The sequence below is a fragment of the Phyllostomus discolor genome, chromosome 11, assembly GCF_004126475.2.
Source record: "Phyllostomus discolor isolate MPI-MPIP mPhyDis1 chromosome 11, mPhyDis1.pri.v3, whole genome shotgun sequence".
In the NCBI taxonomy this organism is placed as follows: Eukaryota; Metazoa; Chordata; class Mammalia; order Chiroptera; family Phyllostomidae; genus Phyllostomus; species Phyllostomus discolor.
This window is the reverse complement of record NC_040913.2, coordinates 38370754-38442842: the sequence shown is the minus strand read 5'-3', so window position 1 is coordinate 38442842 and position 72089 is coordinate 38370754. Positions and strand designations below refer to the sequence as shown.

The 72089-nt window shown below is 33.1% G+C and overlaps 1 pseudogene; it reads right to left on the bottom strand.

The window, feature by feature from the left end:
• Positions 1-16302: 16302 nt before the first annotated feature.
• LOC114508816 lies at positions 16303-45523 on the bottom strand (annotated as a pseudogene).
• Positions 45524-72089: the final 26566 nt, after the last annotated feature.

Below are 72089 nucleotides of genomic sequence, written 5' to 3'. Positions count from 1 at the left end.
AACATAGGCAGCAAAATTTCAGACATTGGTTGTAGCAATATTTTATCTGATATATCTCCTAAGGCAAGGGAAAGAAAAGAAAATACAAACAAATGGGACTACATCAAACAAAAATGCTTTTGCATAGCAAAGGAGAACAGTCACAAAATGTAAAGACAATCCACGGAATGGGAGAACATATTTGCCAATACATCTTGATAAAGGGTTAATATCCAACATTTATAAAGAACCTGTAAAACTCAACATCAAAAAAACCAAATGATCCAATTAAAAAATGAGCAAAAATCTTCACTAGACATTTCTCCATACAGGACATACAGATGGTCAACAGGCATATGAAAAGATGCTCAATCACTAATCATCAGAGAAATGCAAATTAAAACTGCAGTAAGATATGACCTAAGACTGGTCAGAATGGCTATTTTCAGTAAGTCAACAACAAGTGAGGATGTGAAAAAAGGAAACCCTTTTGTATTGTTGCTGGTAATGCAGATTGGTGCAGCCACTGTGGAAAGCAATATGAAGATACCTAAAAAAATTAAAGATGGAACTGCCATTTGACCCAGTGATCCCACTATTGGGAATATATCTGAAGAAACACAAAACACTAATTTGATAGAACATAAGCACCCCTATGTTCATTGCAGCCTTATATACAATCACCAAGATGTGGAAGCAGTCCAAGTGTCCATCAGTAGATGAGTGGATAAAACAACTATGGGACATTTATACAATGCTATACTACTCAGCCATAAAAAAGAAGAAAAAATTTACCCTTTGTGACAGCCTGAATGGACCTGGAGAACATTAGGTGAAGTGAAATAAGCTAGCAACAGAAGAACAAATACCACATGACTTCACTCATATGTGGAATCAATGAAGAAACTGAACTAACACACAAAACAGAGAAATTTGTAGATAGAAAGCAGGGTGAGAGCTATGTGGGTGTATGCAGAGAGGGATAGAGCAGAAAGGTAAAAGCACTCATGGACATAGACAATAATGAGGTGATTGATGGGTGGAGTGGGTATAAGGGGGAAAATGTTAATGGAAAACAGTACAATACAAATTAATACAATAAAATAAATAAAATTTGTAATTAATGTGGACAGGGAATATAGTATACTTAAAACTGTTTCTTTGTAACATTTCTAAATTTTTCATTGCAAAACTTGATTTTTTTTCTTTACAACAAACTCAAAATTGTAAGTCTAATTGTAATAGGAAAATTCCAGCACACACATCTGCACAAATATAGATGACAAATAAAATTGCTACTTAAGTCAACAAAGCCCAAATCTGAATAATAAATCAAACTATATTGTTATACTATGTTGACATTTGGCTTCCTTCTTTTACCTAAAACTCAGAAATGCTCAATTTCAGATGCACTTACTCTATAATTTACTGAACATTTGACCTCCATTATAAATATTTTGTGACATATATACCTCAATAATATTAATATTTTTGGAACAAAATAAACATTGTATAAACTAAATTAATGATTCACTATGAAATATCAAATACTAAACATTTTAGAAACATCTTATTCACATATTTCTCATTTATTGCCATAATTAAATATCAGAAATGTATAATTAGTATTACTCTTAATATACCCCTTGGTCAACATTATTAACTAAGGTTGATGAGAGTGTATCTTCTAGAAAAGTATATTTTATTACCTTAATATGACTTCTTAAATAGTAAGTAGAAATTTACAGTGAATCCTATCTTCTTTTACATTAAACTTTCTGTTATAACAGGGAATTTTCTGTAATTGTTATCCTTCAAAGTAATAGGCTTTCCCCCAATATTATTTATTTCAACAATAGGTAAGGAATTATAATGGATACAATAGAAAACATAATGTGATCTGAAAGTTTCTGAAATGCTTTTATGAAATTTATTTATTTTTGTAATTTATATACATGTATTATAGATAAGCAGTAATTAAACATTCTCTATGTGTAATTAAATTTCATCTATAAAGTATAAAATATTGTGACAGTGCTTCTAATAAACAGTACTTATGTATATAACTAAAAACTGTATATAGTAGTTATTTCCTTTTTATTTTTGCTGCAAACAAAGTGAGCTAAAGACAGTGATACACTGTAGAGTCAGGAGTCTTCACTACAAGATCAACTTTGTGTTACTTTCCCTTATTTCAGACCAAGGTTTGAATATTAAATTTTCATTCTCTCAGTGTAGAGACAGTAGTAATATTCTATTCCTTATATGATAGAGTTTGTGCACTGCATATGCATGAAGTCTTAGAAAATATCCTTTAACTTATCACTTATATTAATCACTTGAGAGATTTATACAGTGCCAGTTTCTAGACCCAATACCCTGAGTTTTCTGATTAAATATGTCTAATGAAGTATTTCTGGGGAGCACACTGCATTTTGAGAAGCAGTGATTTTTATAGCATATTGAAAAGCAAACACACAAAAGCATAAAACAAATGAATTGTGTGTAAAACTTAGTTTTTCTCTTAATCAAAATTATAATTATTGAAGAATGTAGTATATCCAAATGAAAAATATTTTATCCTTTTAACTCTTGAAGGGAAATGTCACTTAATTTTTTCTGTATAGCCAGTGAACAAATATTATTTAAATACGTTTTCTGCTACAAACACTGGAGATACACAAATTGATGTCAGTATATCCAACTTATAAGAACTTCAGCTGTAAACAAAACTGTGTATTTTTATACATGCATATCTTTACACATTGATTTCAATTATCTCTGTAACAATGTAGGACATGAAAAAGAGAAGTAGCATTTATGTATACTTCTATGTGATATTACTCTTCAGTATATGCATGCATGGGGATATGCATGTGTATGTGTACAAACTGATCTGTCTCAATCCATTGTGTGTTTCAAATATACTCTCTATTAGTAATGGAAGGAAGTGTGCATAATTAACTCTACCTGATGAAATAAGAAAACTCTGAAAAGAAGGCTATTTTGTGTAATTCTTTGTATAGCAGTACAGAATGTGGGCAGGAAGCAATGTGATATGCATATGTATTTTAATTAACATGTTAGAGGTTATTTTTCCTGAACTTTTCCTTTTGTTATCCCATTTTTATTGATTTACTGCTAGTAATTATGATAATAAAAGGTAAACAAGAACAAAAAGGAAGCCTATGTCTGAATAGAGGTATTACACCCTTAGAAATAATTGTCTATGAAAAATTAAAATTTTAACACTGGGAAACATAACATGAAATAGTCAAGATTTACTGCTTATATTTTAACAAAAGTTAATTTTTTTGCCAAAGTAAAAGAATGAAAAAAAAGTTCACTATGTAGACAGGGAAAGGGAAAACACCTAAAAGTATAATTCTTACAATTAACTGATTTCTGTAATCCTCCTACCTTGAGTGAAGATGGAAACCAATAGAACATAGCAAAGGTGATAGAATGTCACTCTGATAAATATTTTGCTTTGTGTAAGACTCCAGCATAGTGAGACTGTTGGTCTTGAAGAAGCAAGCTATTATGACTACTCTTTCTCTTTGAAAATCATATGGGAAATTAATTTAGAAGTCAGTGTGCCATCCTTTTAGGAGTCTATTACTATGATTCTAATTTTTTGGTGGTTTCTTCAGGGTTTTCTATATATTAGTATCATGTCATCTGCAATTAGTACAATTGTACTTCTTCCTCTCCAATGTAGATGCCTTTTATTTCTTCTATTTGTCTGATTGTTGTGGCTAGAACTTCCAAAACTGTATGGAATGATAGCGGTGAGAGTGAGCATCCTTGTCTGGCTCCTGATCTTAAAGGAAAAGCTTTCAGCTTTTTACTATTATGATGTTAGCTGTGCGCTTATCATATAGATTCTTTATCAAGCTGAGCTAAGTTCCTTCTAGTCCCACTTTATTGAGAGTACTGTCATAAATAAATATTGAATTTTGTCAGCTGTTTCTCTGCATCTATTGAGATAATAATATCATTTGTATTCTTGGTTTTGTTAATGTGATGAATCACATTGTTTTACGGATTTTGAACCAGCAATTGTATGTCCAATATAGATCCCATTTGATCATAATGTATAATCTTTTTAATGTACTGTTGAACTTAGTTTGCTAGTATTTTTGTGGAAAATCTTGACATCTATAATGCTCAGGAAATTTGGCCTGTAATTCTTATTTTTTGTAGTGTTTTTTTTTTTTTTTTGCTTTGGTATGAGGATAATGCTGGCCTCACAAAATGAGTCTGGGTTCATTCTTTTTTCTTCAGTTTTTTGGAATAGTTTGAGATGGATAGGTATTGATCCTTGTTTAAGGGCTTGGTTGAATCCACCTCTGAGACCATCTGGGTCTGGGATTTTGTCTGTTGAGAGTATTTTTTAAATAATTTTTTAAATTTATTTTTAGAGAGGGAAGGGAGAGAGATAGAGAGAGAGAGAGAAACATCAATGTGCGGTTGCTGGGGGTTATGGCCTGCAACCCATGCATGTACCCTGGCTGGAAATCAAACCTGGGACACTTTGGTTCCCAGCCCGCACTCCATCCACTGAGCTACGCCAGCCAGGGCTCGAGAGTATTTTTATTACTATTTCAATTTCATTACTGGTAATTGATCTGTTCAGATTTTCTGTTTCCTTGTAGTTAAGTCATGGGAGATTGTATGACTATTCAAATTTTATTTTTTCACCTCCTATTTGCCGTTATGAAATATATATGTGCATACACTACAGTATTTGACATACTTGTATTATACTACTGCAATGCTTGTATGTCATATTAGCTGTATTTATGGTTGCTAAATGTCACTGAAAGTATTTTACTCAATAATTTCATTAAGAGGGAAAAGAGTACTTATTGATTGAGAATGCAACTTTGAGTGAGTACTCTGAAATATTATTGGACATGGAAAGTGGTCCATACAAAGGGCTAGCATGCTATATTGAATTATATTGAAATGACAAGATATTTTGTTATATTTGATTTTTGTAAGTAAAATTATTAAAATACATTATTTTATTTTTTCTTACAAACATTTAGTTATATTTCTAGTTTGCTTAAATGTTTTCTATTATGGAGTTATCTTCAAAGCCAATAAAATATGTCTATAAATAAAAAGCACTGAATTATAACCATGCCCAACGTGGCTCATTTGCTTAGAGAAATGCCCCATAAACCAAAAGGTCACAGGTTCGATTCCTGGTAGAGGGCATACCTAGGTTTCAGATATAGTCCCCAGTCAGTATATGTGTGGGAGGCAATTGATCAATGTTTCTCTTATCTTTCTCCCCCTCTACTTCTTCCTCTCTCTGGATCAATATTATGTATATATACATATGTATAATATTGATTATATATATATGTGTGTGTATTGAGTTATATAAAAGCAGAAAAATGTGTTGTCAGAAAACAAATATTGTGTACATTCTTAGATATAAACAATTAGCAAATAAAATATAATTGAATTTAATTCAATTTGGTTTATGGTGATTCAGCCTTTTGTGGGTGTCTGTAATCACTTGGAAATCAAGAAGACTGAAATCTAATATACAGGAAGAAAAAATACTATTATAATATATGATATATTAAGTTTAGTTTATGGTCAAATATCTTTATTTACTGATTATGTACCTACATTGTTATTAGAAAGTTTAGATTCAGTAAAGTTAGCTTTAAGGATTATGTAATCAAAAGTCAACAATTCTACATCTTATTCTGTTACCTAATTATATAATATTAAAATAATCTATAAAACTAAATGACAGGCAGTTTTAATATATAATTCCTTACAATACTTGTTGATAGTCATACAATTAGATATAAATATTGTTTTGTAATTTAGGCAGTAAAATTGTGAATACCCTATTCCTCTGTTAAGTATTTTGATTGTTTTACTTTCAACAAATCACTAAAGTGTATTTTTAAATTCAGTAATTAAAATGTACATCAACATTCTTTTTTCCTTTTTTTATTTTAATCATTGTTCAAGTACAGTTTTCTGCCTTTTACTCCCATTCCAGCCCACTCACCCATCCCTCCCCAACTCCCTCCCATTACCACCCACCCCTAATTTTTGTCCATATGTCCTTCATATTTGTTCCTGTAAACCCTTTCCATTCTCCCCTGAAATTTCCTCTTCTCTCCCCTCTGGTCACTATTGGCCTGTCCTCCATTTCAGTGTCTTTGACTATATTTTGCTTGTTTTTTTTTTGTTTTATTGTTTAGGTTCCTGTTAAAGTTGAGATCCTATGGTATTTGTCTTTCTCTGGCTGGCTTGTTTTGCTTAGCATAATGCTCTCCACTTCCATCCATGCTCTCCCAAAGGGTAGTAGCTCCTCCTTTTCTGCTGCATAGAATTCCATTGTGTAAATGTACCATAGTTTTTTGATCCATTCATTTACTGATGGGCAATTGGGTTGCTTCCAGCACTTGACAATTGTAAATTGTGCTGCCATGAACATTGGGGTGCAAAGGTTCTTTTGGATTGGTGTTTCAGGGTTCTTAGAATATCGCCCCAGCAGTGGAATTGCTGGGTCAAAAGGCAGATCCATTTTTAGTTTTATGAGGAAGTTCCATACTGTTTTTCATAGTGGTTGTACCAGTCTGCAGTCCCACCAACAATACACTAGGGTTCCCTTTTCTCCACAACCTCTCCAATACTTGTTGTTTGTTGCTTTGTTTATGATGGCCATTCTGACAGGTGTGAAGTGGTATCTCATTGTGGTTTTAATTTGCATGTCTCTGATAGCTAGCAATATTGAACATCTTTTCATGTGTCTTTGGATCCTCTGTAATACATCAACATTCTTTATATCACTGATTGACTTCTTTGTTTTGGTTACTTCAAAATATAGCTTATTGTTCCAAATGCACTCATACATTTATGAAAGTGTTTTTATGAGTTCAGGTATGAATTTTAGCAACTATTTTTCTGTCCATGCCATGTTGAGAATGTTTTGCCAGAAATCCAGATCATAAACAAATGATGACTGACAGATTAAATTTGTCTTATGTTTTCTAATACAGGATGAAAGCTATGCATGCTTAGGTTTTATTGAACCAGTTGGATAGTAGGATGGGAACTGGCTTATAGAAATGTGGGATCCAGAGGGGCAGATATGTAGAAAGAACATACTGGTAGGCTAAAAACTCTAGGGCAACAACTGATAAATTTCCTTTTTTCTTTGGAGAAACCTGTTTTTACTCTTAGGTCTTTCAACTGATAGGATAAGGCCCACTCAGCTTTATTTTATTCAAAATCAAGGAGTTGTGAGTGCTAAACATATCTACAGAATACCTTCACAGCACCACCTATGATTTGTATTTTGTATTTAACTGAACATTGATACTAAATACCTGATGAAATTGATTAAAACTAAGCATAATAACACTTGAAAGAAAAAGGAGAAAAGCAAAATATTTTTTCTTAGTACATATAGGATAATTTGCTAATTATTTAGCTCATATTGGAAATAAATGCAGGTGCAACCACATTTATTGCTTTAAAATATAATATTAATTAGATTAATTTATGTAAAGAGTTTTACATTTTATCATTAATTGTGGAAATAATATTTTAACTTCAACTAAGTAATATGCATGAATAAATAGAAATAATCTATTTGTACTGTTCTGTTTTAGTTCTATAATATTCAAAATAAATTTTATGTTTACAATGAAATAAAGATGAAATGCCATGATGTGTTGTTTTGTGTCTATGAAGAAACAGCATAGTATATCAGGGATGCTCATAGTTATACAACACTTTTGAGATATACCAGTTAGTCATGGAATGACAAAAGCATCATTTATCTACATTGGTTGAAATATTTTTTAATGATTTGCTTTTTTTAAGTTTTTTAAAAAATATATTTACTTATTTTTTAGAGAAAGGAGATGGGAAGGAGAAATACAGGGAGAGAAACATCAATGTGTGGTTACCTCTCATGAGCCCCTCGATGGGGACCTGGCCGGCAACCCTGGCATATGCCCTGACTGGGAATCGAACCTGTGACCTTTTGGTTGGCAGGCCCACTATCAATCTACTGAGCAACACCAGCCAGAACATATTGGTTGAACTATTAAAAGCATTATTGAATCGTAGATAGATTTTTGTGTTAACTTTAAAAACGAATTAAATGTATTTTTAAAAAGATTTTTCAAATAGATTGGTCTTTGAAAACATTTCTGCTGATACAATCAAAGCACTGAAATTATAAAAAAAGCATTGAGAAATTTTACTTTTCAGGAGTCAAATCATTTATGAAATAAGTGTTGGAAAATAAGATCAATTTTAACTTTAAATTATTCAATAAAATTATTGAAAATATTTATAGATTATCTACTGGTGACTTTTTGAGCCATTTAGTTATAAGAAGACATTTCAAGTAAAGAAAAATAGTCCCAGTCCCAGCAGAAACAAACAAAATAATAATAAAAACAATTGTTATTTTTTTCACATGATACATTAATCAGATTGGGTAAGATAAGAAATATTTTAATAGGTTATTTTGATATTTATAGGATATACATGGAATATAATACTTCCAGTAACAAAATGTGTTCCAGTTACAAAGTAACTCAAATGAGGCTCTGCAGGAGAAATTAAAAAAAAAATTGAAAGGTAAAATTACCTTTAATATATTAGAGCATTTTAAGCCTATAAATTGATGTTACTTAAGATTGTTAATTTTAAAGTGTCAAGATTTTAGCACACAAAATATCATATACAGATGATGTATCATAGAAAACATATTGAGCCCTGGCTGGCATAGCTCAGTGGATTGAGTACAGGCTGCGAACCAGGCATTGCAGGTTCAATTCCTAGTCAGGGCACATGCCTAGGTTGCAGGCCACGGCCCCCAGCAACTGCGCATTGATGTTTCTCTCTCTCTCTCTCTTCCCTCTCTAAAAAAATAAATGAATAAAATCTTTTAAAAAAGAAAACATATTGAAAACTATTAATATGTAATTTAAAAAAATTTAATAAATTTATTGGACTGACATTGGTTAATCAAATTATATAGACTTCATTTCAGGTGTATAATTCTATCATACATCATCTGTATATTTTATTGTGTGCTTACCACCCCAAGTCAAGCCTCCTTCCATTACCACTTATCTCTTCTTTTCCTTCTACCTTCCCTCAGCCCCCTTCCCTCTGGTAATCACCATACTGTTTGTTATCTGTGTCCATGAGTCTGTTTTTCTTTGCTTAATACTAGTCCTACAGTTATTCATTTACCTCAAACAGTTCATTCTGTTTCTTTAGTTTTTAATTTACATATTTGATTGCTCACCACAATTATGTATTTTTAACTTTATCAAACATTTTAAAGATGTAAAGTATACTCATTCCAAAGTATTGAACTTTTTAAGGAATACAACATATACAAATACAACTTTTAAGAAATACAGTATATATGAATATATAAATGATTAAAAATTAAAATATGTTTCACACTAACTGGAAGTTAGATACAGTTTTCACTATTGCATGAGTTTTGTTTTTATTATTTTTTTTTCCTTAAGGGAAACAAAGTAATTACTCCATCACTCCACACTTTTCTCCCCAATGATGAGCCAAGATTCGTATGTCACACTCTTTTTGTTGAACTTAAAATGATATTACAGTGTGATTTTTGCAATCATAGTGGCTTCATCCTTTTAATTTGATATAAATAACTCTTCACTTATAATAAAACCAAATTTCAACATGATATTCCAAATATCTAAAAGTTTTTTTTTTGAGAATTAAAGACATTTTTAAATAAAATTAATGGGGTGACATTAGTTAATAAAATTATATAGGTTTCTTTTTACAGCTGAGTAGTACTCCATTACCATTTATGGCAGCATGGATGAACCTGGAGGGTGTTATGTATGCTAAGAGAAATAAGCCAGTCAGAGAAAGACAAATGCCATATGATTTCACTTGGATGTGGAATCTAATAAACAAAAAAGCTAACAAACCAAATAGAAACAGACACACACACACAGAACAGACTGTAGCTGTCAGAAGGGGAAGCATTAGAAGCTGGGGGAGAAGGGTAAAGGTATTAATATAAGAAAATACTAATTTTTACAAATAGAATAAAATTTACAAGAAATTTTACAAGAATTTCTTGTAAAATTAGTATTTTACAAGAAAATACTAATTTTTACATAAATTTTTAAAAATAGAATGCTTAATAATGTTAATTCTATTATTATTTACATTTTGCTATATATTTAAGTATATAAAATTTCATGTCAAGTTACACATCTATTTGGTAAATATTGGTTTTTATTTCTCTGGGAGAGCTGAGGTAGAAAAGTCTATGAGTCAATGAGTCATATGAATAAAACAACTGAGATTTTGAAGTAGCAGTCATAGTAGAATAAACCCATAGTTTGTTGTTTCTATTATGCCATCTCTTTACTGTGGTATTATTCTATTAGAAGTTGAATGGTTCAGAGTACTTTAGAGTACTTTAAATGGGGAATTATATATATATAATATATATATAAATATATATATATATATATATATAATTTATTTATTTCTAGAGATAGGGGAAGGGAGGGAGAAACAGAGGGAGAGAAACATCAATGTATGGTTGCCTCTCACACGCCCGCCACCAGGAACCCAGCCCATAACTCAGGTGTGTGCTATGACTGGGAACTGAACCTGTGATACTTTAGTTTGCAGGCTGGTACTCAATCCATTGAGCCACAACAGCCAGGGGAAACAGGGAATGAATGTATCAATAATTGAGATAATTTTGATCAATGACCAAAGCAGAATATTAAAGATTCCAGACTTGCTTTTATGCCTTAATAAAGTAATACACTTTATATAGCATTTTGTATACATTCATTTACAATTGTCTGGTCAAGAAAATAGGTTTCAATATTTCAGATGACAATGTAAAATTAAAATATAGTAAGTAATCATTTACTAATGGTGAAGGAATAGAAATTAGGGATGTATCTCTGGTAAGTTCCTTCAGGGGAGATGGTTTTTTCCATTTCTGGAACTATGGGCATAAATATGCATTCTAATAGTTTCATTACTGCAGTACATAATTTAATCTAAAACACTAGCTTGAAATTTTATTTTAAAGGAAGTTTTGTTTCCATTTATGAAACAACTAATAATGAAAATTTACACAATCTATTCATTTACCCCAAGGAAAAAATAACATGGAATAAACTTAATATTCATTGAAGATAGCATAGTTTTAAGAAATTTTTTAAAAGATTTTATTCATTTATTTTTAGGGAGGGAAGGGAGGGAGATAGAGAGAGAGGGAGAAACATCAATGTGCGGTTGCTGGGCGTTATGGCCTGCAACCCAGGAATGTACCCTGGCTGGGAATCGAACCTGGGATACTTTGGTTCCCAGCCCGTGCTCAATCCACTGAGCTATGCCAGCCAGGGCTAAGGAAATTTTATATGGCTTCAGTCCTTCCCCTTGTGACAACTACACAGTGTAATCATAAATTACAATCACTCATTTCTCCATTGCATAAGTAAAAAGGTATGAGAATGTTCATTCATTTGGGAAATCAAATTGACTTTATAAGACCACTGTGAAATACTGGGAAACGCTACATAATTGCTATTTTGAAAATATAAATTTAAATTTATGTATGCATTTTGGGAAATAATCATCTCATATTTCTTCATGTGTAATAAAAGCAATTTATTTCAAAATAAATAATTCTGATATCCTAAGGAAATAGTTCAAATTTAGTGGATAATCTAATATAGTGAAATGAGGCTGGTGAAATTAACATGTGAGTTCAGTTTTTTCTTATTTAAATATTTTTATTGTTGTTGAAGTACAGTTGTCTCCATTTGCTGCCACCACTTTCCCCCATCTCACACACCCCCACCTGCCATGCTCAGTCCTACTACCCTTTGTCATTGTCCATGGGTCCTTTATAAATGTTCCTTGATGACCCTTTCACTTCCATCCTCTGTTATTCCCCTTCAGCCTCCCCTCTGCTTACTGTCAGTTTGTTCTTTATTTCCACATCTCTGCTTCTACTTTGCTCTGTTTTGTTTTGCTGATTAGGTTCCAGTTATAGATGAGATCATGTGGTATTTGTCTTTCATTGACTGGCTTATTTTACTTCGTATAATGCTCTCTAGTTCCATCTGTGCTTTGTGAAGCATAGGAGCTCCTTTCTTTCTGCTGTGTAGAATTCCACTGTGTAAATGTACCATAGCTTTTTGATCCACTCATTTCCTAATGGGCATTTAGGTTGCTTCTGGCACTTGGCTGTTGGAAATTGTGCAGCTATGTACATTGGGGTGCATAAGTTGTTTTGAACTGGTGTTTTAGGATTCTTGGGGTATAATTCCAGCAGTAGAATTGCTGGGTCAAAATGCAGTTTCGATTTTAGTTTTTGAAGAAATTCCATATTGTTTTCCACAGTGGCTGTACCAGTCTGCATTCCCACCAACAATGTACTGGGGTTCCCTTTTCTCCACAAGCTTGCCAGCACTTGTTTTTTGTTGATTTGTCTGTGATGGCCACTCTGACCAGTGTGAAGCAGTATCTCATTGTGGTTTTAATTTGCATCTTTCTGATGGTTAGTGATGCTGAGCACCCTTTCATATGTCTCTGGGCCCTCTGTATGTCCTCCTTGGAGAAGCATATGTTCAGGCCCTTTGCACATTTTTAAGTTGGTTTGTTTGTCTTTCTGCAGTGGAGGTAAGTGAGTTATTCATATATTTTGGAGATCAGATCCTTATCCAAGGTATCATTGACAAATATATTTACCCATATGGTTAGTTCCCTAAATCCTTTTCATTTAAGGAACCAACCATATGTTTTGGTTCTGTGAGGAAAACCAGATATTTTTTGTTGTTGTTGTGAGGGGCTTTTTATTTTGATGAAGTCACATTTGTTTATTCTTTCATTTGTGTCCCTTGTTCTAGGGGACATGTCAGTGAAAATACTGCTGGGTGGAATATCTGAGATTTTCCTGCCTATGTTCTCCTCTAGGACTTAGTGATGTCATGACTTATATTTAAGTCTTTTATTCACTTTGCATTTATATTTGTGCATGGTGTATGCTGGTGGTCGACTTTCAATTTTTTTCAATGTAGCTGTCCAGATCTCCCAACACCATTTGTTGAAGAGGCTATTTTTACAACATTTTATGCTTCTGCCCCCTTTGTCAAATATTAATTGACCAGAAAAACATAGGTTTATTTCTGGGCTCTCTATTCTGTTCCATTGATCTATGTGTCTGTTTTTATGCTAGTGCCAGACTTTTTTGATTACAGTGGCCTTGTAATAGAGTTTTATATCAGGTATTATAATCCCTCTTATTTTGTTCTTCTTGCTAAAAATTGTTGCAGCTATTTGGGTTCATTTATGGTTCCATATAAATTTTTGAATTGTTTGTTCTGTATATGTGAAATATTTCACTGGTATTTTAACAGGGATAAAATGTTCAATTTATAAATTGTTTTGGGTAGTATAAACATTTTGATGATATTAATCATTCTAATTCATGAACATGATATGTGTTTCCATTTATTTGTGTCTTACTCAATTGCTTTCTTCACTGTTTTGTAGTTTTCTGAGTACAGGTCTTTTACCTTCTTGTTTAGGTTTATTCCTAGGTACTTTATTTTTCCTGTTGCTATACCAAATGGGACTTTTCATCATTCTAATCTTGATATTTTGTTGTTAGTATGCAAAAATGCCTTTGATTTCTGGATATTGACTTTGTATCCTGCTACTTTGTCTAATTCACTTATAGGTTCAGTAGTTTTTTGGTGGAGTCCATAGGGTTTTCTACATATGCTATCATGTCATCTGTGAACAGTAACGGTTTTACTTCCTACTTTCCAATTTGGATGTCTTTATTTCTTTTTCTTGTCTGGTTGCTATGGCTAAGACTTCCAATACTATATTGAATAGAAGTGGTGAAAGTGGATGTCCTTGTCTTGTTCCTGATCTTAGGAAAAAAGATTTTTGTTTTTGCCCATTGAGTATGATGTTGGCTGCAGGTTTCTCATATCTGGCCTTTATTATGTTGAAGTATTCTGCCTCTACTCCTCCTTTGCTGAGTGTTTTCATCATAAATGAATCCTGTACTTTACTAAATGTTTTTTCCACATCTATTGATACAATCATGTGATTTTTTTCATTCCTTTTGCTTACGTGGTATATTATATTTATTGATTTGTGAATATTGTATAATCCTGGCATCCCTGGAATGAATCTCTCTTGATCAAGTTGTATGATCTTTTTAATGTATTTCTGGAAAGCTGCCAATATCTTATTGAGGATCTTAGCATCTATGTATATCAGCATTATTGGCCTGCAGTTCTCTTTTTTTGTTCTGTCTTTATCTGGTTTTGGAATTAGGATAAATACTGGCCTTAGAAAAATAGTTTGGTAATATTCTCTCCTCTTGAATTTTTTGAATAGTTTGAGAAGAATAGGAGTTAGTTATCTTTAAATGTTTGATAAAATTTGAGTGTGAGTCCATCTGGCCAAAGCCTTTTGTGGGCATCAAGCTTTTTGATTCATATTTGAAAGATTGTATGTTTCTAGAAATTTTTCCATTTCCCAGGGTTTCCAATTTCTTGACATATAATTGTTCCTAGTAATTTCTTTCAAACCTTTGGTATCTGTGGTATTGTTTGTAACTTCATTTTCACTTCTGATTTTATTTATTTGGATCCTCTGTCTTTTTTTTCCTTGATGAATCTGGTTAAAGGTTTGTCAATTTTGTTTATCTTTTCAAAGAAGCAGCTACTGAATTTATTGATCCTTTGAACTGATATTTAAGGCTCTATATCATTTAATTCTGCTATGATCTTCATTACTTCCTTTCTTTTTCTTGCTCTTAGCTTTGTTTCTCTACTTCTTCTAGATGTACAGTTAGGTTGTTTATTCAAGATTTTTCTATCTTATTTAGGTAGGCCTGTATTTTTATGAATTTCCTTCTCAGGCTTACTTTTGCTGTGTCCCATAAATTTGGGGTTATTGTGTGTTTATTTTAATCTGTTTCAAGATATTTTTTGGTTTCTTCCTTGATCTCATTGTTTCCCCATTCATTATTTAATAACTTGTTATTCAGTCTCCATGCACTTGAATGTTTTTGAGTTTTTTCCTTGAGGCTGGTTTCTAGTTTCAAGCCGTCATCTAAGAATATACTTGATATGATTTCAATTTTCTTGAATTTGTTGAGACTTGTTTTATGGCCTACAATGTGGTCTATCTTTGAAAATGCTCCATGTGCATTTAAAAATAATGCGTATTTTGTTTTTTGGGGGGTAAAATGTTCTGTATATATCAATTAAACTCATTCGATCTAGAGTACAGTTTGTTGCCACAATATTTTTTTTGATTCTTTGTTGTGAAGATTTATTCATTGCTCCCATTCCCTTGCAGTGACTGTGTTGCTATCAATATTTTTCTTGAAGTCCCCCAATTTTCCTTATATATTTAGGTGCTCCTATGTTGGGTGCATATATGTTTACAATGGTTATATCCTCTTGTTGGATTACCTGCTTAAATATTATGTTGTGACCTTGTTTATCTCTTGTTACAGTTTTTGTTTTGAAGTCTCTTTCACCTAATATATGAATTGCTATCCAAGCTTTTCCTCATGTCCATTTATTTGGAATATATTTTTGAATCCAGCACTTTCAGCCTCTGTAGATCTTTTGCTCTGAGGTTGGTCTTTTGAGGACAGCATATATGCACATTATGATTTTTATCCATTGAGCTGCCCTATGTCTTTTGTTTGGAACATTTAATCTATTTACATTTAAGGTTATCATTAGTAAGTACTTATTCATTGACATTTTTTCTTTGTATCCATGTTCCTTTCTCTCTCTTTCTTTTTCTTCATCTTCTTAATTTAGTCCCTTTAGCATGTTTTACAATGCTGATTTGGTGGAGATGTACTTTTTTAGCCTTTTTTGGGGGTCTGGGAAGCTTCTTATTTCACTTTCCACTTTAACTGAGAGTCTTGCTGGGTACAGTAATCTTGGTTGCAAGTCTTTGCTTACATTACTTAGCTTTTACTACTTGGAATATTTCATGCCATTCCCTTCTGGCTTGCAGTATTTCTGTTGATAAATCAGATGATAATTTTATCATTGCTCCCTGTCATGTTTCTAGCTATTTCTGCCTGTTGCCTTTAAGATTCTCTCTTTGTCCTTAAATTTTGCCCTTTTAATTATGATTTGTCTTGGAGTGGACCTCTTTGGGTTCATCTTGACTGGGACACTCTGTTCTTCCAGAACTGTGTGACTTTGTCCTTCCCCATATTAAGGAAACTTTCTGTCATTAATTTTCAAACAGGTTTTCTATCCCTTGCTCCTCTTCATCTCCTTCTAGTATCTCTGTGATATGAATATTATTATGTTTCATGTTGTCCTGCAGAACTTTATGTGATGTCTAATGGAAAGAAAAGTGATTTTAAGAACAGAGAGGAAGAAAAAAGATAAAAGAAAAAAAGGAATGAAAACCAGGCTAAGAGAGGAAGAAAGAAAATTTCAAAACAAAAAAGTGGGGGAAGGAGAAAGGCAAAATGGGGTAGGAGAGGGGAACATAAAAATTTGAGATTTGAAATACAAAAATAGTGAACATCTATGAATAACATTGAGAAAATGCAACAACAACCACCACATCAATAAGCAAAGAGCAAAGATTAATAAAAGTAGAGAGAGAATAAGGATATTATAACAATGGGAAAGCTAACGGGAGATGACTAATGACAAGAAAAATGGTTTTGAGAGGCTAAGGGGAGGAGAACAGGAAGAGTGCAGAATAAAAAGAAGTGCCAAAAAGAGAAAAATTAAAATTTAAAACAAAATAAGTAGAGGAAAGAAGAAGGAAAAAATGGAATAAGGGAAGAAAGGAGTAAAATGTGAGATTTGAAGTTAACTAGATTAGAAAATAGTGAAATAATAAGAACAAATTTGAAGAAAAAGAAAAAAAAGCAATGCAGAAGAAAAAATATGCTAATAATGAAACCATGGTAGAATTTATCTCAGCAGAGTCTAGTGTTTACCACTGTGTTATCTTTATGGATCTTCCTCTGGCAATATCAGATGGTATCCCAGCCTAGCCTTGGGTAGCCTGTTCAAGACTACAAGATATCCACAGTCTTTAGCTGTCTCTTTCAGGCTTGGTTGTTCATCATTGTCCTGTCCTACTGACTTTCCATCAGCAAAAGGCCCAAGAGTGGTTCATCTAATGTCTGAATGCACTCCAAGTACCACCTTCACCTGCCTCCAGAAGGATCTATGGTACAACTGGGAGGGTGGAATACCTGGGTGATCTGTTCAGTATTCGGTGAAAATGGTGGAGTATTTTCCCACCCCTTTATCTTTGTCTGTCACAAATTATTTCCAATAGTGTATGGTTTCTGGTGAATTAGCTGTTCGTTTCCTGTGAGAAGCCAACTTGTGTAAAAGGGGCAGCTCTTTCCTGCTTGGTGCTGATGGCAACTCTGCCTAAGAGCCAAGGCTGGATAGAGCCCTAAACAACCCTTGCTGGATCTGTCTCTAATCTCTCTGCTCTGCTGGCTTCAGTGGACCAGGTTCTGAGGAACAAACAGCTAGCAATGTCTGATAGAAGTTCAGAAAAGAATCTTCTTTTCTGAGAAGACAGAGCTTCTCTGTCTTTTCCCTCATGATCTGTACCCAGCTGGTGGTTCCTGAGCCTGGTCTCACTGATCTGCACAACCTGCAATCCTGCATGTGGGGGCTGGGCACACATACCTATGAGGCGACCTGCCTGGCTGCAATGAGTCTCAGACTTTCAGCTCCTAGCTGTCAAGTCCCCATCCTGTTGCTTTAGCAGGAGACTCAGGCCTGAACTCAGCACTCTGCACAGTTCACTGTTCATCAGGTATGCTGGGTCAGGTCTCACAGTCCTTCAGGCAGAAACACTTCCTGTTTTTCCTGCACAGCTGTACTTAGTGGGACCTAACTTGCTTTCACTCTCCTTCTTTGTTGGCAGAGCCACTGTGTCAGTGCATGCAAACACAGGATCTCTGCCCAGTCTCAAGTCTTGCCTCATTTCCTCTTTTAAAAGAGTCTCTATGTGTCCCCCTCACCAAGCCCTGGGCCAGTTCTCTGTGTGTTCCACCTCCCCAAAATGCACAACATCTCTCTTGGCCAGGACTGATCACCGCTTGCCAGTGCCTCCAGCAGCTGTATATAGAGTTTCTCTCTGGAACTCTCTTGAATGGCAGTGCATCTATGGATGTGATGCTTGCTGTGTGTGTGTATCGTTAGTCTACCAGACTAAGAAAGACTAAGTCCTTTCAAGTATCCCCAAAGGATTGGTGGTTTCCCTGTGCAGGACCAAGGCCTTGCTCTGGGAGGAGAGTGAGCCACTAAGCTATGTTTTCTGATTGATCTCTCCTCTGTTACATATGCCTTGCACAGAGAATTTTCCTCTCAACTTATACAATCTCTTACCAGATCATTCAAAGCATCCTCTGTATTCCTTGGCTTCAAAAATTCCTATCAGCTAAGATTGCTTTGATTGTTCAGGTCACTTGTCAGAAGATCAACTGAAAATCTATGCTGAAGGCACAAGAAAATGGGCTCAGCTTCCACCCACTGGGCTGCCCTCTTCTGTTCCTTTTCAAGTTTATATCATTTAAAATACTTATTAATTTCATAACAAGTATACATTAACTAACATGGTGCTACATTGCTAATGTAGATTCCAAATTTGATTTCCATGTGAATGTGGTTTGAAAACATGAGATTTGAAACATTTTCTACTGTAGCTTTATTTTTAGAAGCCAAGGGGAAACTTCTTATTCTGAGAAAAAGCAATGTTTTCATGTTTTGCCTAAAGTTTGCAGGATAAATATTCCCAACTCTTTCCATCAAAAACGTGATCACTGATGCTAAGTCTGCTGGCAAAACACAGATGCACAATACAGTTGATGTAGACGTAGAGGTGAAGAAGGGAGAGGAGTGTTCAAGTATGTTATGCCTGGTTGCATAAAGGGAAATTAGGAAAACATAATATTTAGAGTGTTATGGTATGCATATAAGCATGTGTTATTGGTAACATCACAAAGTAGGCAAAGCAAATTCCTCAAAGTTGGACTACCAGCAACATAGAAAATGCTTATTTTTTTCTTTCCATCAATTACAAAAATGTGAAAATGATACCTGAAGGCTGCCTTTAGTCTGGTGAGAAATTGGAAGTATATGGTTTTCACTTTCCTTAATTCTTAGGAAATTTATTGTTTAATTCCAATAGAATTAAAAAAAAAAACAAATTCAAAGACTAGAGGCTGGACTGTTAGGTATATTGCATAAGGAGTGCAAAATTTATCTTACATGCCGGCTGTGGCTGTGATTTTAAACATGACCCTAGGAAGTACAGTGCTGTATTTTTAAACATGAATCATCACAAGGACATTGTGCTTCTAATACATTTTGAGTTCCTAGTTGAAAAGTTATGATTGTTGTTGTTTATTTTGAACTGATTTGATCCTACAGCTTTTAAATTTGATTGCACCATATTTATATTATTGTTAATATGACAAATTATCTTTAGAAGTAAAACATTTGTTTCTCCTTCTAAGGAAAAATTTTATAGCTAAACTGACACATTATATGAATATGTCCCTAAAACTCCTTGTTTAGATTATATTATATTGTTTTAAATATAACATGTTTAAATCAAAATAAACAAGATACATTTTATTGGATATATTCAATTTTTTGCTTTTGAAAAATAATATTCATTTTAATAAGCTAGTATCTGACTAGGGATAAATGCTAAGCATTTGAAAGCCTGCTTATTTTGCTTTAATTTTGAAAGTCTCTCGTACATTTATATCTGTTTGTAGTCTTCTAAGTATCCAGGGACCTGAACAATCATTCTTTGAAGCAAGATGGATGTTTACCCTGCCTGGGATGCACTTATCATGGCAGCAGCCCCGACAGTGTAAGTGACTTCTCTCTGGGTGGAAGGCTCGAGTGTATACATAGATTAATGTACTTCTCCAGTGAATGATCACTGGGCAGATTCTTATTAGTCAATTTATTTACTTGATTAAAGATGACTAATTATATTGTATTTTGAAGAACTCTCTTAGTTATTAATTTGAGCCAAAGGAAACAGGGAAGTTTATTCACCTTAGCTACTGAAATTGTGTGCCAAGAATTGGACATTTCACATTGCCATGCAAATACGCTGGTTAAGTGTGGAGAGGGAATATAAAGTTTCAGCTGTTGTGTTCTGTCTAGGTGCAAGTGCAGATAAGCCTTTGATCTTTAAGGCTTATGGAATCTGTAATTAACTGATGGAAAATTTACCCTCATCCAGAAGTGTATTTTACAAAAAGATTGTAAATGTGCTTGATAATGAGAAACAGATTTAATAGATAGTTGAGGTTGTGTTGACTTCAGAAACATTGTTTATTAAACAGAAACTTATTCTAGCAGAATTACATTTTTTTTAATTGGCGGATGTGTTTGCCAATTTGGGAATTTTTTAAAAGATTTTATTTATTTATTTTTAGAGAGGGAAGGAGATAGAGAGAGAGAGAAACATCAATGTGTGGTTGCGGACCACTTTTCATAATGCTTCAAATTTATTACTTGAGGACCATGATTTTACTAGTAAAGTTTAATACTGGATGACATCTCTGATATGTCCGAGACTAATTTGACAAGCCAATAAATTATAGTATCTCAATCTCCTTGGCCAGTACTTAGTCACATATAAATATAAGTTAGGCTAAGTTATATTTTCATTCTGAGAGACCATGTTCCAGTTGAATATTAGGAATTCTTGTTTTACCTTTAAAAAGAGTGTGGTTAATGTTAGAGGACAACTAGAAATCTCTTTACTTCACTTCTAAATATCTATCCTAAAGTATCATAATTATGCACTGTGTATGAAAATATTCACACACTGGAATGAATAAACATTTTGAGAATACTTAATAGTAGTGAAATGGTTGCCTTTGTTCCTTTGTCTTTTCATCTGCAAATTCCCATCACCTGCAAATTCCGAATGGCAGCAGCTACCAGGGCAGAGAAAACAAAACCTGGTTGCGGCCTGTGGTTACTGGCACTGGAGGCATCAGCAGGTCCTTCACTTGGGCCAGAATTGTTCACTTATTTTTAGGGGCCAAAATATCTCCAGGAAATGCTGTCTTATTCTTGCTTCAGTGGTGGGTCACTAGGTTTGGTCCTCTGGTGCCACCTGTCTCCTAGTCTACAGCAGAGCCTATGATTTTGCTCACATCAGCAAGATACATCTAAAGATGCTGGGACTCAGGCTAGCAGTAGACAAAGGGCAACAGACAGGCATTCAATATATTGATTTTGCATTCCATGAATGCACCATCCTCTCTGTTCATCATTTCTAAAAGTAAATATAACATATATTATTTGATTCTGTTTTCATAAAGCATTTATGTTATTCTGCTTAAATAAATATGTAAAAATATACATTAATTAATGCAATCTATTATTATTTCTGAGAGTTAGAATTAGGACATATTTTTAAATATTATTTTCTTTTTTATGTTAACTTTTATTTTATTCTTAAAAAAATTTTAAACATTTTTTACTATTGTTCAAGTACAGTTGCCTTTTGCTCCTACCCCTCCCCACCTCCCTTCCCTGTTTCCACCTAAATATAATTTTCTTAATTTTCTACACTTCCTTAATTATGTAAATGATTACATAATTTAGAAATAGAATTCTTTTTTTCTGAATATCTAAGAAGTAAAACAATGTGTACCTTCTGAACATAAATTTAAGACAAATTCCCTGCAGATAATGGTCTTACCCCAATTCTGACAAGATATTCTGGAGATATAATGGTGTAGCTAATAACTTCTTTAAAATTTGACAGAATTAAACATTATTTTTGAAGATTTTTATGTTAAAAAATATTTATCTTTTCTATATCTTGGCTTCCTGTGAAAATGGCTTATCAAAAAAGAACTGTATTTCAAATTAAGTATGTGACATTCATTGAACATTTCTTTTAAAAATAAAATACTTTTGTATAAATCAATATTAATCAATATATTCATGAGAAAACATAATGTTAAAATGTAATTCTGCGAGCCCTGGCTGGCATAGCTCAGTGGATTGAGTTTCGATTCCCAGCCAGGGTACATGTCTGGGTTGTAGGCATGTGGCCTCCCAGGATGATTCTCATTGTATCAGACTTGCTCTATCCCAGTTTAAATGTGAGTTATTGAAAGATGTATTTATCTACAGTTCTTATACAGAAGCTAGTCATTTCAGTTATGAAATGTTTTTATTTTGTATTCAGATAGTGAAAGAACTTCAGTGATATTTTCCAGAGAGCCATTTTCCATAAATCCCTAGATTTTGTGTTTGTATCTTATAAACAATCCTAGACAATTTTCTGAATATTTCCTGTTAAATATGTCCCATATATACAGATTCTTGATAGCAAATATCATTAGTTTACTTGCCAGGAATCCTGATTAACATGTGTAAAAGAACATTAAAGCAGGTCACCTGCTTTTTTTCCCCTTTAATGCAGTTTGTATTCTTAACTCTTTCCTTCCAAGACATATAAGCAGAAACAGGTCTCTAAATTCCTGTCAATATCTTTAACATTAGAGAGCATTCTTCTTCTTTCCTCATTCCAAGTAAGTTCTGGATGTAGGGGATAGAAATCCACCATCCATTATGGGCTTTGATATGACCCAGAGAATGGAAACTTTGTGAAGTAGAGAAGCAAGAGCAAAGGCCTGAGTTCTTGTTCTTTTGGAGTGACGTACCAGTCCCAGTATGCCTACTTTCAGCCTTTTTCCATATCAGAGAAAAGTAAATTTCTAGCTTGTTTAAATTCATGTTAGTTTAGAAGTTTTGAAACTCTCAGGTGACTCTAGTGATAACCAAAAAAAAAAAAAAAAAGGAATCTAAAAGTAGAGTACTGTACATGAGAGAAACAAATTATATGACATCGAAATAATAGGAATAGATAGATGGCAATCTGAAAATGCTTGTTATATATTGGAAGCTGTGTCATTGCCTTATTGTATAGAATCAAAAACAGTGTTAGGGTGAGGAGTAAACTTAAAAATGTTGGCCTTGGTTGTTCATTTTTGTCACTTTTATTAAGTCCTTTAATTAGAGAAGTGCTCAGCTAGAATCAGACAGTCCTCTAGTAGAAATACAAAGGAATGGAAATTTGCTAAAGATGCTTGGTGGCTAAATATCATGTGATTTGGATCCTTGATGTTTGAGGAAATGGCTTCTCTTTCCCAAACCACATCATTATAAATATTGATTATCAATCAGAAGCCATAGGAGATATTAAGATTAAACATTTCTGACTTACTTATAACTAGGTGTGCCATGTTACTAAATTTTACCAAATAAATGTAATTTGATGTAGTATATGCAATTCCTGGAAACTGACCATAAGCAAAAAAAGTCATTAAATTTTTTTCTTATTTTCTACTAGTTGAATGTATATACAACTGTCAGATCTCCAAAAGTTTTGGAACCTAACAGAGAATTAGGGCTGGAGCCAAATATGGCAGAGCAACATGACTGAATAAGCTTGGAACTCTGATCAATAGAAAATCATAGCAGTCTTGATTCCCCACTTTTTGGAAAAGAGAAATTATTAAATTCTAATAAGAAGAGTTTATTATATAAATTGATCCTAATATCATAATAAAATAAAATCCAACTCTTTTTTTTTAAAGATTTTATTTATTCTTAGAGAGGGAAGGGAGAGAGAGAGAGAGAAACATCAATGTGCGGTTGCTGGGGGTTATGGCCTGCAACCCAGGCATGTACCCTGGCTGGGAATCGAACCTGGGACACTAAAATCCAACTCTTAAATATTGATGAAAACTAAAGTACTAAAGAAATATTACATAAATAAGACCATCAAAATATTAAGAGAATACAAACACATATAACATAGAAATATGTATTGCATTTACATACATGAAAGTTTTGTGTTGGAAACATTAAGGATAAAATAAGGTAAAGTTATATACTGATAAAAGACAGTTTTTCCCCATAAGATCAAAAGTCATAAAAACAGTTAAATATTTAATGTCAAAATTGTTGGACATATACCTCCATTTCTATCAGTATTTTTAATATATTTTAATCCTCACCTGAGGATATTTTTTCCTGAGGTTTTAGAGAGAAAGCAAGGTAAGGAGGAAGAGAGAGAGACATATCAATGTGAGAGAGAAATATCTATGGATTGACTTCCATAAGTGTGCTGAACAGGGACTGAAATCACAGCCTAAGTATGTTCCCTGATCAGGTACCAAATATGCAACCTTTTGGTTATTGGGCTACACTCAACCACTTGACTCACACTAGCCAGGGCTCTATCAGTATTTTTGATTAGCTAATCTGAAAAAAATTAAAAATCCAAGAATCTGAGCAATAACTAACATTGTAAGAGATTAAAAACAAAGTGAAATCTGAAATTTTGGTTAGGGTTCGTTTTTACTCTTACAGTGTCTGCTGAACCCTGGGTGTGTTAAGTTTATATTTTCATGGCCACACCAGGTGAAGAAGGTAAGAGAAAAAGTTTAAAGCTCACCCAAGTTGGGAATCTAACTGAAACTAATCAGAATTTAAGATTCAATGAGGTATGCCCTTTGTAAAGAAGGTAAATAAAAATTAAATTCACTACACAAGGATAGAAAGAAAACTTATACTGGACAGTGCATCATACAGGACTATTTATATCAAGTGAGTCCTCAGGTGAGCTTATGTCTGAAATCATATTACCTCATGTCAAAACACTTCATGTATAGAATTTAATTGAAAAGATTCCTGGGTTAGAAATGCCCCAAGTGACTGGTATAACTGAATGTGTATTCTGTCCAGAGAAGACAACTTCAGCTCACTGTCAAAATCACCAAAACAACATGGAAATAAGGACAGCATCTCTACAATAAAGTTAGGATATATATCAGACAGAAAAATGAGTTTCATAGATTTTATCTATTGGATGATTTTATCAATTGTACTATTCGATAATTATTAGTCATCCAATAAGGATTATAATTTAAGCACGTTCCATTTTTTCAATGAAAGAGTATCTTAAAAATGGAACAAAAGATAATGATAATGAAAAATGCATTTAACACAATCATTTAAAACTTTTAAGAAAAACTCATAATAATTGAAATACAAAACTCAGTGTAAGAGTTAGAGGGCAGATAAAAGTCAGCAGAAGATAGAATTAGAGCATTGAAAATAGATTCAAGGAAATTATCCAGAGTACATTACAGCAATGGTCCCCAACTTTTTTGGCACCAGGGACCGATTTTGTGGAAGACAATTTTTCCATGGACCAGGGGTTGGGGGGATGGTTTAGGGATGATTCAAAGGCATAACAGTCAAGCTCACCTCCTGCTGTGAGGCTAGTCCAGCACATTACCAGTCTACTGCCTGGAAGGTGGGACCCCTGCATTACAGTGAAACAAAGACATAGGAAACAAGAAATAAGACATTGAGTCACCCATGAGAAATTGGAAACATTATATTGACATCTCATTAATTAGAGGTAACAAATAATGAAAAGAAAAAATCATTCTGTGCTTCTACCAATGAAGTTCAGTAAGTAACCTCACACAGAATCACAAAATATGTTAAAAGAACCAAACAAGATTTTATGTATTATATAATTATATGTATTATACACATATAAAACCAAACAAGATATTTTGTGTGTGTGTGTGTGTGTGTGTGTGTGTAAATTGAGAGAAAGAGAACAAAGACAATCAGTAAGAAAAAATCACAGAGTGGTGATTGTCATGGCAGAGGGAGGTGATAAGTGGAGGTGAAAGAGGGTATGGGGGATAAATGGTAATGGAAAATATACAATACAATTTTAAAAAGAAAGCAAAAAAATCACACACAGAAAGAAGACAATCAGACCCATGAGTAACTTCTAAGTATCAACCAAGTTATAAAAACACAGTGAAAAAATATTGTCAATTTCCCAAGAGACAATAACTACCAGTTCAATATATTCTGTTTATTTTCTTCTATTTTAATTTTATTTTGATATTTTAGGAATTTCTATTGGATTTTATTCATTTGATTGGTTTATGAATCATATTAATGAATTTCTAAAATTTTATTCTTTTTTGATATTTTAAGATTAATTTTGCTAAAATTTAATTAGGTATTTCCATAAGTTATATGATCTATGGTTGCCTTTCGGTTATTTTCTTCTTCTCTATCAAGTTTTGAAATGAAGGTAAAGTTGATGTTATAAGTGTATTGAAATTTTCTTCTTTTGTTCAAGGCCTGGATGGATATGATAATGCATATACATACTTCAATAAGCAGATACTTTTTCTACTATTTAGCTAATTACAATGAAATGATCATTTCTCTAACATATTTTTGCCTACTTTGCTCCTTATACTACATATATTCTCTACTCCAAATACCCCAAATTATTTTACCATAAGTCCGTGCCTAGGATTCTTGTGATATTTTTACTACTAATAATGTCTTTATTGTGAAGAATCACCCAAAGTCCATCTCCTTAATAGTAATTTTCTTTAAGACTGCATCCACACACATATGTGCCACTCCTAGAGCAATTCAAATATCCTCCCATTAGTTTACCCTATTAGAGTTCTTGGTTTACAATGTCTGTCCAATCATCTGAGCATTAGTGATACTACTGGATCCTCATTGAGTTTTGGATTAAAAATACCACTGGGTAAATAGATGATAACAGCTTCAGACACAAGGAGAGCTAATGTATTTCTTTTAGCACTGTACTTCTCAGTTTATGAAAACACAGGTACAGAGAATTCAGAAGCATATTTCTAAAAAACAAAAGCTAGCTCCTTTTACAGAATTAATATTTTTATTGTCCATGTCAAGAAATACAACACTTAACAATGTCATGTTTACAGTTTTGTCTATACAAAAATAAATATAGAGTTTGCACACAAAATTTAAAATAAAAATGATACATATTAATTAGGGAATTGTTGCTATAAGGACAGAAAAAACTTCCTGTATTCTTTATTCAAGTTTCTTATATTCATTTTTGAAAAACACAGTCATTTAAGAACATTTGAAATAAAAACCTAATCTTAACTACTAAGTAGGTAAAATGAGGGTTGTTTTCTGTTTTCTAAAAGGTTGGGATTCTTGAGATTCTTAAGTGATGAATACTGAAAACAATTACAGATAAAATTTATTTGTATGTTATTACATTTGTCTAAGGTCAACTTTGAGAAGGTTGATGTTGTAGTTATTGTCAAATATTTATACATATATATTTACATACATATTTAATATATTTAAATATATTAATATATCAAATATATTTATAATATATACAAATATAGATTTGGTCTGTCCAGAAATTATCCAGCCACACAATATGAAAAATAGAGACATTTTTCATGCAAGAAACATTGTACCTAGGACAATGAGGCCTCAGTCCCCTTCAAAGTAGGCACCTTGGGATCTCACGCAGTTCTCCCAATTGCCATCAGCTGCCCCGTTGTATTTTCATGAATCTCATTGATGGTCTGAAATTTCTTCCCTTATCAATGAGATTCAAATGAGATTGTAGTCTTGGGAAAAGCCTGAAGTTGCAGGGTGACAAATCTGGGCTTTAAGGGACAGAATCACTTGGGTGATTTGGTGTTTTGCCAAAAAACTCTGCATGAGCCTTGATGCATGAGCAGGCACATTGTTTTGATGAAGCTGCCAATCGCCAGTTGCCATAATTTTATTTGCACTTCACTCATTACCTTGTCCCAAAAGCCTTCTGAATCATCCTAATAGTTTCTACAAGGGAATGTTCAAGTGTAACACAAATTTGATGCAGATGCATCAATCTAATTGTTCAATTATTTTGACTGTGATGACCACATAGTACACATTCTCACTCAATGACATCTACCACCCCCACTGACTAGTGCAGTGAAGTCATCATTGTTCCCACATGTGCATTCCAGTCCACTCTCCTTGGTTGCCAGGTTACATCGATGTTGCACAGGCTGTTTTCTTTATATCAACAATGACTAGAAGATCGGTGGCAAACACAAGGCCTGTGAGCTGAATCCAGCCTTCCACCTTGTATTATCTGGCAGCAGCACTGGGCTCTTAACTGTTAAAGACTAGTTACACTTATGCAGTCCTAAAATTACATTTGGCCCTTTGAAGGCAACCATGAGGCTGATGTGGCTCTCAGTGAAAATGAGTTTGACACCCCTGGGCTAGACTTTTCCCTGACAGGTCTCATATATATATTCACTGAAGCTTTGATATTTTACTATGAATCAGGAGCCGGAGATCAATCTAGGTATTGATAAAATAGGTTTAAATGAATCTATCTCAGTACTGTCTTGTCAATGAATAATGCTTGTTATTTTTACTTTTGTTTATATTTGAATTTGAAATTATGTTCACTTCATACCACAGTTGTCAAAACTGGATGCTGCCTGAGCATGTCATAGTCCCAATATAATGTGTTCAGTTCTGTTAACTGATGTCAAAATGCCTTGAAAATTTTATTTCCATTTTCTTTGAGTCTGAAGCGAATTCCCTTACAAATGCATCTTATCTCACTCTTAAAATGTGTTCAGATATTATCTATTTTATTTTCATATATGGTATGTACAGCATATTGTGTTTCCTAGCCAGACCACCACATTGACTGTGCTCATTATTTGTGAGTTGTGGACGCCTTTTACTAAAAACAGGAAGGTATGGAGGAATTTAAATCTGGAGCTTTTCTGACACTCTTAGGTAATTGTGCTGAATGAGGATTGTTTAATTCAACGAGAGCCAGATGTCTAGGAGTAAAGAATTAGATACCAATAACAGGAAATAAAGCAGTGCATTATCTCAATAAGTGAGCCACACAGTAATGATGAATATGGGAGAGTGAATATGCTATAACATGAAATTAATATCAGAGTTCTTCTAAACATCTGGGTTTTACAGTTTTATTGTTTACTTCCTTGTTTGTTTTGATAGTTGATACTAGTTGCATTTATGAATTATCTTAAATTTCTGAGATTTCTTTTGAATATACAGACTTTTGACTTCTTAAACTTCATACACATCTACATTTCTGGATTCAAATGATGATTCCCTTGAAACTGATATCTGAAAATACTAACAAAAGACTCTTGATGATGTTGATCAGAGCTAGATAGACTATTATAGAATCCAAGTAGTTATAGAATTACTTGAATTTTAAACAATAGTTTATATTTATCCAGTAACTTTGGGACAGTGGTAGGATAGGGATTATTTTATAGAAACAATGTAACAATTCCAGTTAAGGTAAATTAATTGTGGATAGATGAATTGTTTGACAATAAAACAATTGAAGTGAACCTAGTGTAACCACAAGATACTGAGGACCTGGATCACATCTGGAGAAAAGGCAAAATATATTGGACAGATAGCATTTTATGCCAGAAAAGACCCAAGTAAATTACTTACAAGCTGTGAATGAACTAAAATAGGTAAAACTGCAGGTAGTAAGTATAATTGTATAATTATTTATACTTTACAGCTACTCCCTATATTTGCAAAGTCCATTTCTCATTTCCCTGCCATCCTTTCACTTGAGTTATCAGACTATTTTTCTCAGATCATCTAATTTCTAATTCTAATATGTTTTTAAATAACTTGCTTATCTACATATTATAGTTAAATTTTGTTTCCTATTACTCAGTATTCATTTGTTTCAGTATTTTCATAATAAACTATCTTTTAAATGAGAGTTATAAGTGAGGCATATAGAAAAAAGAAACAAAGAGAAAATCCAGGTAGAGATTAGAAGAAAAAATATAAAAAATACTTGGCATTCAAACATTGGTAGCAGTTATTTAAAGGCATTGATGGAATGGGTTTTAATAAATACTTTTGATTCATTTAAAGTATCAGAGTGGGAGACATATTAACAGCTTCAATTTTTAGACATATGCTAATGATTTACCTAATCACTCTCTCTTTGTGAAGCTGAGTTAATTTAAAATAATGAGATCACCATGTCCATTTTCTGCTTTGAGCCTTTCTAGATTAAGAATTGAAATGGCAAATGAAATCTAAAAATGATGGAATCTCAGCTCTTTAAAAAAAATTATACAACCAAGCATGTAAATCCACCATCACTTCATGTAGTAGCAATCTAGACTAAAATGAAGATGAAACAGCTTTCCTGACTGGAGTAAAGATAACAACTGCATTAAATTGGATTTTTTGGTACTTAAATGAAAGGCCGCTTTTCCAGTATCTGAATTACTTGCCTCAAATCAGTTCATAAATTGGACTAAATAGTATTGAATTTGGGGGTTATTTTCTACTCTCTTTGGCTGACACAAAGTTCACATTTCTTATTTAACTATGGGAGGAGCTGTAATAACAGAGACTATCAGTAATGTAGAAATGAAATATTTCAAATTGCATTTGATTTCCCAATGTCCACTTGAGGCTTGTCTCTCCCAAAAACACATATTTCAAAGTAGTTTTAAAGGACTCTTCTTTTAAATAAATAATTTATTTCATTAGATACATATTTTGTCTTTTGAAAATAAGATAAATATAATTATTCTTTGTTCACTTTTCAGTATAATTGTCTAAAGGATGTAGGTACTTACACTGATAATCTCACTTTCTAGTATTAAAATATGTGTATGTATATATATGTGTGTGTGTATATAAATTTACCACAAATATATACACTCTTACCTTTAACCTTCTATTGTAATGATAATAGCTCTCTAAATTCAAGTTTATTGATGTGGACATAAGGTAGAGAATTATAAAGAAATTTCTACTCAAAATCCTCCCATTATATCATTATATGTACACAGAAGAACACTTATAAGTATTCCTGCAATTCACAGATAAATAGTTCTATAAAAATGAACTAGTTAATGAACATACATGAATGACCCATGGACATGGCCAACAGGGTTGGGATTGACTGGAGGAGAAGGGGGTAGGCTGGGTGGAGGAGAGCAAAATGGGAAAAAAAATGGGACAACTGTAATATAACAATAAAATAATAAATAAATTAAAAAATTCATACAGGTCAAGTGCAGAGAATTTCTAAGACAGTGAAATCATTGTGTGAAACTTTAATGGTGGATATGATATTTTGCATTTGTCCAAACTCATGGAACCATATAACATGAATAGTGAATCCAAATGTAAACTATGGACTTGAGCTAATAATAATGTATTGAATTTGGTCCATCAACTGTGACAAATTTACAGCACTAATTGAAGATATTAATAGGGGGTTATAGTGGGGGGATATATGTATGGGAATTGTTTATACTTTGTGTAATTTTCCTATAAACCTAAAACTGTCCTGAAAATAGTATTTTAAAAAATAGATCATATCCTAATATAAAAATAATATATCCCTAAAAAATGAGAATATAATGGCAAATAGTAAAGTAGTAATTAAATATTTATATTATCCACTAAACAATATAGGAAAATTAAATGATTAAAAATATATTTTGAATAACAACATGAATTTTATCATTTCATTATTAATGTAGAATTAAATTAATTTTAATCTTTTAGTAAAAATTTAAAGGGAGATTGAGTGAGATCTCTTTTTTCGGGGAGCTAATCTTATGTAATAGGAACTAAAATACTGTTTTATTCATGTAAACCCTGTTTGTTCAGAGCCTACTAATCTGCTTGGAAAACACAAGCAGCAGTTTCTTAATGAATACCTACTGAGTTGAATTTACAGCAAAAAGGATGTTAGTGAAATTAAATAATTACTATAAAATTGTACTTTTTTTCCATGCAATGCTGATACTAACTTTACAATTCCATAAATTATAACTGATTATTTTTAAATATATTTGTTTCTGTTTAATATAAGATTAACTCTAGATTTTTAAAATTAAAATATAGTTAACATGCAATATTAATTTCAGATGTACAGCATAGTTATTCAACATTTAAATACCTAATGAAATAATTACCATGATAAGTCTAGTAAGCACATGTTGGGTTTTTAAGGATTTAATAGCTTGATTTTAAGCCAGATGTATTTTCCCTTACCTTAGAATTTTGTAAGGTAAGATCAAGATACCTGAACATCCAACTTATTAGATTAAAGTAGTACTTAAATCAATAACATTCTGACTCAAAAGAGGCTACTTGACTTTCAAATCATTTAATTAAAGTTACATTTCATTAATTAAAATAATCTGAACTTGGCTTCATCAATGAATCATTTTGATGATTTATCAGATCATTTCTTTCCGAAGATTGTTGATTTAGCTTTTTTTATATAGATTACACTTTACTCACAGGAAATCAAGCAATTAAAGATTGCATATGTAATTATAAACCAAATAAATAAAAACCTACCTAGTTTCACTAATAGATACATGTAAATGCACACATATACACACAGAATATTGTCTAAAGTCGTAAATGTTGTTAATCCTTAAGATCTCATCTTGAACCTTGTGTTTTCTCATAACAGAGACTGTCCCTTGATTTTCCAATAATGAAAATGGCAGTGATAGCCATTACTATTTATAAAATGATGGTGTTGTGCCAGACACTGCTTACAATTCTTAAGATTGAGTAATACATTGAAATTGTGATTAGCCATTATGTATTGTTAATATTTAAGATAAAAATAATGCATATCTGTGGGTTAATACTTAGAATAGACATGTTAGCAATAACAAACAAATAAAATATCACCATCTGGAAGAAGCCAAGGTAAGTTGTTTGGTTTGTTTGTTTTTTGTTTTTAAGCATGTAGTGTGTGTATGTGTGTGTGTGTGTGTGTGTCTGTGGGTGTCTTTTTACTATCACATGGGTCAATTTATCTTCACTATGTTGTCTTTTTTCTTAGGTTATTATTATTTATCTAGTTCTTTGCCAATCAAGAGAGAAAAATAGAAACTTGTTAGGTTGTTCTTTGAATATTTTAAAGAAATATCTTTTATATGTAGATTATTGCTCATTTGGATTACTTTTCTTCAAGTTTTTATCCCTCTGTCCTACCAGTTATGTTGCCAGATCATGACTACATATGTTTGGATTTCACAATAATATTTATATTGTGAAAATATTGCCTTAGTGTGTTGAAAAATTAAAACAAATTGCACCTTAATTTAACAATTTGTAATTAAACAGGTACTTATTGAATGGTACTTATGTATCAGACATTATTAAAAAACAAGAGGATAAAAGAGCAAACATCATAAATATGGTCTTTTCAAATATGGGGCTCACATACCAGTAGGGGAAGTGAAATCACATATTTAGAAATGGCAACGATTATAGTAAAGGAGTAGCCACAAAACTAGAAATCATACTAATACCAAGAAAACAACACTACAAAGTATTTGATGATTTTCTTTGTTCAATCTTAAGAAGTTCTCCATAGTAAAATTTCCAGAACACATTTATAATTGCTGATATATTTATGTTAATAAATTTGGCCTTTCTAGTGAGGAAAAATATGTTCACATTTTAATGAACTATAAATTACACACCTGCTCTCCTTCCTCGTCACCCTCCTACTCAAGTTTATATTTAAAAGAAGACAAAGGAATAAGTACACATCCCTGATATAGCAATTTAGAGAACTTGGCATAAAACTTTATCAGTCTCTTAATATTTCAAACCAAGATTAAATTTATTTATTAGTTTCCTAGGGCTTCCATAACAAATTACCACAATCTGGATAGCTTAAAACAACAGAAATTTATTCTCTCAAGGGTACTGGATGCTAGTAATCTAAAATCAAGGTGTCAGCAGAGCTATGCACTTTGAAGTCTATATAGAAGAATCCCTTCCCAGCTATGGTGATGACCAGCAAGAGTCGGCATTTCTCGAGTATAGCGGCCTCAGTCCAATTTCTGCCTGATCTTCACACTTTTATTGAACAATCAATAACATTATTTATCGTAATAAAATTAACATTATGTACTATCTAATAGAATTTATTTAAACAAAATATTTAATGTGTGAGCTTTAGCTATCTCTGAAACAGAATGATCATTTCATAAGTCATAACTTTCATTTTCATCACTTTCCATACAATAACCACAATGAGCTGGAACTAGTGAACAACCACTTGAGTGGGCTTGGAAGCAGATCCACCCTCAGTCTAACCTTAAAACCTTTTCAGTCTTGGCACTTGCCTCGATTACACTCTGTGAGACAGGAAGAGAATCCAGGTAAACCCTGTACAGATTCTCAACCCACAGAAACTGTGACACAATATCGTTTGTTTAAACACCAAGAATTATAACACTTTATCATGAAGCAATTGCTAACTCATACAAAGGATGTAATAGCCCTGGCTGGTGTGGCTCAATGGATTGAGCACCAGCCTGCAAACCAAAGGGTTTGATTGAGTCAGGATTCATCCCTGGGTTGCAGGTTGGGCCCCCAGTTGGGGTCATGTGAGAGGCATCCACACATTGATGTTTCTTTCCCTCCTTTCCTGTCTCTCTAAAACTAAATAAATAAAATCTTTAAAAAAAGAATTTAAGAATGGGTGGTTTGTTGGATTCAGCAATTATAATATAGGATAACCCAATATACATAAATTAATGGAAAAGGCAGGAGGAAAGACCAAATAAAAGAATGAATGGGTAGTTAGGAAGTAGATAAAAGAGTAGGAGAATGTTCTGTTGGTGGCTATGAATTCTAGGGGAATGACAGCAGTGGCACAAGAGAGCATCAAAGTTTAGACAAAAGTAAGTAAAGCAGTCAATAACTAAGAGAAAAAATCTTACTAGAATTGTGTCCCGTTGACTTCCAAGAAAATAGATATTCTAAAAATATTTTGTCAAATAAAGTATACAGAAATCCAAAGTTTTAGGATTTTTGAGAGTTTTAGATCTAAATCTTTTAAGTGTTCCCTGAACAACTATAATTAATTGAATGTCCCCAAAGCATCTTAAATTTAATACCATCTGAAGATGGTGGCATAGGCAGAGAGGGCCTGCCTTCTAGTACAGCCACATCAAAATTACAACTAACATATAGACAACCATTACTCAGACCCATCAGAAATTAAGTTGAATAGAAGTCTGACGACCGTGAATTAAAGAAACCACATCCATTCAGATTGGTAGGAGGGGCGCAGTTATGGAATGCTCTGGTCTCACATCCACGTGTGGTGGATAAAAATTCAGGAGGGCTATCTCAGAAGTGAGGAGTCTTCACTCCACACCGGCCCCCAAGCTGAGGGTTCCCATGCCAGGAAGATAAGTCCCCACAAGTTCTGGTTGTGAAAAACATCAAGGATTGAGTCAGTGGGAGAAATTGTTGGAGTCTGCAGTAGTTTCTCTTAAAAAAATCCACACATGGACTTACTCAGACTCACTTCCTATGAGCTCCAGCATGGGGGTAGCAGCTTGAAAGGCATCAGTGGCATATAGGGAGAAACTGAAGTGTCTGGCATCAAGATGAGCAGATGTCATTGTCCCTTTTCTGAACTATCTCCCCACCCCCACCAGAGTCACAGAGCAGGTGGGCTAGTGTCATATCTGAGAATCTCCATCAATCTGGCTAACCTGTTTGCCCTGCCCTGGAGGCCCCCAGAGACTCCATCCCACCCAACCTATGGGTCCACCCAACCTGCTTTTCCATAGGAATGGATGGCCTTGGCCCATATTTCACAGCCTCATAAATACTCTCAATACTCTCAACGCCAGCTTCAGTGAAAATACACCCATCATGCCTCTCACTAACTGGCAGCAGCCAGCCTAGATGGACATCTTGTCTTCACCTGGGAATCTCTAAAACCAACACAAGAAATAGTCATCTCTGTTTTATAGCTCAGGCAGGGTGGCACCAGGCAAAATGCAGGGTTGACCTGAGCCTGTACCATCTGGGAAACCCCAGAGCCTGTATACCCAGTGGACAGCTACAGACCACCCTGCCCCTACACAGCTGATCCTCTACAGAGGGCAGAGGCTGATGGTTAGTTGTCACAGCTAGTACTTAGAGTCTTGTCTTAAAATAGCAGTCTGTGTGTTCCTGTCAAGAGGTTAAGCCAGGTATGTTATTACTCTTTAAAACCTTCCATGGGCTTACTGTTACACAAAATCAAGTACAAGATAATGCAGCTTTTTAGCCCAAAACTTAGAGCAAAATTTTTCCATTATCAGGCCTTCTTTTACCAATCTGATCTTCTGTTTTAAATTTCTTTCTTTCTCATTCGGTTACAGGAATTTTGGTCACCTTTTAAAATTAATCTGTTTCCAAATTCTCATTTGTTCCCTGATAGTTAGAAGGAAGAAAGTTATTGTCCACCTTCCACTCTAAATGTTTTTTTTTTACCTACTAAAAACTAGGGAAAAATAGTTAGTGTAAAGGATTAGGTATTTTTTTCCATTTTAACTCAATATGTTTTGCTACATGTATATCTCTGTCTACTTTAAATATAAAAAATACATACATATAGGTTAAAAGTAAATAGATGGAGAAAAATATAGCATGCTAACATTAATCAAAATAAAGCAACAGTAGCTAGATTAATTTCACACAGAGGAGACTTCAAAGCAAGGAAAGTTATAAGGGATAAAGAAAGGCATTGCATAATGATAAACATGTCAATTCTCCAAGAAGACATAACAATCCTTAATATGTGTGTGCATAACTACACAATGCCAAGTTATGTGAAGCAAAAATTAATAGAACTTCAAGGTGAGATAGATGAGTCAACTATCAAAGTTGGAGACTTCAGCACCTCTCTATCAGATATGGCCAGAACCAGCATGTAGAAAATCAATAAGAACATAGCTGAACTCAACAATATTGTTAGTTCTTCCTAACCTGATCTATAGCTTTGATGCAATATACCAGTATATCTCTTCTCTGAATTTTACCAAAGTCTCTAACTAAGGGCAAGGTGAAATAGTTCATGAAAGATCTTAGTAAAAATGTGACCATATTATAGAGAATAAAATGTTGGAAATAGGTTGGCCTTTGGAGAATATTTAGAAATTAGATAAGAAGTGAAAAAATTGAATCTTTTCCAAAAACATAAACTTGAAAATGACTAAGTGCAAATATTTTTTAATTCTAAATGAATCTCAGAATTATTTTTTCAATATGCTACCAAAATAGTGTTTGATGATTATGGTAGATTATATTGATTGCCTCACTGTTTTAATCATCTATATATCTACAGTCTTTGTTATTTGACTTTAGAATCTATACTATTTAAAATGTTGAATATGTTTTTGTATTCCATATTGTTTATGTGGTGTATCGTATTTATTGATTTGAATATACTGTACCATCCTTGCATCCCTGCAGTAAATCCCACTTGATCATGATGTATTATCATTTTAATGTATTGCTGGATCTGGTTTGCCAATATTTTGTTGAGGGCTTTAGCATCTATGTTCATCGGTAATATTGGCCTGTAGTTTTCTTTCTTTGTTTTGTCTTTATCTGGTTTGGAATTAGTATAATACTGGCTTCATAAAGAGTTTGGTAGTATTGGATTTTCTTGAATAGATTCCTTGGATATTCTGGAATAGTTTGAGGAGAATCAGTGTTAGCTCTTCTCTAAATGTTTGGTAAAATTGTCCTGTGAAGTTGTCTGGTCTGGGGCTTTGTATGCTGGGAGTTTTTAAATTATTGCTTCAATTTCACTAGTTGATATCAGTCTATTCAGGCTTTCTACTTCTTCTTGACTCAGTTTTGGAGGATTAGATGATTCTAGAAATGTGTCCATTTCACCCATGTTTTCAAATTTCTTGGCATATAGTTGTTCATAGTAATTTCTGACAATCCTTTGCATTTTTTGTGGTATAGGTTGTAACTTCTTTTTCACTTCTGATTTTATTTATTTGGGTCCTCTATTTTCTTCTTGATGAGTCTGCTTAAAGGCTTGTCAATTTTGTTTATCTTTTCAAAGAACTAGCTCCTGGATTTATTGATCCTTTGGATTGTTCTTTTAGCCTCTATGCCGTTTAATTCTACTCTGATCTTGAATCTTTCCTTCCTTCTACTAGCTCTGAGCTTTGTTTGCTGTTGATCCTCTAATTTTTGTAGATGTCGAGTTAGGTTGTTTATTTGAAATTTTTCTATCTTCTTTAGGGAGGCCTGTATTACTATAAACTCTCCTCTCAGGACTATTTTCTCTGTGTCCCATAGTTTTGGATTGTTGTATGTTCATTTTCATTTGTTTCCAGAAACTCCTTGAGTTCTCTCTTAATCGCATTGTTTACCCTTTCAGTGTTCAATAACATATTATTCAGTCTCAATGTATTTGACTGTCTTTGAGTTTTTTTTCTATGAGGTTGGTTTCTAGTTTCAAGCCATTGTGATCTGAGAAAATGCTTTATATGATTTCAATTTTCTTGAATTTATTGAGGCTTGTTTTGTGTCCTATCATGTATCTATCTTTGAAAATGTTCCATATGCATTTGAAAATAATGTATACTGTACTTCTTTGGGGTTAAAGATTCTGTAATATCAGTTAATCCCATTTGGTTTAGCATGTCATTCAGTGCCAGGGTGTCCTTTTTGATTCTTTGTTTGGAAGATCTGTCTATTGTAGACATTGGGGTGTTAAAATCCACTACTATGAGAGTGTGATGCTCTCTATATCTTTCATGATATCCTTCAAGATTTTCCTTATATATTTGGGTGCTCCTATGTTGAGTGTATATATATGTTTACAAGGTTTATAGTTTCCATACAGAGGGCCCATAGACACATGAAAAAAATACTCAACATCACTAGACATTAGAGAGATGCAAACTAAAACTCAATTAGATACTACCTCTACCTCACACCAGTCAGAATGGCCAATATTAATAAACCAATGAGCAACAAGTGCTAGAGAGGATATAAAGGAAAGTGAACCTTAGCACACTGTTTGTGGGAATGCAGACTGCTGTAGCCACTATGGAGAACAGTATGGAATTTCCTCAGAAAACTAAAGATGGAATTAGCCTTTTGAGTCAGTGATCCCGCTGCTGGGACTATACCCTAAGAATCCTGAAACACCAATTCAAAAGAACTTGTGCACCCCAATGTTCATAGCAGCATTAATTATAATAGCAAAGTGCTATAAACAGCCTAAGTGCCCATCAGTGAATAAGTGGATCAAAAGAATGGTGGTACATTATGCAATGAAATACTATGAAGCAGAAAGAAAGAAGGAACTCCTACCCTTCACAATAGCATAGATGGAACTGCAGAGCATTATGCTAAGTGAAATAAGCCCAGAGGTGAAAGGCAAATACCATATAATGTTACCTGTAGGTGGAACCTAATTAATAAAACAAACAATTGAGCAAAATAGAACCCGAGACTTAGAAATAAAGATCAAACTGACAGGGACTGGAAAGGAAAGATAGGAGGAAGAGGGATAATGGGGGACAGAAAAGGTAGTAAAGGTACACAAATAGAGGATTTGTGGGCATGGACAATTGTTGGGAGCTGCCCTGCCTGTTTTCAGGAGCTGTAACCCACTCATGGCTAAGGCTGAGTGAGCGACCTTTGGACCATAAGCCACTAAGGAGAGACAAAGCTTATCTTTCTGGCAGGAGTACCGCTTCTGCTCCTTTTTCCATAAGTAACCCCCAATGCTTGATCAGTTAGCCAATGATGGGTAAGACTCCCCAAGGGGGAACAATCTAAGACAGGCATGGTCACGTGGAGGCCCCAGGGAAGGACTTGAGGGATTATGGAGAAAGGGGGTGATGCACCATTGCCCCTCAGCTTTGACAAAGCCTGAGAGAAGTATCTTAATTTCTTGGCTATCTTGCCTCCTCTGCCTGACTTAAGCCTGAAACAATGACAGAGGGCTGTGCAGCCCTGTGCTGGAAAGTCCGGGTTTCCCCAGGTGATCAGGCCTGAGAAAGAATACATAAACTCCTGTGAAACCTGCTTCGCTAAGAATGCTCTCAATTAAATGATAAAGGTCCATGCAGGAAATGAGTTTGTTTCCCAAAGTTTTGTAGCCCTTTTTCTAACAGACCCTGACTCAGAATAAGCCCTCCTAATTCTTTGTATGCTATCTATTATTTGATCCTTACTACCTGACAATGATTAATGAACTTTACCTGTATTCCTGTGCAACTTAAAAGCCAATAAAAATCTGTGAATGAATGGATTGGTGTGCTCTCCCCTAGAGAGAGCGGCCAGGCCACTCTGAGGCACCCTTCCCTTGAGAGAGTAGCTGTGCTGTCCCTTTTCCTCCACAGGACTTAGTAGTCCATGTGAATTTATCTCATATCTCATCCATAATGCCTTGGACACTGCTGGCCAGTATCCACAGCAGACAATGGGAGTGATTGACTGTGGGAGTGGGAGGAGGGAAGAGCAATGGGGAAAAGGGCAGGGCAACAGTAACTGAAAACTCATAAATAAATAAATAAATAAATAAATAAATAAATAAATAAATAAATGTATGTTAAGTGTATATAATATTTTTACCCCTTGATTTTGACTTTGCCAATGACTGACTTTAGCCAACTGAGTGTTAGTAAGTATAAGTTGACCAATGACTAGAAAAGTGCTTACACAGTTGGGATTTCCATCCTGTGCTTAAGTCAATTCCATGAGAAGACAATTCTTACTCAAAACTATTAGTACCCAAAGAAGGATGAAACATATGTGGAACATATCTGAGACTATTCAAAACCCCATAAAAATGCCAAAAACTGATTGTGTGCTCAACCAAATGATACTAAATCATTTTTTTCTTAAACACAATGACAGTTGTGTTTATATCCAGATTTTGTAACTATAGAGAAGGTGGTCATGGCATAAAGTAATTTTCCATCTTTTGACATTTGTTATAATATAAAATGGAAGAAGATGAAATTCAAAGGCCATGCTGTAGTCTTCAGAAAAAATAATTCTAAAGAAAAGCTTAATGACATTTCCACAACAGAGGCCATAAAATGAATAAGAGCTTAGTGACAACCAAGGATGATATAGGGAAAACTCCAGAGGTCATTCTTTGGGGGTGTGATTAGAAAGAAAAGAAGGAGGGTTATTAGAGAGTCAAGTGAAGAGATATTCTCAGAAAGACAAACAAGATCTATTCATATAACTACTCACTTTTCCTTTCTCTTTATATCCAAATATCAGTGCATTCCTATATTCCAAATCTTGGTGTATATGATTCATTTTTCTCCATAACCTCTGTCCTGTACTTATTAATCCAGATTTAGCTTAGACCGTAGGAGTCACCAAAAGGAGCCCTTTTGATGGTGCTGGGTGAGAGATAATGTGGGTCAATGATTAAGGAGCCTAAAGAATTTTGAATCAATAATCTCTCTTGCTTTACTTATAAATATGCCTTGTTGTAGAAACAAATTCATTCTCATTTATATTTTGAGTCACTCAATATGTTACTATTGCTCAAGTTCATTATTGAAAAAATAGAGTTTGTTGGGTAAAACAAGAAAATTTCAACCTTGTGCATAGCATTGTTAATGTGAGATAATGTGTTCCATACATAGTTGCAACTTTCACATTTTGAGTTTCTTTAGAATCTCACTTATTCTTGAGGACTTCCCATGTATATTAAAATAATGTTTTAAAATCTTATCTTGAATAATGGGTTACATGAATTAAAATAATTAATAATTAAGTTCTGTGGATTGAATTGAAGGAAATAATTTAAGAGCTTTTCTATTATTTAATATTTTGTTCTGCATATTTTAAAACACTGAATTTGAAGAAGCAAAATACATAGATAAGTGAACCCCAAAAATACATGAATTATACTCTATACAATGTTTGTAGCCATCAATTGGAAATGGAGAATTATATGATAGTACTTTATTACAGTCAATAAGCATCAAAATTAAGAGGCAAATAAAAATTATGCAGTTTTAGTGCCAACACAGAAAATACCTGAGCAACTATTTACATTTAAATGTCTTTATTCATTTTAAGTAAACATAATTTGATTTGAATATTATTTGCATTTTTATATCTCATGAAATATTCATATCTTTAAAACCATTATTTGGCTAGACATACTGAAAAGGTTTGCCACACATAATATAACTGAAAGTATGGATTTGAAAAAGAGAGACATCAGTTTTGATTATTTTAATATTTTTTTAAGATGACAAACTTAAACATAAGAAGGGACTAGTAGGAAGTGACTAAACAAAAAATATTTTTAAATGGAATCTGAAATAAGAAAAAATCTGTAGAGACTTTTAGATTTGAATAAATAGCTGTCAAAATTAGAATTTCAGTCATGAATGAAGTAAGGACTATAGAAAGTCACTAATGTGAGCCTTTGTAATACAGTTCACTAAAACAATTTACTGAAATTTATGTCTTATACAAGTCATCACTAGGAAATACAAATATAAAACTACTATCTGTGAGACATGTTTTCTGACACTATGTAACAGAGAGGAAAAATATTCACTTTTATAAGGTATGCCACCTTTCCTTGTGAAAACTTAATTCACTGAGAAAGGAATTTAGACACTTCTGAAGTTTCCATTTCAGGTCTAAATCTTTGAATATCTTAAGAGCTCCATTAAGATTTACTGGTATACTCAAATGAAATTTCTCCTTTAGTTTATTTACATTTGTTTTCTTTTTCCAAAAATAATCTAGACTTTTAAAATTTTAGCCTATTAGAAATCTACCTACCTATCTTAAAGCCTATGCCATGCAATATAAATGGTGCATTATTTAAATAAATAAAGCAGCTCTGCCTTCAAAAATCTTGACATAAATAGATGTCATTATTAGATAATAGATCTGTTTAAAGGCTCAAGTAAAATATAAAACAACAAATAAGAAAAGTCACAAATGTTTTAATGAATGAGAAAGTTGACTAATTCTTCTTTACCTTACATCTCCAGAACTTTGTAATAGAATCACCTCTAAATACTCATTAATTTATTTATTTTATTTACCCAGACACATCTAGTGGCTCCTTCTAAAACACACTCATATTCCAGTCAGTGTTTATGGTAAGTCAGTCTTCACCCAACAGCTACTCTGTACTTCTAAAGTTCAGAGATGGTTTTACCTCTTCCTCAGGGACTTCCATGATTAGTCTTCTTTTCTTTAATTTTGAATTTCTATAAAATAATTATCTAATTACTTTAATTATCTTTCTCCTAATTATCTTTCTTGAGGAGAACATTATAGTATTAAATGTTTGGTGAACATGCTTTTTACTTTTTGAATTACTATCACACACCTGGATACTAAATTCATTACTAATATTTCATTTGTATTTCTCTCAGTACCCAGAACAAAATATGTTGAAAAGCATTTTTAAAATGTAGGTTTTAAATAAATAAATAAATAATGAAATACAAATAAATAAATAAATAAAGCTAAACACTTATTTTTACACAGGATGAAATTGTCTACATATATATGTGTGTCCTTGTGTTTAAGCAAAATACTGGGTGATTTTGTGATATTTACTTCAACCAAGAACCTTTAAGGTTTTTGAAGTTATTACTTTTGGTCTTTAGTTTTAATTAGTATCTCTTCATACTCATTAGGATCATATATTTAAATAGTTCATATAATACAAAATAAATAAAATTGAATTTGGGCATTTTAAATGAAATGTAAAAGTACAATAAAAGTTGCATTTGATCAACTTTTTCAGACTTTTAATAATGCTAGAATTTATATGCATAAACTTAACATTTATATTCTTTTTAGATGACTTTGTATCTTCTACATAGGGTAAGTCCCCTATAATAATAATTTCTTCATCTTCCATAGCTGAATCAATATACTATTTTTTCATATTCTAGAATATCTCCTAATATATCCTTGATGGCCTCTGTGTCCTCACCTCCATTTGTGAGGCACTAAACATTTGTATCTGTAGGGCTTGAAGGGGACTAAGATGATGTTGATGAAGAATCTTCCACTTAGTGCTATAGGTTAGGAGAAAGACTTTCTCCATTGTCAGTCAGGGTCTGAGCAATCTGGATGTTTTTCCTGAATGGTCTAAGGGAAGCTTTGGCTGTTATTGCCTCAAAGCCCATCCATGTACACCAATAGCTCAATATTTTCCAGAGAAGGAATTTCTTGCTTTTCGTTGACCTGAAGATCTGAATCATTCAACCACCACATCTGAGGATTACTGAGAATAATCTTTAGAGTTTTGTCTAGGTTCCCATTGGCTTGCTGAGGGCCTTGCTTGGCCATGTGTGTGGGTTAGCCCATTCTTTTAAAAAAGTTTGTTCTCTATGCAGAATCCCCCCTCACTCTCTTTCTCTCTCACTCACTCTCTCTCTCACTCTCTCTCCCCTGTCTCTCCCTCTTTCCTTATTTGGGTCAATTCTTCTGTGCAGTTGGTAATATGATAACTATCTGATCCATGTTCTTGTTATATGCCCTTAGGAGAAGCCAGGCATCCAGGATAGTAAATTCCAAGTGGAACAAATTGTAAACTTTTGATAGATCAGTATATAGCTCTTTAAAGTGTTAACATGCTTTGTTGAGATACAAGCTCCTTCATCAATTCCACTGTAATAATTTCAGATACCTTCAAGCAATTTTTCAACAACTTCCTTTTATTTGAACCAGTCTCCGATGATTTTCTCCACAATAATTTTAAAACTTTTCTGGGCCAGCTTTAATTTCCTTTTTGGCTTTGTCAAGGCAACCCAGTTGTTCCAGGCAGCAATAAAAGTGCACTATATCCAGCTGTAACACTGTATAGTTATCTACTGAACCCAGTGGTTCTCTGCAACACCCAAGAGAAATATTTGTCACACTCCAATAGGCATGGCAAGGCTATTCCATATTATTTTCTGAAGTCAGATGTGCTACCATTACGCTACGAGGTCATAGCATATTATTTTCTTTTCAAGAAAATTCTGCCCTCCTCATGATATCCCATAGCTAACATAGGCTAACGTAGGACTTTTCTTTGTGCTGGAGGAATTCTGATTGATATGCCTGTCTGGTTAGCTACATGGAGTTTTTTGGTTCACCAACATCTAAGCTCTATCTGCTGTATCTCTAGGCCTTTCTTAGTCCTCTGATTTTTTTTTCTTTTACTTAGGCTTCATTTTGCTCTTCTTCAGCCTGACAGTTTTTGCTCACTTCATTTCAGACTTATTTGAAGCACTATAGCTTTTACATTGCTCTTCAAGTGTTTACTCTAGTTAAATTGTTTCTTATGTATGACAATTTTGATATAATTTTCTTGAAATCCAAATGTTTAAGAAACTTTAGAACTTAGTTATTAGCTGATATGCAACTGGGTCTCCAACAAGTTTTTTCTACCTTTTGTTAGTCTTGGAGGTAAAAAAAATACTTTCAATTATAGAAATTTCTATTGTTTTATAATTATACTTTCCTACTTCACACTCAATTGTTTTGCAACATGGTTTTTTTCTATTATATTTTCTACTTCATTTCACAACATTCTAGCTTCTCAGGGTACTTGCAAGGTCCTTCACTGCTAAACCATTTTCTTTACTTTCATCTGTATATGGAGGTTGAATTCAGTTTTCCCTTAGAAACTGGGGCAATTTTACCTGAAGACATGTTTTTTTTGCATGTCATCCTGTGTCATCAGGGCATCTGGCAGTATCCAACGATTATTACCTGAATACAACAGAGGAGGTCACAGTTTGTTTTCATTCTGGGAGAGGCTGACTGCACTTCCACCCATAGTCAATGTACTTTGAATACATATCTGTGACTGTAACAAATGCTCCACTGAATTTCTGCATTCTGTTTCATTACACACACATAGAATAATATTAATAATTTTAGTTATTTGGTTAATGAGATTCCTGACATTTATGAAGATAACAATAAAGTTATAAATCTAGGACTGAGGATGTTCACACATGCTTTTATTCGTTCTACCATTAAGATCTTTGACTTTTTACTGTGGTCATTGTTTTCATATTTCAGCACTATCTTGTTTTCTTTGAGCAATAGGAAGACAGCAGAAGGGAAAAAGCTTTTGTCATTTAACTTACACCTAATTGTGATTCAATCATGCAGGACAATCTGGGCCCAAAGAAAAGTGACCCAGCTGCAAATGTTTTTATTAAAGTACCACCTTGCAGTTGAGCTGTGTGTGGTCAAGAAGTTAACTGTTAAGATATACTTGCCTTTAGCAATTGATCGCAATTGTTCCTTGTTACTAGGGGTCATATCTTATTTGATTTTTTATCATCAGATTTCATAGTGTTTGTTGATGAGTTAACACTCAATAATATGGATTGATAACCTACTTGTCCACATAAACAATATCCAGTCTGTAAACTTAGATATGAGAACAAGCTGTGGTCATGAAAAAGAAAGAATTAATGACAGCACTGGTAAGAGCTTCAGATTAGGTCTAAAAAACTGCAAGGGGAAGTAAGGGACTGGGGAGAGAGTAGGGATAAAAGCAGACACTTAATCCTAGAAATACTTAGCCAAAATGTGGATAACACAATTTGATAAGGTGAAATTTGAGCTTATAACAGTGAGTGAAATAATTTTCTCTAGGTTCACTAAACCTAGAGTGTCTCAACACGTGAGGTGACTCATGGACGTGCAAGCTCAGAAACTCTGATAGATTTACTCTTACAAGTGTCTCAGGTTAAATAATAAATTATATACTGGTTTTATTGAAAGTTTATTTTACTTATATTTGCTTTACTTATAAGTGTTAATCTGTCTTATCTACTAGAAAATAATTTAAATTTCTGGAAAAGAACTAGGCATCTTCCATGAAAAAAGATTTTTATAGTTGATTTTATTGGACTTTCTGTGAAATCCTGATTCCAATCACTATGGGAGTTAGTATAAATTGTTTAAACTTTAGTTCTCTCATCTATAAAGTGGAAATACTTATAGTGCCTATTAGGTGAGACAAATAAATGAATATATGCAGCAGGTTAATCATTATGCTTGGAATATATGTCACTTAGTGTCTTATACATTTTAGTTATTATAACACAAATTAATATAACACATTTCAGCAGGTGTTATGAGTTCAGGGAAAAATTATAGCTTCAGAGAAAGGGGTTCGATTGGGTCAACAAAAATTCATGGGTAAAGGAGACACTCAGTACTTGAATATATAGATATAGTGGAATCATGAAAGTGAAGGAAATGTGGAAAACATAAAAGAGCTATATATTTAATATAGAAAGTTATAGGTAATTCATTTGGTAGCATTTCAGAATAAGTGAAAATTGTAAAAGAGTGATAAATCTTAATATGTCAGCAAAAGAAGTTCTTGGTTTTTCAACTGTGAATAGAAATTTTGCCTAAATTTGAATTTTGCTTTCTTCACAAACTAGATAGATATTTTGAGTAGCTTACTAAGACTTTATATGCATTAATTATTTTATCTATAAAATTAGGTGTAATTATTTCCAATTTATAAAGTTGTTTTATGATAAGATGAACATATATTCATTTATAAAGCACACATATATGCACACATATGTGTATAGTATTACTTAGAATAATTTTGGTGCGGGCTGGGAACCAAAGTGTCCCAGGTTCGATTCCCAGCCAGGGTACATGCCTCGGTTGCAGGCCATAACCCCCAGCAACCGCACATTGATGTCTCTCTCTCTCTCTCTCTCTCTCTCATCTCCCTCCCTTCCCTCTCTAAAAAAAAATAAATAAAATCTTTAAAAAAAAAAAAAAAGAAGAATTTTGACATATACAGTCATTCACTGAATGAGAGAGACATTCAATATCAGAATTATTAATCATATAAACAAAGATATTATCAAGAAATTGATGGAATAGTTTCATTAAAAACCTATGTCTTGAAAACTTATAAGAAAGCTTGTAACTACATTAATTGACAGACATAAGAGATAGTAGGAATATAGGCTGAAAAGATGAAACATACAATTCTAATGGTTTTACATTTAAGATGCTTGTGGGACATGCAGTTACAGTTGTTCATGTGACACTTAAAAGTTTTAGAGCTAAAAGCTTTTAGAAGTGACCAAATATGTAACTATCAAGTGCTTTAGTGAAGGCTAAGAGGCATGAGGATTGAAAATAGAAGGCACACACCTCATGGACAAAACAGTTTGCCTATGGCCACTGCTCTCATAAGCGGCAAAACTGGGATTCCGGGATTAGTTTAATGAGTGCAGTTGGCTTCACTTATTTGTACCTCAATTATCTGTAGAGAGATAGAGTTAAAGAATCCTTATTTTCCCCCCTCATGAAGAGTCTGTTGATTTTTTCAGAACTTCTCAAACTAATTTTGAGTATGAACAGTTGATTTGAGCACAACTGATCTTTTAACACAAATAGAAAGAAAAAATATTAGGTTCTGAGGGCTTTATACCACTTTAAAATGATTTTCATGAACAGTTATTTTTTTATGTAATTTTTTAAAAGATTTTTTATTTATTCACTTTTAGAGAGGGAAGGGAGGGAGACAGAGAGAGAGAGAGAAACATCAATGTGCGGTTGCTGGGGGTTATGGCCTGCAACCCAAGCATGTACCCTGGCTGGGAATCAAACCTGCGACACTTTTCTTCGCAGCCCACGCTCAATCTACTGAGCTACGCCAGCCAGGTGAGCAGTTATTTAAAAAAAAAATGATTGTATTATCAATTTTTCTAAATTGAGTCCTTTTTACAAAAATTTATTCCTATTTTTCAAAAATGTTTGTCAGGGAAAAATGAAGATATGAAAGGAAAATATATATGACACTAAGACTGGTGTTGCACTTTGTGTAGCGTTGTAGATTTCTGTGATCTACTACATATGTAGGATACATAAACAAATGTTTATGAGCTCTTTCTTTTATACTGATTAAAATTTTCACATTTATAAAAATCATCATTTTTTCATTTTTAATGTTTAATTAAATTTGTTGTGGTAACAGTGGTTAATAACATTGTGTATATTTAAAGTGTACAATTCTATGATACATCAACAATGTATCATATTGTGTGCCCACCACTAAAGTCAAGTCTTCCATCACCATATATTTGACCCCTTGACCATTTACTACCTTCCCACCTTCTTCCCCTCTGGTAACCACCATACTGATGTCTGTGTCTATGAGTGTTCATTACTTTTACTTTTTTTTTTTACTTATTGTTTTCAGTTGTATAACACATATATGAGTGAAGTCATATTTTCTTAATGATAAATTATTTTCTTAAAATTTTATTAAATGTCCACCCTCTAATATTAAAGTATAAATGCTGAAAATATTGTCCAATTGTCCTATTGCAAAAGTAACAAAATTATATTTTTCATTATGTAAAAGACTTGAATAGTAACTATTCTTTTTTTAGAATTAAATAGTTTGAAAATTTGTATTCATTTCCCTGAAGGTATCTATCATAGGCACACAAACATTCATATGTATATAGTAGCCTTCTTTAAATTTTCTTTTTAATTTCTCCCCTTGCTATCTTAATCCTACCTTACAGGAAGACATACCACTACATTATTTAAGAAATATGAGACAAGTTAGAGACTTAGGATGATGAGATATAACTTTAAATTTGTATGGGATTAATTTTTTTGAAATATATTTTATTGATTATGTTATTCAGGTTCCCAATTTCTCCCCTTTGATTCCCTCTGCCCAGAGCCCCCACTCACTCTGGCAATTGCCACACCATGTTCATGTCCATGTGTCATGCATATAGGTTCTTTGGCTTCTCCATTTCCTATACTATACTTTACATCCCCATGGCTCTTCTGTAACTACCTATTTGTACTTGTTAATCCCCTCACCTCTTCATTCATTCCCCCACACTTCTTCAATCCTGTTTTTTTAGATTTAATTGTTGATAATATGTATTTATTACAATTTTATTGTTCATGGTTTTGATCTTTTTTTTCTTAAGTTCTTTTAACACCTCATATAATAATGGTTTGGTGATGATGAACCCCTTCAGTTTTCTCTTGTCTGGGAAGCTCTTTATCTGACCTTTAATTATAAGTGGTAGTTTTGCTGGGTAGAGAAATCTTGGCTGTAGGTCCCTGCTTTCTTTTTAATACCATATTTTGCCATGTATAATGCACACCCAAGTTTTTGGCCCAAACTTTCAGGAAAAAATCTTTCATTTTAACTTATCAATTCAATTTTATTTATATTTAGATACTTATTTCTATATTGTAAATGAATTTTAGAACTTATTTTTGAACACATGGTTATTGTTATTGCTTTCTAGAGTTCATTACACTTTTAACACCTAAGCATAAATAGGAATTAAAAATATTTATATAGATATGGAATTAGTACTATCCATGTGTAATGTGCATTCTTATTTTTCCCTCAAAAATTTAGGCAAAGGGTGTGCATTATACATGACAATATATGGTATTTCTTGCTAATCCCTTCTAGCCTGCAAAGTTTCTTTCGAGAAATCAGCTAACAGTCTTATGGGAATCCCCCAGTAAGTAACTAACTGCTTTTCTCTTGCTGCTTTTAAGATCCTCTCTTTATCTTTAACCTTTGACATTTTAATTATGATGTGTTTTAGAGTGGGCCTCTTTATATCATCTTTTTTAGGACTTTCTGTGCTTTCTGGACTTACCTGTCTAGTTCTTTCACCAAACTGGGGAATTTCTTTCACTATTTTTTTCCAAATAGATTTCCAATTTCTTGTTCTTTCTCTTCCCCTTCTGGAACCCTTATCATGCAAATGTTGGACCTCTTGAAGTTGTCCCACAGGCTTCTTACACTATCCTCATTTATTTTTTTTCTTCTTGTTGCTCTGATTAGTTGTTTTTGGCTTCCTTGTGTTCCAAATCATTGATTTGATTCTCAACTTTATCCATTTGACTCTTGTTTCCCTGTACATTGTTCTTTATTTCAATTAGTGTGTCCTTCATTTCTGACTGTATCTTTTTTTTTTAAAGATTTTATTTATTTATTTTTAGAGAGGGAAGCGGGGGGAGAGAGAGAGAGAGAGAGAGAGAGAGAGAGAGAGAGGGAGAGAGAAAGAAACATCAATGTGCGGTTGCTGGGGGTTATGGCCTGCAACCCAGGAATGTACCCTGGCTGGGAATCGAACCTGGGACACTTTGGTTCCCAGCCTGCGCTCAATCCACTGAGCTACGCCAGCCAGGGCTGACTGTATCTTTTTTATGCTGTTGAGGTCTTCACTAAATTCTTTGAGCATCCTTATAGCCAGTGTTTTGAACTCTGTATCTGGTAGATTGCTTATCTCCCTTTTAGTTAGTTTTTTTTTAATGGAGTTTTGATCTGTTCTTTCATTTGAACTATGTTTCTTTGTCTCCTCATTTTGGCAGCCTCCCTGTGTTTGTTTTTATGTGTTATTTGTAGAGCTGTTATGAGTCCCTGTGCTGGTAGCTTGGCCTAATGTAGTAGGTGGCCTATTGGGTCCAATGGCACAGTGCCCCTATCACCAAAGCTGGGTACACGAGCTACACCCTTTGTGTGGGTTGAGTACACATTCCTCTTGTAGTTCAGCATTGATTGCCATTGGTAAGTTAATAGGAGGGATTTACCCAGTCCAGTCAACTAGGGTGATCTATCATTGAGGCAATGACAAATCACTAAAACAATGACCAATCTAAAAGAATAGTATGGAATCTTGTATTTATCTCAAAAATTTTTGATGGTAGAATAGGCTTGGCTTTGGAAGAATGGCGAGGCAGACTTTATTCAAGGAGGGTTGCTACCATGGGGTCTTGTAATAGGGGTGATAAATTGGGCTCAACTCTGAATAAAACAAGGAAAACAAGTGAGAATTTATAGGCAAAGAGTAAGGTGGATAGGGAATTACTAAGAGTACATATCAAGGCTAATGGAAAATTATGGCTAAGTCAACCAAAGAGAATTCTTGCTGAGGTAGGCCATGGTGATTAGACATTACCTAAGGGATAGTAGGGAATGAGCAACAAAATCATATATAAGACATGATAGCATATTTATGATTAGAGATTGTGGTTAAACTGACTTAGCAAGATCCTCGTTAGAACTGGGTGGTTGAGACACATGAGACTATGTCCCTCTAAAGATTGGAACCTAGTAGAGTTCAGAAGAGACTTGCTAGATTTTGGTTAGGGAGAGAATCTTTGTCTTGGGCAACAAAGGAGGCAGTAAGAAATAATATGATTCTGGGTATATTTCAAAGCTGGATTCCATGGGATTATTTTAAAAATGAATCACAGGGAATGAAAAATAGGAACCATATTCCCAAGATTTTTGATCCAAGTAATTAGAAGTATACGGTTGCCATTTACTGTGAGCTTGGCTACTTCAGCATAAGATGATGATGTTGATGATAATGGTGATGATATAGTGACATCCTGTATTTGGAAAACACATTTGAAAAATCAAAAATATTTAATGATATTTAAAATAATGGGGAGAAAAAGGGAAAGGGTCCTCAATGAACATGTATAAAGGACCATGGACAAAACCAAAGGAGGGTAGGATTGAGGGTGAGAGGTGGGGTGGGGGGTGGAGGAAAATGGTGATGGGAAAATGAAGACAACTGTACTTGAACATTAGTTAAAAAAATAAAATAATAAATAAATAAAGTGTCAGTAAGATGTTTTAAATGTTGAAATAATGTAAAGAAGTTGTTATATCCTCATTCATACATCTGATCTCAAGACTACAGATGGTATTTTCAACTGCCTTTGTCCTTTATTTTGTTTGCTGTGCTTTCAGGAAGTACCACAGAATACTATGTCTAGTAGGCTATTCCACATCTTCATTACGGAGTTTTCTGTTTCTGCCTGTGTGAGATAGCTGTTATATTCCATTACAAGGTACTATTGAATATTGCCATACTAGATGGTCCCAGGGATTCTTATGGCTTTATCCCTATTCCTTCCTATTTGTTTAGGGGCTCTATTTTTTCCTTTATAATGAGGGTTAGTTATTACTCAGTGATTAATTTTTGTTGTTTTTATCTACAGAAAGTGTTGCTTAAAATGACTCCTAGTACTGAGAAAACCTGGTTATATTACCTCATGTATGACATTTTAAATAGATTGTATAATCTTTCTTTCATATAAAAGCCAGGAATAAGCAGAGTCTTGGATCCTAAGAAGTATACCATACATTCTCAAGTAGATCATATATGTGACAGTAAGATTTACACTTTGCATTTCTATCCCTCTTGATCTATATAGTCTGGTTAGGAGGAAAAATTATACTCCATATTAGTAAATTGCTATTTTTTAGGATAAGAAATAAAGTTTGCAAATTGTGGTCACCTGGTTGGAATTTTAAATATAATTTTAATATTAATTCCAATATGTTCTATGGCAGCTGCTTCAGAAAAATGAAGTACACATTAAGATCAGTGAGTTCCATAAGCAATAGCATACAACTTTATATTTTTAACTATAAAATCATTTTTTGTCATAAGTATTATCATGAGTCAGATCATGATATCAAATAACACATTTGGTAAGTTGGCTTAAAGTCATGCTAACTAAAATATGGTAAGTTACATATGACGATCATTAAAAATAAATAATGGCTCTTTGCCATGATGAAAAGTATTTAATATAAACATATATTGCCACCATACTAACTGCTTGCCTTAAAGGGTATGGTGACACATAGGATTGGTTCATGTCACTGGAAAATTATACATCTACTAGTGTTGTTAATCAGGACAGTATTAATAAGGTGAAGTCAATGTTGGGTTATGTATAATGTTTGTTCTTGCCACCACTGTAACTTGGAACATGTGCCTCTTGGGTGGGAATTAAATTCAACAGGGTCAAAGACTAATTGACATCTACAGGCTTCACCACAGCTGAAGCTTTGTTGAGCATTCACACAGGACACATTTTTCACACTACTGGACATATGAAGCACACCATTTACTTAACTGTTTCCCAAAGCTCATTATTAGAACTACAATATTATTCTTGCCAACTCACTTAAAATATATTCAAATCATTAGTCCTAAATGGTAGAGAAACTTACCTGTAGACATCTTTTCTTTCTAATAAATGTAGCAGTGATATAAATCATTAATATATTCAGCCTAGGAGTATTTCTCTTCTTTATTCTCATTTCATTTTAGCTTTAATATCAAAATAATTCATTCCTTGATGGTGATAGAAAATGTAATAGGTCTGTTTTTAAAATAAACTTAATAATGTTTTCTGCATAAGTTGTATATATTTAATGCTCATGAAGCTGATAGTATAAATTTGGGGAAGATTAGTAGGGCAGGTAGTTTAGGCTAATAAGCTGTATGTTCATGCAGTGTACCTGTGCCTTCAGAGCTTGTTTGAACCTGGTCCATCTCTAAAGCTTAATAATGAATATTGCTGGGTATGCCTGTCTTTAAGGATCAGATAATAACAAGTTACATTAGACATTCGAGTGGATATGATTGATTATCTGGAGTTTCAGAGTAAAGCACTCAATTTCTATCAATGCCTAGAAAAGCTAAGAATGACTTTTTAAAAAGATCTACATCCTGAAGCCCTGCAACAGGTCATTAGCTCTAAATCTCTAAATAAATCTACTTTGGAGTTCCTATAAGAGTTTCTTACAGACTTAAAGAGACTTCTACTCTTCCATATTATATGTAATCGTGAATGTTGGGCTTTTCCTAATTCCAGGACACCATTTATATTTTAATTGGCTTTGAATGGTGTCCTTGGAGTTGTACAGTGAATGGAACTGTGTAGCATGAATATTGTGTCTGTTGTTTCAAAACGGTCAAGTACTAGAGATGAGAATGCCATAGTCTGGAACAAATTGAAAACCTTCACTTTTTCTAGATCACACATAAAGTTAAGTACCTTATAGGTTTCCCAATATACAATTCCAGGTGGTGCACTCAGATGGCATATATGTTGTCTCTGAATTCCTAAAATATGCAATCGGTGTTGTGTATATTTTGCAATAATAAAGGATGTTGAGGGTAGCAGTTGGTACTTTACCTTGGAGAACTTATTACAATATATCCAAAGATCATTAGACCTCTAATACTATTTTCAAATTGGGCAGCTTATCTTTTTTTGTTTGTTTTATTAACTCACAACTTATAATATTTTATATCATGTAGAATGCCTATTGATTCCAGGTTTCAAAGTATGTCAAAAAGTAGGGATGTATTTGCTATGATATCCTGTGGTATGATATCCTACCAGTGTTATATCCTATGGTATGGTAAAATGGTCACAGTCCCTGTGCACTAATCAGGGAGTTAACATACTGTGCTGAGTATATACTTATGCCACAGACATGTGAACCAATAGTGTGTGCTTATGAGGGCAGATATAAAAGGACATTCAAGACCAATATTTACATACCAGTCAAGAGTTGTATAAATTTTCACAGTAAAAGTAGATATTTAAATTAATGGGTAAAATTGAATTGAATTCATTATCCTTACAATAAGCATAATATATTTCTAAAAACATATCTCATCTGTGTTTGTTTAGCCAAACACAGGGATTTCAGGGGGATAATATAGGAATCACTATCTTTTTTGTTTGTTTGTTTTGTTTTCTAAAACTCAGCAACAATGATGTTTATGATAACCCCAGGAATACATCATTGCTTTTGGCTTACTATTTTGAAAAGAGAGTGCAGTTCCAGGATGTTTCACTAGTTTCTTTCTAATACAAATGCTATTATTTGTGGGTAATTATTTCAACCATAAATTCAGAAACTGGAGATTAATAGCCCACCATGCCAATTTATGCATCAGGTAAAAATTCCTATAATTTTTCTGTCACCATTAGAACAGAGTTGTCCAGAACCATGAAAAATGAATATTAACTTAGACCAGTCTTCAATCCAAGCAGTTTTCCAAATTTTGGCTATTTCTCTACCAGCAATGATTAATGATCTTGATGAATGATTGCAGGTGAATTTCAGCTGTAATAGAAAAAATATTTATAGTACATATTTGAATATTATTTGTTGATAACCCTCCATTATTTTAATTACAGTCATTCTTCTATTGTTGTTCAAGTACAGTCATCTCCATTTTCACCCCATAATGGCCCCATATACCACCTATTCCTACTGTCCACCCTTGAACCTACTCCCTTTGGCTTTGTCCATGTGTCCTTTATACATGTTCCTTGATGGACCTTCCCCTATTATCCCCCATTATCCCTATCCTTCCTCCCCTATAATTACTGTCAATTTGTTCTTTATTTCAATCTTTTGATTATATTTTGCTTGTAATTATAATCACTTTTAAGTTTATTAAGTAACTCAGGTATAATAACTGAAAGTGGGTACAGGAGCAATTCTTAAATACTCCAGTGCTTTGTTAAATCTAGTATATTTTTCAGTTATTAGTAAAAAGGAGGGAACTATTTGGAAAAATATTAACTACAGCCTTATGGATTCCATGGTAAAGTTGCCACTTTCAAAACATTTTTGTGTATAAAATTAATCTGATTACTTCATTGGTCCCATTTCTGTAATATTCACTTTATATCTGGGAATACATTTCAAATGTTGCACCAGCCTCTATCAACAAGCTCATCTCCAGGATGCCACTCTAGGAATTTTTGCAGATGTATGTGCTCTCCTCATAAAGTTATTCCCCATATTTTGGTGAAGTCAGTGTTTTTTAAGCCTTCGTTTGGAGAATAAGATATTGCAGATAGCAAATACATCCCTAATTCCTTCTTTTTTCTTCTCTAAATATTCAAAGAAATTTTTGTTTTCCACTTAGGTTACCTTGAATGATCTTTGAATCAGGATTTTAGTAACTATCCAAACAAATTATTGTGTCTATGCAAGCTGGCACGATAGACTCAGAATAACTATCGGAACATCCAAATTATAAATTAAACTTTACCTAAAATTTTGTTATAGTCTTTTCTTTGTACTATACACTTAAAATACATTATCTCATATATTTTTTTCTAATTTTGTATATACATCTGCAAATATATATATATATAATCCATATATGAGATCTGGAAAAAGCCCAGCTGTTATATAAATATAATAAGAATGGTCTGTGCAACATTGATGTAACCTGGAAGCCAAGGAGAGTGGACTGGAATGCACATGCATAAACAATGATAACTTTGTTGCATTAATCAATGGGAGTGGTAGATGCCATTAAGTAAATATGTGTACTGTGTGGCCTTAAACATTTAATATGACTGAGAAAATAGAGCTATGGATATGCATCAAATTTTGCATTAAGCATGAACATTCCTCTGTGGAAACTATTCAGACGATTCAGAAGGTCACAGCTTCTGATTGGCACCTTCATTATGACAATGTACCCACTCATACATCATATCTTGTGTAGTTTTATTGTGAAACATCAAATCACCCTGGTGACTCAGACCTTCTACAGCCCAGATTGACACCCTGTGACATCTGGCTTTTCCCAAAACTAAAATCACCTTTGAAAGGGAAGAGATTTCAGACTGTTGATGTGATTCAGGAAAATATGATGGGGCAGCTGACAGTGATTGGGAGAACTATATGAAATCCCAAGGTGCCTGCCTACTTTGAAGGGGACCGAGGCCGCATTGTCCTGTGTACAATGTTTCTTGTATCTTGTTCTATAAATGACTCTATTTTTCATATTACATACCTGGATACCTTCTGTACAGATGATAGATGCCATATTTTCAGACTATAAAATGCACCTAGGTTTTAGAGGAGGAAAATAGGAAAAAAATTTTTGAAGCAAAAATGTGGTAAAATATTCAATAACATAAATAACATAATATTTCACCAATGTAGGTATAAACAGAACTGAAAAGCAGCATTAACAACCATATTCCTCCCAGATTTGGGGGAAAATGTGCATCTTATAGTCCAAAAAGTATGGTTTGTGTGTGTGTGTACATATATATGTACAATCTGTATAAAATCCTATGTACTTTTCTGATTATAAGCTTTTTTCCTCCTGCTTATGTATGTAACTTTATACATCTTCTGGAGTATGAGTTTAGTAATAGGTCTTTAATAGACAGGGGGAGGTTAAGAATAGAAAATAGAGAAGCCAGAGCACTTATATGTACAACCCATGAACATGAACTAAGGGGGAGGAATACTAGTGGGGAGGGGGGAGCAGGGTGGAGGAGAATAAAGGAGGGGAAATGGGAAACTGTAATAGCATAATCAATAAAATATACTTAAAAGTAAAAAGACATAATATCAATTTTCCTCAAAATCTTCCAAAAAATTGAAGAGGAAGAAATTCTTCCAAACTTGTTTTATAAGACCAACGTTCTTCTGATAGAAGAAGAGCCAAAGATACCACAAGAAATCTAGGAACCAATATTCTTGATGAATATGTATGAAAAAACACCTCCAAAATACTAGCAAACCAAATTCATATGCACAATAAAAAGATCATACATCACCGATAAGTGGATAAGTGGGACCCATTCCTAGGTTTTGAGGATTGTTTTGCACATGCAAATCAAACCACATTAATGTAACAAAGGATAAAATCCTATGATTATTTCAATAGTTGCAGGAAAAGCATTTGACAAGCTTGAACACCCTTTTATGATAAAAATACTTATCAGATTAGGAAAAGAAGGACATTCCCTCAATATGAAAGGCCATTATTTAAAAGCCCATGCCTAACACTATACTCAACAATGAAAAACCAAAGCTTTTCTGATTATGTTCAGAAAGATGTCCACTCCTCCCACTTTTATTTAACATCATACTAGAAATCTGAGCTAGAGCAATTAAGAGAGAAAGAGAAATAAAATGTACCCAAATGGGAAAAGAAGAAGTGAAATTATGTCTGTTTACAGATGACATAATTCTATATATATAATTATATGTTTAAACATAAGGATTCCATAAAAAATACTGATGAAATTATTAAGTGAATTCAGCACCATTTGTAGGATATGGAATCAATACAAGAATGAGTTACATTTCTAGATACTAATAATGAGTGATGATAAAAGGAAATTAAGGAAACAATCCCATTTGCAATAGTATCATTAAAATATTCCCATTTACAATAATGTGAGAAACAATAAAATATTTAACCAAGGAGTCATGGAGACTTGTGTACTGACCTGTTTAAATTCATTCAGTTCTCTCATCTCATCGATAGAAATAGTTGACCTTGCATTTTCTGCTAAGGTCTATACTGATGACCTTTCTAGTTTCACATAAAATATATATTATTAATACATTGATCTCAGAAGCAGAAACCTGTATGTGTATGTGACTGTGACTATTTGGGTATCTGAGGTCTGTGGGGACAGTTATACCCACATGTGTATTAATTTTGCTACCATTGATTCAGATATTTTTTAAAGGCTTTACTTATTTATTTTTAGAGAGAGGAAGGGAAAGAGAAAGAGAAGGACAGAAACAGCAATGTGTGGATGCCTCTCATGCACCCCAGGCATGTACCCTGACTGAGAATCAAATTGGTGATCCTTTGGTTCTCAGACCAGTACTCAGTCCACTGAGCCACATCAGACAGGGCTGATTCAGATACTTTAACTGATGGTTGCTTTTTGTTTCAGTCAAGGGTAGTACTTCCATTCATATTCAATTTCTTTCTAATTTCTGCATTCCTATTTAGTGGTATTTTTAAATAAGATTTCTATTTCTGGGACATTCTCCACCTTGCCCCTTTCACAGTGAAGCCAACTTGGACTGGGAATGGCCCTTCAAGTCACCTTAAAATGCCCACTGGGAGCCCTGGCTGGTATGGTTCAGCTGGTTGGAGTGTTGTCCCATAAAATCAAAAGGTCATAAGTTCAGTTCCTACTCAGAGCAAATGCCTCAGTTGTGAGCTTGGTCCCTAGTTGAGGCGCTTAACTGATTGATGTTTCTCTCTCATATGGATGTTTCTCTCCCTCTCTCTACCCTCCTTCTCCTCTCTTTATAAGTGTTAAAATGCCATCCACTGAGGATTAAAAAACAAAAGCCCACCTGGGGCAGTGAGCTAGAAACCTGATAGTTTGTAAAATGAACCTCCTGGCTTGTTCCTTTGTTGTCCATTCCCCAACTACAAAGATCCCCACCTGGACATTCTCTTCCCCCATGTTCCCTACTCTTCCTGTTTCAAAAGCAGACTGAGTCCAGTATGTATTAGCTAAATATTGCTTGTTACCACCACAGCTCAATTCAGTTCATGGTGTTTGTGAAGTTTTCTCTAATGAATTGAAGTGTCGACTTGACATTCTAAAGCAGGACTGGCCTTTTCTTTTTCTTCTTCTCTGTTGTTCACACAGGCCCTTCTTACTGTATTTTAAATATTTTGAGATTTGTTTTAAAATAAATATTCAACTTACCATATGTTTCAAAGTGGCTAAAATTAATTTTGTGCCCCGGCTGGTGTGGCTCAGTGGATTGAGCACCAGCCTGTGAGCCTAAAGGTCACTGATTTGATTCCCAGTCAGGACACATGCCTGGGTTATGGGCCAGGACCTCAGTAGGGGGCATGGAGAGGCAACCACATACTGATGGTTCTCTCCTTCTCTTTCTCCCTCCCTTCCCCTCTCACTAAAAAGAAATAAATTAAAATCTAAAAGAATTAATTTTGTAAATATTTATAAAATTACTCTGTGTTTTTAGTCTTCTAAGAGCAGGTCTCATGCCCTTTTGTGTGGTATCCTACAATCACCACAGTCAGAGGGCAGAGTGGAGACTCAGGGCAGGGTGAGTCAGGATGATTTCCCTTTCTATGAAATTGATGGAGAGCCACTCACTATCTTTCCTACAATAAATATTTATACACCAAATTCGGTTTACACTTACAGTGTTAGTGAGGATATGGAGGAGCTCTTCTGCTCCCACCAACTCTCATAACAGTGATGATACAGGGACCTTAAGAAGTTTCATATCTATAGCCCTGGTCTTTGACACTTGCTGAGAATGAACCTTGCATTACAAACTTCCTAAGCATCATTTCAGAAAGAAAATAATTTGGAATTCCCAAACCCCTCCATCTCAATCCTCTCCAATTAACCTGTTTATAGGACTCATCAGCAAAAGATTTACTGCAATCTTTTGGCACTAAAGATCCTCAGGTATATTCACATACCTCACTTATCAGGCTGACATCTTAAATACTCAGCTGAACCGAAGCTCTAACAAAACTGAAGACCCCTTAAACTCTTCACGTGAATTACTGACCTTTGAATTTTTCCCTCTGAGCATGCAAAACAGGAGCAGCACAAGAGTTTGAATATAAAATAGCTCCCTTATTAATTAATAAAATAATCTATTTTACTCATAGTGTTTATTATATACATAATATTTTAGGAACTTATATACAGTGAGTTTTCCTTTAGAAGGAGGTATTCAGCTCTTGAGCCCATTACAATTTGGCTGTATCTTGAGGTCACTGTGAATTTGCTGATATTCATCCAACTTAGCTGAGTGATTTAAAAGTTTTCTAACTCTCATATGGCTCTTGTATTAGCATACATGTACATGGTTACATGTAGATGTACAATGTATATATACAGCTAAATCTCAACCAACTTTATTACTAAGGCCAATCCATTCCAGGGGATTTATCTTTTATATTCTTCCTTTTCACATTTTGGATATTTCAGTGCCTACCCCACTCAGAGTTCTAGCTTTGCTGTTTCCCATATCCAGATTATTCATGCGGCACTGCTGTACTATTTTTAACCGGTAGTATTGTAATACCATATAATATACAGTTTACAAAAGCAAGGATAACTAACTTGTGCAGGAGGAAAAGTACAGTATATATATGCTCATGCAAATACTGTATTCATAGATAAGAATAAGAAATGCCATGGCCATGATATCTTGGTGTGTATCTTACTGTATGAAGCTGCTGTGATTGATATAATTGAATATGTGTTAATTTAAATACTGATGTTTTGCATTTAATTTATATCAAGAGTGGAAAGTTTGAGAGGTGTTTTTTTAAAAAAAATATCTTCCATTATTAAAAAATCAGTGGTTTTCTATTTATAAACAATAAGAAGAAGATGTGATAGCATAAATAATAGAGTTTATAATTATATATAAAATATATGTGGAATAATAAATTTAAAATATATGTTCAATTACTCTCAGAAATTCATAAAATAAATAAATTACAAAAGACACAAATCATGGAAGGCTATATCACATTTATAGATCAGATATTTTAAAATATAACCTCCATATTCATCTATACATTCAATGAGATTTTAATTTACAAATTTTAGCAAGTTGTTTGAAAAGATGTAATTATTTATAATCAGATAAATGCACTTTAAAACTGAAATGTGATCAGACTGCATACCTACAGCATGTTTAACACTGTTATTTAATTGACAATACAAAGTTTTTGTGAGGTGTGGAATTAAGGGAAATTTTATTCAATGCTAGTAAGAATGTGAATTTCTACAACTATCTTTGAAACTGTTTGCACTTATCTATTAAATCTGAGCACTGATAATTTTCTATTGGCTATCAATTTGGCTTCATATTCTGGAGTAGAACTGTGCCTCAGGTTATTGTTCCCTAAGGAGTTAAATCTCATTTCAAACCTGAATCTAAGAATATACCACTTCAAAAGGAAGCACACTTAAGCATATGTCTACTAGCCTATTTCTATATAATAATATGCACATTATAATACATATATTTTATAATAGTTATGTACATGCAATGTACATATATAACCTCTACTTCAAAGTGTGATTATTCAATGTTCCATAATTTACAAAGGTGATTGCTCTTTGAAGAATTATGATGGATTTGTGAGAGAAGTGGAGGAGAACATTGAACCATTTATCCTCAAGTGTTGCAGCTCATAACATTAATTCCTCAATGAAGGATATTTCCCTACTATTTGTTCAATTCCAGTAGCCACTCTACAAAAACATCTACAGTTATGTGCTGATTTGTTAGTGACCCGTGGTTACAGGTCTATAGTACATATTTTACTATTTTTATACCACAAAAATTGACTCATAAAACTATATTTGTACAGTCTTTTACGTTACAATGCATGGTTCATTGCTATTTGAGTGAGTACATGCACACATTTCTGGATTGCTCTCTGCCTGTATTATCACCTTGCTGGTGAGTGCCATCTTGTTTATTCATAAGTAGAATTGAGCTTCCCTCTCCAAAATATTTGATTATTCTCTTTTCTAATATTTGTTTCACAAATGTGCACATGGCTATTTGATTTTCCACTAGGTTATTTTTGTTAGAAATTGGTTCCTTATTTCAAATCACATATCACTCAGGGTATTTCATTTGTAAGAGCCTACATTTAATTGTCCTAATTTGTAAGGGAATCTGATGTCATGAAAACCTAATAGTAACCAACCAGAAGCTGATTGTTTTATTTATGTGAATATGTATATATTATTGATGGATGGTGATACAAAATTATTTCTAAGAATGTGAAGAAATATAAAACTTTGTAAACACCATCCTAAAAAACAGTAAAAATATGTACACATAATAAGTTGAAGGGCTCTCTACCAGATATCCAAAGTCAATAATAATGCATGGGAATAAAAACAAAGTAAAAAATTTCATTTTCACACCTTGTAGTTCAGTCTTTCACATAGGTGAAAAAGGTACCCAAAATGAATTTTAAGAGGATCACTGCATGATTGCAATTGATGCTTACCACAGTGATGTGTGCATGTGTGTGTGTGAGTATGTGTATGGATAAATGAGAGTATGTGTGCTCATGATCAATTAATAGTGAGCAAATTGTTAATTTTGTTTAAACTCCTTAAAAAGATCATTGTATACTTTTTTGTATTTTTCTGTGGAATGATGACTGCAAATCTCTATAACATCTTCTTTTCTACTTTTACTCCTCAAAAGTGGATTCGTAAGATCTTTTTTCCTTTTAGTCTTTCAAGTTATGGTGTATGGGTCATTGCTATCAGTGAGTACACGAAGACATTTCTGACTACATTTAAAAAGCACTATCATAACAGAACATGTTTAAGAATAATGACTAAAGAAATGGTGGAAATTTTATACTAAAATTTATATTTAACTGTTATGTATAATTTGGAAGGCTTGAAACCTGGGATATTTTCCTCTACCTTTTTCCAAACATTTGGGGTGACATTTTAGATGGCAGCAATGGTCAGTTTACTTCTGGATACGTAAACTTCACAGTATAAAAATCTGAGCACATTTAAAAAAAAAACAGTGACAAATACTTGTGACAGGTAATAAGCATGATATATTTAAGACCCCTAGTAAATCATACTTAGGAAATTTAAATAGAAAGACCCAAAGTACATTATAAGTAAATATTGATTTTTCAATAAAAAGTAGGTTCATATGAAACAGTTATCTCATTGCTTAGGTTTATAGCGATGTTAAGGAAGACTTAACTATCTCTAGTGTCATGAACAGGGTTCTCTAATAGCATATCATTTCTAATCACAGAGTGCTTTTAAGTATAAATAACTTTCAGGTGTGAAATGTAAATGACCACAATCCTAGAGGATGATAAAAATGTATGCTTTGTGTAGTTGAATAACAATACATTTTTATAATAATTTGACAGCTTATAATATAGCATACCTCAATTAAGATTCTATTACTTCAGGTGCTGGAGGATTCATACCTATTTAGAAAGAAAGAGTTCATACTCTCTTACTTCTGGGGAATAAACTTAAATTGAAATGAAAATGCTTTCCGCAATCATCAGTCACAAGGACTGAGCACTTCAAAATTTCTCCTATTGAATGTCAACAGAACATTTAAAAAGGTTCTGGAGATATGTTAATATCAAATTTATCAAGGAAAGTCTATAACAGAGTGTATTTTGGGTGCAAATATCCTTTTATTTTAATAATTGTTTTGCTTTTAAAAGCAATTTGACAAATTTACCCTGCCTGTTACTATTATGACTAAATACCAAGGGTGAACACATGTAATAGAGTGGTTACTCTGTTTTTGTTACTTAGTAGATATAAAGATATACCTTATTATTATTTAAAATCCCTTATTAAAAATGTTCTAGGGGCAGGCCAAGAGGGGATCCTACCCTTTTCAGTATTAGTTTATACCTCATTTGATTTGCTTTCAGGGCTTTATATTTTTACCTGGGTTCTCATTTTATTTATTGAAAGGTAAATAAAATGACAACAAACAAAATATTATTTAGTTTATTTTATGAATGGTCACAGAAATTGGTTCAAATATGGAGTATTTTTCATTGAACAATAAAGGAAAGGCCTACTTAACATAGCAAGCAAATTTAGTAATTAAAAAGTAATTTATATTATTCAATCAACAACTTTTTTCTTTTGTTTTGAAATGATTAGTTGGCTTGTATATTATCATAGTGAAGTAATTTTTGTTTTGTTTTGTTTTTGATTTTTTTAATTCTCACCTGAGGACCTGCTTATTGATACTAGAAAGAAGGGAAGGAAGGAAGAGAAAGTTAGAGACAAATATCGATGTGAGAAAGAAACATGATCTCTTGCACAAGCCCTGATAGGGGATTGAACCTGCAACTTAGGTAGGTACCCTGACCTGGAATCAAATTGTCGACCTTTCAGTATATGGGACAGCATTCAACCGAGTCACACCAGCAAGGATGATAGTAATGTTTTGACATAAACGTTACTTGTGAACTTTGTCATTAATCTGGGTTAAAACCTAAATAATCCACTCTAATTAGTTTTATTGAAGCACAGTTTCTCACCCTATCCATATTTCAAATAAAATAATAAAGTTTTCAAAACACATTCAAATACATCAGAATTTTATTATGTTATTTAACTTATTTATTTGCATAATGAGAATACATGGAAGTTTCACCGGAGCTTCAACTTTAAATCGTGTGTCCACAATAGAGTTAATCCCAAAATATAAATTCTTTCTTTTCCAAAAAAAAAAAAAGAAAAGAAAAAATCTGTTGCATTAAAAGACATTTACTGGGTGGTAGAATGAAATTTTTACTTAAATTATTTGACCTTTCAATTGTTAACAGGCATATTGTTACAAGTGTTACTAAACATACTTGTGTGCCTTCTCATTTCCCTTTTTTATTTTCTTCATCTCTATCAGCTGTAGACATAATTAAGGGAAAGCCTTCAAAAATAATATTTTTACATAATTATACAACTTTAGCATATGTTCCTTAAAAAGTTATATGTGAATACATATGCATATTTTTTCTAAATTAGGCTATATTTATTGTCAGCATTTAATATAAAAAGAAAATTTTCTTTTAATTGCTTAAGTGCTACTAAACCCAGATTATCTTTCTCCTGTTTAATATATTGCATCTTCCCTTATTATATAAAATTATATTTCTAATAGAAATTGAGAAACTGCTTGAAAAATATAACTCTTCTTTCCTATTAATTCATATCACACTACTGAATTTTAATAAAGCCTGAGTGGTTTATTTTTATTAATAATGATTTCATATAAGCAAGCTAAATATGCAATAACTACTGTAGCAACATATAATTATACCAACAACCAAGCCACGGCTATTTTAACAAAAGGTCCTTTTATACACATACACACATGATAATGAAATATAGTGAATTCTTTTTCTATAATACAATCCAGAAAAAAAGGGTAGAAACATTCTTGGATTTATATAATAGGTATTTATCAAAACCTAAGGTGGAAAGATACTGTGCTAAGTAAACCAGACAAAAGGAGTGTGCAGAGTAACTTCTTTTTCTGAACTTTGGCTGGACTCTGAACCAACTCTGTCATTTCAAATGGGAAAAATAAAAATACCATATTATAATACATTTCTATAATATTCTTAACATAATTAAGAAAACATTTAAACAAATAAAGAGGAGAGCAGAGCACAGGGAACAATTTTTGTTCTGACAGCATTTGTAGATACAGATACCTTCAAACATAATTTTGACAACCTTGCAAAGCAAAGGAAGATTAACAGGAGTGTCTAACATTTTGGCATCTCCGGGGTCACACTAGAAGAAGAAGAGTTGTCATGGACCACACAGTAAATACACAAACACTAATGAAAACAAAAAGATCTCATAATGTTTTAAGTGAATTTACAATTTTGTGTTGGGCCACATTCATAGCCATCCTGGGTGGCATGCAGCCCATGGGCTGCAGGTTAGACACCCTGACTATAAAATACAATGTGGGAGCTGTTCAAAGTGCAAGAGTCCAGAGGATATTATCTGCATAATCAGCTGGAGGTCCAAGGGCCTTTACTTTCAGTTTAAAGGCGAGTCAGAAAGAAATCCTACTTTTTCATCCATATCCAGTGATTAATGTGTGAGATAACTTTGTGATGAGCATAGCATAGGGAAAAATGTTTTAAATATGGGCTAGCTCCCTCAAATATTTGAAGGCTAAATTTACATAGTCTTTTGAAATAATCATTACAGGTAATTTGGCCACCCTTATAAAAAATAAGAATTTTAGAAATTACTCTCCACCATACACACACAGAGTCATACTAAGAAAAGAAAAATGTATTCTTATATAATATAGAATTAAACATAAAATATAAACATTTAGGAAAAAATAGAATAACTATTATTTGGAATGGACAAATATTTCTCATCTAAGACTAACAATAAATAATGCATTTATCTAATTTATGTTTCATACAACTTCAATTATAATACATACATATATAACATCTATAAAGTTATACATTAAAATGTTATTCAAAATAAGCCATCAAGAAAACACAATGGAAAACCTCAGAATTCAATGATATTTGCACTAGGTAATTCAACAAAGGACTCCTAACCAATATATATAGTGTTAAAAATCCTAAAAATCAATAAAAGATAAAAATAATAGAGAATTGGAAAAAATGAAAGATTGAACATTCCAGAAAAGAGAATATTGAAATGGCCAATAAATATACAAAAATGTATGATCTACTTTATTTAGAATCATAATTCAAAGACTGCAAATAAATTTGTATGACTGAAAAGTCATCCAAATAAACAATGAAAAAAGCAGAAAATACCAAATGTTGGGAAGGATGTGGACTTTTCATTTACTACTCATGGGCCTATATTAATGCTGTTTCTAAGCAAGAGTCCAGAGATATATTTCTTGTTACTCAGAGAAACTAGATGTTGCTGAAGGCCTTATTAAACCAATAATTTAGAAATAAATATTCCAGTCAATGTGGGGTTACTATCATTCCTGGAATATTCCCTGCCTCACCTCAGCTAGAACCTTGGCCATGGTGCATATATATCAACTCTGTCCAACCAATGCCATGAAATAGTCAAGAATTAAGGGTAATGCAGGCACTCTACTACTTTTCTGCTTTTTCATCTCCCTTACCCCACCCCACAAAATCTGTGGCATCAACAGTGTTTGGTGCCAGTGGTGTGTGTGTTTTTGACTACATTGAATAACAATGGACAAATATCATAAATTTAATACTGAATAAAAGACTCAGTCACAAAAGACAATGTCTCCTTTTTATAAGATCATGTAAAACTACTCTATACTTTTTTAAGTCTTTATAGTGTTGAAGGTTAATGATAGAAAGAATCAGAGACGATAGGATTACTCTTGTTCTAATAATGTCTTCTATCAAGATTCTCTTTATCTTGGGTTTATTCAATTTATGAAAATTTATTGGATTTCAAAGTAATCACACTTATGTGCATTTTCTGGAAGTGGACTTCAATATTTTTAAAAGAAACATACAAAAATGCATTATCATCAGAAACATTTAGTTCATTGATTTATTCAAAATATAAATAGCAATTTTACATTTTACTCTAAGTTTATGACAGGTGAATTTACATAAAAGTAATTTGGAAATAATATTTGTATGAATCACATGCCTGTTTAATTCATTATTTTTAATATATTATATTTTATAATAATTTTAAAAGCTAATGTGTTATTTTGTCTTGAGATTAAACATCTTTTAGAGTAAGGTTGTTTAATGTCTGGTAGAGCTTCCAAGAAACAATGCCTAGTTATTAGATGCCTAGTACATCAAGTTGACATTAGAAATTAAAAACTGCTGTGTACATTTATAAACATAAGTTTTGTTAAATGTCCTAATATTTATTAGTTGGAAAAAATTGGTAGATTAAATAAATTGGTATATGGAAGAATCAAGATTCTCTTAAATAGAGATCTCCAATAGAGTCTCGTATAGCTTAGTAGAATTTGCGTATCTATTTTGGAATGTCTCTAAGATGCATATTGATAGAAGCTCCTTCTTTCTTTCTGCTGCATAGTATTCCATTACATAGATGTACCATAGTTTTTTGATCCACTCATTTACTGATGGACACTTAGGCTGCTTACAACACTTGCCTATTATAAATAGTGCTGGTATGAATATTGGGGTGTAAAAGACAAATACCATATAATCTCACCTTTAAGTAAAACTTAATCAACAAAACAGACAAGCAAGCGTAATATAAACAGAGACATTGAAATTAAGAACAAACCGACAGTACCCCGAGGGCAGGTGGGAGGGAATAATGGGGAGGAAAGGCAGAAGGGTTTTCAGGATCATCTATAAAGCACACATGGACAAAAACAAGGGGGTGGGTGGGATCAGGGGTGGGAGGTGATGGTGGCTGGGTTGGGGAGAGTGGTAGGGAGAAAATGGAGACAAATATGGAACAACAATAAAATGTTTTTTAATTAAAAAAGATGCATATTGATGTTGAAAGCATCAGATTTGTCATCACATAAAGGAAAATTTATGTTCTGTTAATTACTTCTTTGCCACCTTATGCTAGTATTGTCTTCCTTTTTGTCATTAGTTATCTCATTTGTGAAGTAACATTACCTGCCTTATAATACTGTTATAGGAATTGAATAAACTCTTTTTTACAAAGCAAGTTATTTCAAGTAATTCAAAATTATATTCTTTTATCCAGAGGATCAGAAAACTTGAGGTTATTGGACATTGCATGCTATGACTGTTATATCTAAGATATTAAAGTATTTATTGTTAAATAATCTTTATGAAAGTGTTGAAACTACTGTGATATTTTCTATATTAATAAATGTATATAACTATAGTAATTCATGAGAGCAATATGTATTAACTTTGATGACCAATTATATCAAGGTAAAAATAAGTTCCTAAAATTTTATAAAAAATATAAATTACTGCCCTGGCTGGCGTAGCTCAGTGGATTGAGCGCGGGCTGCAAACCAAAGTGTCGCAGGTTCAATTCCCAGCCAGGGTACATGCCTGGGTTGCAGGCCATAACCCCCAGCAACCACACATTGATGTTTCTCTCTCTCTATCTCCTTCCCTTCCCACTCTGAAAATAAATAAATAAAATCTTAAAAAAAAAATCAATTTAAAAAAAGACTTGGGAAAATTAAAAATATATATATAAATTACTTAACTCTGAAAGGGATAGAAATATTAAGCCATAATTTATTCATTTAAAATAATTTGGTTTGGATACTAAGTATATATGTTGGTTCTCATCTAATTTTAAAATAATGACAAATAGATTGGATGAATTGGTTGTAATTTGATAATCCTTTGCTACACACTGCACTCACTTGGAATAAATTCAAAATGTATTGTACAGCAAAAGTTTGACCCTTTTTGCGATGCCTTTGATAAATGGAGGATCTACAAACCTTCTACCGACCTTGTATTTATCAGATGTCTTCTGTGAACACTACTGTAGTAATTGGTGTGTATGATACTTGCTTAATTCCTTTCTGTATGTTACAGAATGAATGCTCAGTAATTTAAAAAATGGTATAGTAGAAGTAATCTCACAAAAAGAAAATTAGAAACACATTTTGATCAATTCTATGTAATACTTTTATGTTTTATTAATATATAATATTGGTTATATTAATTGTATACTTTATTAAAAAAGTAAACTTTCAAAATTACATAGGAGAGAGAAAAGTTAAAGTTATTTCTTTTGCTGGAATTAAGAAAACTGTCAGAGTTTCTACATCTCCCTGCCAAAAAAAAAATTACTAGGTAATTCCACCTAAATTTTTTTAGAAGAATGATGTCGGTGATCTTTAAATATTTGCAACTGAAAACATCAGAAACTTAATAAATTTTATTAATCAAAAACAGAATTCTAAAACCAAATTATTTCATGAATATTGTAGTAAACACCCTAAACATATTATTAACAGACACCTTATCAGAATATCAAAAGAATTAGACATAAAGACTAATTAGGCTTTCTTTAAGGCTGCAAGGGTGCTTCTGTACTAAGAAAGCTACCAATACAGGCTGTCATTTAAATATCTTAGAAAAATAAAATACGATTATCTTAATAGATACTGAAAAGTATTTGGGGAAAAAAGTTCCAATAGCTCTTCTTTGTTTTTAAATATTATTAATAACAACATAGATGGTTAAATCTTTAAAATAATTAAATATATCTCTCAGAACAAAAGACAGCATCATGAATAATATGGGTCTCTCTATATTTAAAGAGCTCCCAGAAAGTATGTAAGAAGAGCAGCATAATAATAAGAAAAGAATTAAAAAGAGGATAAATAATTCACATAATGGGATTCATAGATGGTGATAACCGATGCAAATTAGACCATAACTCCAACTTACAAATAGATGCATTACATGTAATTAGCCATAGTGAAATGAGATACAATGATGAATATGTGATATTTAAAATTGTAACTATTTATCATCATCCTTTTTAACACTCCCTTCCCCCAAAGTCTGTTGTATTTTTCTCAGACCTTTATCAACTTCTGCAATCTTATATAATGTAAGTTTTTAAATAATATTCTCATTCTACTTTCCCAGTTAGCATGTAAGGGTTCATAATGGAGGGGCTATGTGTTTACTTTGTTTACTGATGTGATACAGTTGCTCAATAAATATTTGCAGATGACTGAAAAATAATTAAGGTATAAAAAATCTCATTATAGTTAGGGAAGTCATTTTAATTAAGGCAAATGAACTTCTAGAGGTTTACATCTATAATAATTATTTTATAAAATTCTATTTTTATTTCATAAATTATAATCTAATAAGATGCAAATAGATGACTTAACAAGAATTGTACCTTTATTTTTTTTACATAAACCATTGAAGTAGCATTTTGAAAATAAAACATATCAATTGCTTAATGTTAGGGAAAATATTACACATAGATTTTCTCTTCTGCAAATATTTCTTTTTGGTTTAAACCTTCACATTATATCTATTTTATATTTCTCCACCCTTCCATCCATAAACACATTAAGATGCTACACTATTC